This window comes from Sorex araneus, chromosome 3 (genome assembly GCF_027595985.1).
Source record: "Sorex araneus isolate mSorAra2 chromosome 3, mSorAra2.pri, whole genome shotgun sequence".
In the NCBI taxonomy this organism is placed as follows: Eukaryota; Metazoa; Chordata; class Mammalia; order Eulipotyphla; family Soricidae; genus Sorex; species Sorex araneus.
Window position 1 is genome coordinate 209,297,781 of NC_073304.1, and position 72,089 is coordinate 209,369,869.

Below are 72,089 nucleotides of genomic sequence, written 5' to 3' on the forward strand. Positions count from 1 at the left end.
CTTTTGTTTGGATTGTAACTTAGTTTAACCTCTCTGGGAAGTAGCATAAAGATTTCATCAAATATTAAAATTAAATATATCATCTGATTTAATAATTTTATGCCTCAGTATCGATCTGAAGAATACAATAATATAACCTGAAAATATATAGGCATACCTATGTTTCTTGTAGAGCTATTTATAATAGCCGAGATAGGAAAACAACCCAAGTGCCTAGTGGAAAAATGAATGAATAAAGACACGATATATTATATACACAATGGAATACTACATAGCTATAAGAAAAGATAAATTCTTTCCTTTTGCCATAAATGTGTAGAACTGAATGGGAATCATACCAAGCAAAATAAGTCAGAAGAGAGAAAAAAAACGTAATGATCTCGTATACAGATACAAAGAATCCAAGAAGCAGGGGAACAAAGACAAATTAAACAACCTCTGATTTCTGACCACATAATGGGGCTTATCAAAGGCAGAGAGGATAGGGGTGTGGGTATTGAAAGGGTAGAGACTGGTCCAATGGATGTGATGGAAGGATATTGATACTTTAGTGGTAGGCAAGGTGCAGTAACATTTTAAAGAGATGAAGTTATACCTCTAAGACATGTACAATCTTATAAACAAACCTGTGTTCTCTTCACTGTATCACTGTCATCCCGTTGTTCATCGATTTGCTCGAGCAGTCACCAGTAATGTCTCCATTATGAGACTTGTTACTGTTTTTGGCATATTGAATACTCCATGGGTAGCTTGTCAGGTTCTGCCATGCGGGCAAGTTATTCTTGGTAGCTTGCTGGGCTCTCCAAGAGGGACAGAGGAATCGAAACCTGGTCGGCCACACACAAGGCAAACACCCTACCTGCTGTGCTATCACCCCAGCTGTGTTCCCTTAATTAGACAAAATGCAAGTTAAATAAATTGGAGATGTCTTTTTCTCATTGAGTTTTCTTACTATTTGTATGATGCTTAAATAAATATATAAATTCTCACAGGGATCTGCTATCCTATTTATAATGCAAATATCTCTTGAAGTTCTTTGCTACTAAAGCTACTTTACAAGTATCAGCCTTCTATTCTTTGACGATTACTAGCAAACTCCTGCTAAGGTGTACCATAAAGTGTAACATGATGAATGTTCCCTTTTATTATTAATTATTTCTTTTGAAAGCACATATAAACTTACTTTTAGGAGGTCTTTTCACATCAGTATTAATGACATATGTCCAATTGAATATTAATTTTTTGTGTTAAGAAAGTATATGTATTACATGTACCACTTGGTTCTAAGTATGTGATTGTGTTTATAATAGGTTTGTATCATAGTGCATAGTTGAAACTCAATATCCTGTTGTCCAATCTAATTATATTTTTACATTTAATATTTTCTTATTTGGATAATTTTAGGAACTGATTTTTTGACTTATTTTTATCTTATTTCATCTGAACTTCAGCTGCAGATGAAATGATAAATGCAATGCAATTTCTATTTTATTTTATTTGTAACTTCAGCCTCTAAGCACATAAAAATTAAAATGAGTGCTGAGGAATTTATCAGGTGGCATTTACTATGAGTGGAAAGAAATTATTTTTCAAGAGTTTTTATTATAATGTTTAAATTTATAAATATTTTGAATTTTTGAAATAAAACACTTAAAAAGTGAATGACAATGATATGACACATTTATTATATCTTAATCCAGGTCTATAAATATACTATTTCCTCTGTGAGAATATTATTCATTAAAATATATCATGTTTTGTCAGATTATCTCCTATATATTTTTGGCAATCCTTTGTCTATTTTAAATTATATTTAGCATCTATAAGGCAGCATATCTGAATAATGCAATTAAGTTTTGCATGTTCTTTTAAACTTTATGTTAATATGTCTCCTATTGTAAGAGTCTTTCTTGGGCTCAGCATTGTTTGAACATGAATTCATGTTTATATTTATTTTTCACGTATGCCATTGATGGGGTTGTATAACTACTAAATCTATTTATTTTACTGTTAATGGATTTTCGGTTGTTTCTGGTTTAGGCAAACAGTAGTATTATCAACATTATTAACATTCAGAGATAGGGATCTCAGTGGAAATCTGTGTAAAATGGGAGAATATGCCTAAAAAAATAGAATCACTGGTTATAAGCATCTTCAGTGTATCAAGATAATGCTATATATATTTCTCCCAAGAATTTAAGAAAGATAATAAAATGGGCAATTTTGAATGATTTCTGGTGAAAGCTTAAGTTTGACATTAATTCTGAAGGCAAGGGATCTAATATAGGATAAAAGTGTATTATTTTAGCTGTCTGTTATTTTAGTTTATTATTTAGTTTATTATAAACATCCTCGGAGGGGATGGGCTTTAGCTTCCCTCTTCGCCCTGAGCAGAGTTCCCGGTGGCCAAAGACCACCCAAACCTAGCCACAGCCATGCTCAAGGCCCCTCTCCACACATTCGGACAAGGCTCACGCATGAAGATACCGGCAGAGGAACCCAGGTGTATGTAATCCCATCAACAGCCAACATCCATAGACTTAAAAGCAAGCTCCCAGAAGCCATATCTTATAACCTACTTTTCCCTCTGGGAGAAACTGGCAAGCTACTGAGAGCTTCCTGCCCACATGGGACAGCCTCTCAAGCTTCTCATGGTGTATCCACATGCGAAAGCCAGTAACAGGTACATCTCATTCCCCTGACCCTGAAAGAGCCTCCAATGCGGCATCGTTGGGAAGGCTGAGAAGAGAGAGGCTTCTAAAATCTCAGGGATAGGACGAATGGAGAGGTTACTGAGACCGCTTGAGCAACTCAACGATTAACAGGATTTCGTGATCATGATCGTGATTTAGTTTATTATTTCAGTTTATTATTTCAGTTTATTATTTCAATGATGGAAATGTGATCTTCTTGGAAGAATATGAGATTATGAGATAAAACTGTATAATTGATCTATAAGTTCTTCTGTTAAGGAGAAACCCACCTCAAATTCTAAACTGCTGTTTTGGCTCTAAGCCTACACTCAGTTTTATCATCTGGGAAATGTGTTAACATACACCAAGGTGTAAGGGAGACTAAAGGACCTATTGAATATAAAGTGTTTTTCATAGTGCCTAGGTCATGGTAGGTTCTTTCTCTCTAGGAGGGAAAGTGTCATTTCATCTTTGTGCTCAATCTTTGTTCCCAAAATATATGTGTGAGACCTTAAGATACATTTATGTTTAGGGCCATATCTGACCTGCCCCAAACTCTTGTATTCTTATACTCATTTCTTTAGGAGAAAGCAGCTTACAATTTTACAGAATAACTATTGATAAGTTTCACGGTTCCTGAAAGGTGACCAGTATCTAGTAGACTAAAGATACTTCCCAAATAGATAAAAATATGATACGCTACAAAGTGCAATAATGATTGTTCTTCCTTTGTATGAATGCGTGTATAAGCAAGTTTTTTTTAAGTTCAAGCAAGTTTTTCTAAGTTCAAGAAAAGTTTAGTTTCACCAAATTGGTTTGTGTGTGTATGTGTGTTCTATAGTTTCTAACTCCTCTACTGTGCTTGTCACATTGGTATATGTGTGCTTAGAAGGAATAATAAAAGGAACAAAAGCATAAACATTATCATAGCAAATTTTGGGGAATTTCCTATAATTTTATAGAATTTTTTATTCGTATATTAAAATAGTGGTAAGTTGTGAGTGCAAATTCACCTAGATCTTGAGGACACTATGTTTTAGGAAAATTCTTTCCCTATAATGGACCACTTTGGGCCATACCCTCATTCTTATGTAGTAGCTATTAACGTCTACATTAGAAGGCTGAAAATTAGTATCTATAGAGTATTCTTGCATACTCTTAGAGTATCTGCCATTCTTCTTCTGTGGTTTTATTTCTTAGGACTCTTATCAAACAGAGTCCCTTATTATTATTACCATTATTATTATTATTATTATTATTTGCTACATGGGCTGGTGCGATAGCACAGAGGTTGGGTGTTCGCCTTTCATGCGGCCGACCCAAGTTTGATTCCTCCACCCCTTTCAGAGAGCCCGACAAGCTACCAAGAGTATCGAGCCCTCGTGGCAGAGCCTGGCAAGCTACTCGTGCATATTGGATATGCCAAAAACAGTAACAATAAGTCTCTTAATGAGATATGTTACTGGTGCCCGATCGAACAAATCAATGAGCAACGGGATGACAGTGACAGTGATTATTTGCTACCTACAAGTCTGGGGCTTAGATGGGGAGTGGTGGTAGAGATGAGGGTGTAAGGTTGTGGTAAGGTTTATCTCCCTTCTATGTTTGCAGAAAATATCATCTTGACTTGGATGATACATCAATTTACAAAATCTATCTACAAAACCAGACGTAATCACAAGATATTCCAAAAACTTTAAAGTAAGACCGTTAGAAATCAGTGGACCAATTCATGTATTTTAAGACTATTAATGTGATTATTTTGGGGCCTCTCAAAGGTGCTCAGGAGAGTTCCCAGAGAAATCTCAGCAACCAGGCAGGAGGTCATAACTCTATGTTGCTAGGAATTACTCAGACGACCCCAGTGTTACTAGAAGCCCCCCCCCCCCAGCCATGATGCTTGGGAATCTTGTGGTCAGCGAAATAACTGTCACAGGCAAGGCATGTACCTGAGTCTCTCTACTACTTCTCTTTCCCTATTAAAGTGATTTCTTCCCTTTGCTTATTTCATATAGATATTTTAAACATGACAGTCTATTCCAAAGTCTTATCCACTTACTGTGAGGCTTAAGTATACTGCATTTAATTAGGGGTAGGCAGTGTACTTCCCATATGTCAAATGAGGGGCATAGTCTGCTTCTGCCATCCCCATGGTTTCTTCCATTGCTCAGATTTGAGGATGCTAGTTTTACATATCTCCCTGTTTAGTGTGACAAGGGGAAATTGAGTTTAACATAAAATTGGCTTGCTACAAAGACTCGGGTAATTAAGAAATCTTCATTATCTTGGCAAAACCTTTTTAGCTCACTATATTTTGCCTTAATTATGGTAATAATAACAAAGTCACTGAACTTAGCACCTTTCCATTAAGTGCCTCCAAATGTTTTATTCAGAAGCACAGTGATTCTAAAGAAGGTTATATGTAATGTGCTCTCTGCATGATGAAGCTTATCATTTCGTTAGATCATATCACTTTTGAGTTAAAGGTGAAAATTAGGTATGGAAACATTGACTGTTAATTCAGTATATGCCATTATGAAAGCCTATATAAAATCGAGTTGTTAATTTTCTCATAATGATCTAGGTACTTGGTGTTTTGGCATGTTTCCTATTAACTCTTAGCAGAGGTTAAGTGTTAATGGTCTTTCTTATTCTTATGTGTTTAAGCAAATGTCATACATGTAGTACAATTTTTCCTTGTGGTGTAGTGTTCTATGCAATTGTGACCAATGTGATGCAGAGTTGTGTATCCAGAACAGTTATGCTATAGAATGGCCCCTTACTCTTCAAATCCCTGAATTTCTTCTTTGTAATCCACTTCTTTCTCCAGCTCTAAATTCTGACAGTCTGTTTTCTGTGCCTATAATTGTGCTTGTTCTGGATATCATATAGTAAAATCATACAGGGACCAGAGAGAGAATACGGGAGGTATGGCACTTGCCTGTGACTATGACTCCTGTGACCAGGTTCAAATCTCCAGCACCGTATATGGTTCCCTGAGTACTGCCCAGGGTCAATCCTGAGAACAGAGCCAGGAATTGCCTCTGAGCTTTGCTTGGTGTTGCCCAAAAACAAAATAAGAACAAATAAAATAAAATATTGTACTAGTAATATGAGTCTGGTTTTTGCTTCATAAGATGAATTTGAGTTTCATCTGGTGTATTGTGTGAATCAACATTCTTTTTCTGTGAGTCTTTATTCTTTTTCTCCAACCTTGTCTTATTTTTCAAGCTTTTGTACATACCCCAGCAATACTCAGGGGTTACTCCTAGTTTTGCACTTAGAAATCACTCCTGGTAGTGCTTGGGGGATCATATTGGATGCCAGCGATCTAACTCAGGTAGGCCTCATGCAAGGCAAGTGCCCTCCCCACTGTACTATTTCTCCAGCTCCTTAATTTTTATTATTTTTTCTTAACTAAACTATATTTAATTTTGTGACTGTATTATAGTTTAAGTTGAAGATGACTCATTTATTTCTAATATTTAATAATGAGAAATCTGTTATGAACATTCACACACAAATTTTTATATGACTAACTTTCATATTTCTGGGTAAATATCTATAAGTGAGATTGCAAGGTTGTACATAGTGCATGTTTAATAGCAAGAAATCACCAAAATGTTATTTGCATGTGGGTATCCAAATATTTTAGCATTGTTTTTTTGTTTTTTGGGTCACACCCGGTGATGCACAGAGGTTACTCCTGGCTCTTGCACTCAGGAATTACCCCTGGTGGTGCTCAGGGGACCATATGGGATGCTGGGAATTGAACCCAGGTCAGCCACATGCAAGGGAAACACCCTACCCACTGTACTATTGCTCCAGTTCCCTATTTTAGCATTGCTACTGAAAAGTCTATCCTTTCTTTATTGAAATGTCTTGCAGTATTGCAAAAAAAAAAAAATCTGATGTTCACATAAGAGCAGGCAACTTTTTCATTCCCTATTCTCTCCTATTGATCTTTGTAGATATCATCTCATGAGTGCTGCATTATTTTAGTAACATTCACATTAAATTAAGTTTTAAAATTAGAAAATTTGGGTCTTTTGAACCTTCCCCCTCTCCCCTCAGTTAATTAGGATAATTTACTAGCCTTGTCTTCCTGTATACTTTTATAATTTTTAGAATCTGATTGCTAATACTTAGACAAGGATAATGGAATTTTTTTCAACTGGGGTTGCAATTACTCCATAAATTGCATAGTTAAGAACTGGCATCAATAGTGGTTTTTGCAAACCATCGATTTGGTGCATCTCTTCGAAGATACATTTTGGATTTCTTTTATTAATGTTCTGTACTGTTAATAACCTTGCCTCACCTAATTTTTGTTTCACTTACACCTACTTATTTATTGAAAACTATGTAATATTACAAATAATACATTTTAACTACGATTTCAAGTTATTTATTGCTGATATTTATTGTTCTATTGATTTTTATTTGATGATGTTGAATCCAGAAGCTTTGCTAAACTGATTTAATGGTCTAGCAGCTTATTTGTAGATTTCTTTGGGTTTCCTAGTTAAATAGCTATGAATTTTGGTCTTTCAGCACAGTGTTCCTAATTTTTTTTCAGAGGAAAAACTTTTATTCAGTGTAAGTACAATGTTATCTGTAGTACTTCGTAAGCTACTTTTATCACATCTAAGAAGTTCCACATGTCCATAGATGGTTTTTTTTTTTTTACTTCCTGAACAGAACTCAGGGAGCCTTCAGGTCACTCCTGGCAGTATTCTGCCTGGCTGTATGGCAATTTGGATGATTCACTGCTCATGCCCAGCTGTGTGATGCTGCTTCGATCCTGTGATGCTGGTGGCCATCAGGCCATACCTGTGGATCTGGGAGCAGGGGCAAGGCATGTGATGCTTGGGATTATAAAAATGATTAGTTTGTGGGGAAAGGGTGTTTGGGCCACACCCACTGGTGTTTAGGGCTTACTCCTGGCTCTGCACTCAGGGACAGCTTGGGGGACCATATGGGGTCCCAAGGATCGAACCCAGGTCAGCCATGTGCAAGGCAAGCACCTTATCTGCTATACTATCTTGCTGGTCCCAAGACAGTGATTGATTTTCAAATGTAGCTAAATTTGATTGAATAACCTACTTCAAACTTTATCTCCTGGAATAGTTGGAGTGCTAGTCAATTGTAATAGACTCCTATTAGTTCCCTCTATGGCTCATAGAATTTATAATTACCATGTCAAATCTTCTACGAGAATAGCATTGGACCCTGTATTATTTCTTTAATTCATAAACAAGTTTGATTAAATAAAAATGTTCTGGAAAATCAGTTGTTATATAAGCTGCTAAGAAGCATATAAATATAGCCATTGTTTTGATATTATTAAACATATCTATTGGGAGTTTAAAAAAAATAAAAAATGAATGAATGAATGTTTGGTTTTGGGGGCATATCCAGTGATGCTCAGGGTCTAGACTTGGCTCTGTATTCAAGGACCACATGGACTCAGGGCTTATAGGGGTCAGGGACTGAACTTGGTGTGCTGCATGCAACGCAGGCGCCTTACTCGCTATGCTATCTCTCTAGCCCCTCTACTGAATATTAATGATCACCTTTCCATTCTGTTCATTGAGTTATCCTAAACTCAATGTTATTTCTTTGGGTTTCCTAGTTAAATAGCTATGAATTTTGGTCTTTCAGCACAGTGTTCCTAATTTTTTTTCAGGGGAAAAACTTTTATTCAGTGTAAGTACAATGTTATCTGTAGTACTTTGTAAGCTACTTTTATCATATCTAAGAAGTTCCACATGTCCATAGATGGTTTTTTTTTTTTTTACTTCCTGAACAGAACTCAGAGACCTTCAGGTCACTCCTGGCAGTATTCTGCCTGGCTGTATGGCAATTTGGATGATTCACTGCTCATGCCCAGCTGTGTCTATCTATCTATCCTAAAGTTACACCTATCCTAAAGTTCCTGTAATTTTTAAAGTTAAATTTCATCATCTTTCACTCATTAAAACAATCTACTGAAATAGACTCAAAGGCAATGGTACAACAAATGGAAGTCTAAACAATGAAATATAATTACTCATAATGCCATCCAAATCTGACAATTGATATGCTTTTAGCTGCACATATATTGTTTTTCAGTTGTTAATTTATATAATATTCATAACTATTTTAATTAACTCTTAATGTTTTGGCAAAACAATAGTACTTCATTAAATTTTATATGCCATAATTTACACGATTTACATTGTTTCAAGTATTGTCATATATAATTAATTGCACTATACTTATGGATATAACCTTTTTTGTTATTCTGTTCTGCTATTCCTTTAAGTGTACATTTTATAGTAGATTAAAAAATTATTGTACTATCTTACAATGCTATCAACATGTAAGACCAACTCAAAGCAGTATTCCTACTGTCATAGTGTGAATGTTTAAAACTTTGGAACAATTTAAATAACATACTAGGCATATATTGCTATCTTATAGTTGACTATGTTTTTATGAAGTTGAGTATTTTTCATAGATATGTTTACTACTGGACTGGACCGATAGCACAGCGGGTAGGGCATTTGCCTTGCATGCAAGAGACCCGGGTTCAATTCCTCCGTCTCTCTCAGTGAGCCTGGCAAGCTACTGAGACTGTCCCACTGGCACGACAGAGCCTGGCAAGCTACCTGTGGCGTATTCGATATGCCAAAAACAGTAACAAGAAGTCTCACAATGGAAACGTTACTGGTGCCCGCTCGAGCAAATAGATGAACAACGGGATGACAGTGCTACAGTGCTATGTTTACTAGTGTTTCCATTTGTGTGAATAAACTATCCATCTCTTTGATTTTTTAGATTGCGATAAATATTTGGCAAATGAGATTTTATATTTTTCTATTTGCCAACATGAAAAAGTTCTTTATTCCTTGAGTTTATTTTGAAGATTTGTGATCCATTTGGGCAGATTTAATAATATACTCTCAGATTTCTATGTGGAAAAATGATTAAATAAGCAAATAAGAATTAACAAAAAGAGATCTGGAGCTGCTGCTAGTGAAACAGACCCTCTGCTCCTAAAGACTATGATCCAAGAGGTCTTCTAACCCATTTTAACACCCAGAGCAGCTTATTACAGAAATGCATCTAGACTGTGAGCTGTACTATGACTATGTGCCGCCCGGGAAGGGATTTTCCCTCTCGACCCTGTTTTTTTTGCTCAGAAAATGGCGGCGGCAGCATCATCCACGTGGCGAGAGCCACTTCCTAAGACTTCCACCCAGAGGTAGGAACTTTGCAATGTTGTGGCTCATAGGCGATCATGGGAAGGGGGTGGTTCCAGCACACTCTCCGCCCAGATATGATCCGGAGCTGCTGCTCGCAAAACAGACCCTCTGCTCCTAAAGACTATGATCCAAGAGGTCTTCTAACCCATTTTGGCACCCAGAGCGGCTTCTTATAGAAAGGCTCCTAGACTTTGAACTGAACTAAAACATCAGAAATCCAAAACCTAAGAGCTCATAGAATCTTCATTCTCAGCAATGAAAAGAAATTATTAAATGATACCTTTTCAGCAGGCCTGATTGTTGGGGGGAAATTCCAAACAATAATAGTGAGTTCTCTATTGAAATATTGAATGTATTCAAAGTATAGAGAATAAAATGAAGATCATTAGCTACTTAGGTGGGGGCTGGGTGGGAGGGGGGTATATTGGGGTTCTTGGTGGTGGAATATGTGCACTGGTGAAGGGATGGGGTTTCAATCATTGTATGACTAAGACTTATACCTGAAAGCTTTGTTTTTTTTTTTCACAGTGATTCAATATAATAAAATAAGATTTAAAAAAAAGAATTAAAAAAAATTCCAAGGGCAGAGGGTTATTACAAGCTGACTGGTGGGTGACTTGATTTTATTTTTTTCTCATGGTTCTATTGAGAAACTAATGATATTTTATTTTATTTTTCTTTGGCTTTTGGGACATATCTGGTATTCCTCAGTGTCTACTCCTGACTCTGTAGTCAGGGATATTTCTGGCAGTGCTCAGGGCACCTTATGAGGTGCTGGGGAATCAAACCCAGGTGCCGCGTGCAAAGCAAGTGCCCTACCATCTGTACTATTACTCCAGCTCAAGAACTGATGAACTTTTACATAGTCTTATAAAAATGTTTCAAAATTTATCTGCTTTCTGGAATGCTTTGTTTAGTTTTGAAATTTCATGTTTCTTAAAGTTTATTGACAGTCTTGTGCAACACTACATTACCTGAGAGTTCATGAATTTTCAGAATAGTTATGAAACTCTTCTCAAATCTGCTTTAGTAAATTTTTGTTAGAACATTTTCATTTTTTCTAAGTTAAAAATTGACATACAGTTATTCATAGTGCTCTCAGCATTAAAAAGTCTCTAATGTAATTGTAGGTACTGCTCCTTTTAAATCATCTTTTAATTTTTTTACCTTCTTTCTTTTTTTCTGGATTGATCTTCTGAGCTTATCTCTTACAAAGTAGAATTTGCCTTTGGTTATGCTTCCCCAATAACTTGACTTTTCATTACATTTATTTCTGCTTTTAACTTGGTAACTTCCCCCCTAATTTCTTATATCTTATCAATTCATTTCTTTTCTAATGCAAGCTTATTTGAAGTTAAAATTCGTCTTTAAGGGGCTGGAGTGATAGCACAGCGAGTAGGGCGTTTTGCCTTGAACTAGACCAACCCCGGTTCAATTTCCAGCATCCCACATGGTCCCCTGAGTAAGGCCAGGAGTTATTCCTGAGTACAGAGCCAGGAGTTAACCCCTGTGCATTGCCGGGTGTGACTCAAAAGCAAAAAAAAAAAAAAATTCGTCTCTAAATACCATGTTATCAATACTCACAAGTTATGACATGGATATTTTCTTCAAAGTATTTTATTTTTATTATTTTTATTTTTGTTTTGGGATCATACCTAAAAATATTCAGGACTTATCCCTGGTTCTGTGGTCAGGGATCACACCTGGTGGGGCAAGGGGAACATATGTGGTGCTGGGACTTGAATATGGGTCAGCTATGTACAAGGCAAGTGTCCTACCTATTACTCTGGCCCCTGCTTTCCCAAGTATTTTTAATATCTCCATTATGATTTGCTTTTCTACTTTTCAGTTATTTAAAATAGATATCTTAAAATTTCCAAATATGTGAAAATTTAAACATTTTAATTTTTATTATTGGGCTGGAGCGATAGCACAGCAGGTAGGGCGTTTGCCTTGCATGTGGCTGACCTGGGTTCAATTCTCCATGGCTCTTGGAGAGCCTGACAAGCTACCAATTATCCCGCCTGTATGGCAGAGCCTGGCAAGCTACCCGTGGGGTAGTCGCTATGCCAAAACAGTAACAAGTCTCACAATGGAGACGTTACTGATGCCCGCTCGAGCAAATCGATGAAAAACAGGACGACCATGCTACAGTGCTATTATTTGTTTTTAATTGTGTTTTGGAAAAAAATAATATGATACTACAATTTAAAGAATCTTTTGTGATTTAATTTATGTTTAGCATTTCTAAGCAGTGGTTTTTTAAAATGTCCTAGTATATGTGGCAAATATATATATATATATACATGTATATATATATTTTAAAATTTAGGTATTTAATTAAATTACTGTGAGATACAGTTATAAAAGATGTATATTTTAAATTGATTGTATATTTTAAATTGATTTTAAAGGATGTATAAATTTAAATTGATTTTTAAGTAATGGGCATATAAACTTATTTATATGCCATTACTTAGTTGTTTTTTATCACAATTTTATCATCTTTATTATTCTCTGCCTGATGTATCATTAATGTGAGAAGTGTTTTGAAATTTTCTATTGTAAGGGCAATTAAAAATTATCTTTTAATGCCATTTCATTAGTTCATCTATTTTTCAATATATCAAATATTTGACATAAGCTCATCATATTTGCAAGATCTTGGATGAAAAATTCTATTATAACTTATGCTTGTGGTGAATGTAACTATTACCCCTCTATCACCACCAAAGTTCCCAAACGACTCCATCATTGTCCTATTAATCCACATCTTTTTCGACGCCTGATTTTTTTCCTGCCACCTCCCCTCCCCTTCAGTAATTGTATTGGTTTTTGCTGATGCATTTTGCAGCATTTTTATTAGGTTGATGCAACTTTAGAACTACTAATTTTCTATGTTAGTAGACATCAGTATTAGTGACATCCAATAATAATGGTATCCTCTTAAAATTTATTCTTTTTGATAGTAATGTGTCTATACAAACTAACGGTACTGGGTTTTCCTGCTATATATTTTTAGAATTGAAATTAATACAACCACAAAAATTTGGCTATTTAATCCATTGTTATTATTGATATATTAGAACTACTTGGGGGTGGGGAGGGTGTTTGGGTTAGAACCAGTGGTGGCCAGGGCTTATTTCTGGTACTGTGAAGGGCTCACACCTGGTAGTGGTTTGGGGTCATATGCAGTGCCAGGATTAGTCACAGGCATGGCAAGCCTCTTACCTCTGTGATAGCACCTGGTTCTCTAGAACTGCTTAATTTTAGTTTGTACTTACTGCTTTAAAAAAATTTCCTTGTGCTTAGTTTTTTGAGCTAAATAATTTCAAGATCTATAATCTGACATTCTATAATTCTATAAAGAAGATAAAGCTCAGTGAATATAATGTTGATTCAAGCGAGGTGTTGACTAGAAACTAGTGTGAGAGATAGGTCAGGGATGCTCATTTGTGCTCCTTCTTGAAGGATAGATTTTTAATTTAATAAAAAAGATAAAAATTGACAGTAAGGAAACAAGATGACAAATTTATGCATAAATATGGTAGTTTGTTCAATAAAACATTATAAACAAGTATATGAATTTTGGAGTAGAAAAAAATTGGAAAGTATGCAAGTAAATTGTTCCATCTCATCTGTGAGAGGAGAAACACTTAATGATTTGCATGGTAGGGAAAGACACAGAATCATGATTGTAAGAATGAGTAGGGGATAGCTCAAAGGGGTATCTCATGCCTTGGCCTCTACCCGATATCCTGTCCCACGTTCTTCTACCTACCTTAAGACACTGCCATGTATAATCCTGGAGACCCAAAACAGTGCCAGGTGTGACGGTCAAGATCCCCAGCAGTGCCATGCAGAGTAGTATAGTCCATTGTTGGCCAAAGCATTCAACTATCAGATCCTTTCTTTCTGCCTAGTATCTTTGTGAGAGGTTCCCAGACCTTGGAGCACTTAGAAGCCCACCGCCAACCCTGCCCTCCAAAAAAGAATGAGCATGAAGAAATATTTAGATGTATCTTTTTGATGTAATACCAGGGATTAGAGAAGTGGCTTTAAATCTGGCATTAGACTCTTCATAATATGTGGTAACTGCAAAATAAAAAATAAAGATTATGCATTTCATGCTATTTTGATGTGGGAACAGGCAGTTGGAAGTAGTGTTGGGTACAGGGAAACCAGCGTATTTTTGGCCACTGAGATCTGAGCTTGGTGATCATGTCTACAGACATGATCTACAGACATAATATCCTAGCTGTTACAGTCTTCTGGCCTGAGTCTTCAGGTGCTATCCATGGCCTTCCAGTGGGAGAGATGACCTCTGTGAATTGTTAATTGGAAAACTCAGTGTAAACTTGACTTCTGGCACCATCACACAGTTTTGTAAGTTAGGGCAAAAGTTGTCATATACAGTGTCCTACAATGGTTGTCATTCTGAAAGAAGAGAATCAAAAGTGCTCATTAAGAAATTTCATTCATAGGAGGACAAAGTTTGTGTTTCCTCATTTACATTCTGTCTTTCATTGGATGATAAGCTTGTTCATGACCTTTCCATTAAACACAATTTATGAGTGGAAAAGAAATAAATGACTAATAATTTACAAGGATTATGAGGCAAGATTTGAGCAATGCGTTCTATAGCTTTTGTTCTTGACATCAGCAATAAATCTGCATGACCCAATTGCTCTTCTCCCAGGGAGCGAAATGATGAAAAGATATCTCTCCTATATTAGCCATCTGAATGCAGCAGCAAAGTGGCACTGTACTGAGGACTGACAGGTGATCCCAAAAGCTAGTGTATGGTTCGGTTCCACCAAAGATCCCCTCCTTCTAGTATCAGTGGAAGGAAACTGGTTAAGGCATACGTTTCTGTAATTTTCCTTTGTTTGCACTTGCAGTATTGTCATTCTATCAGAAAGGAAAGCAGAATCACATAACGTGATGTTCTGCTGTCAAAGCACCTTAAAAAAAAGTCACAATGATTAAAGGGCTTTCTACTGGCTTGTAGTTAGACAAATTGACCAGTGAATAGGCTAGAGGATCCAAACTTTCAACTACATAAACAGCGTACAATTAACTCTCATATTGTATCTTTCAGTTGTATATTTAAGGTAATTAAATATACAAACACTTTATAAAGCTGTCAATATTACTTCACCTGTATCTGGACTGTAATACATTTTTGCAAAGAATTTTGTAGGATAAACGCAGTAGTAAAAAATACTTTCGTGAATAACCTGATTCTAAAATTACTGATTTAGTTCTAGTTTTCACTTTTTGAGATAACGTTTTTTGGACTCCACGCCAGGCTGTTTTCACTTGGGGAGCCCCAGGGGTGTTTGGGTGAGAACCCTCCTCGTCTCAAGGGACCCAGCCCTAGCAGCCAACCTCCACTACCCAAATGCCGCCATGCTCCAGGATGCTTTCCGGACACACATTATAAGACACTTCCTATGCATTTTTCATAATTACCACACCATATTTGAGGGAGTTCAGACAGTAGGCAACAAATCATAGAGAGTAATATATATATATGCACATATATGTATGTATATATATATCACTGTCACTCCATTGCTCATCGATTTGCTTGAGCTGGTACCAGTAACATCTCCATTTTTTTTTGAGACTTGTTGCTACTGTTTTGGCATATTGAATATGCTACAGGTAGCTTGCCAGGCTCTGCCATGTGGGCGAGATACTCTCAGTAGCTTGCCGAGCTCTCCGAGAGGGGCAGAGGAATTGAACCCGGGTCGACTGCGTGCAAGGCAAACGCCATATTGCTATGCTATCGCTCCAGCCCTATATATAAAAATATATAACATATATATTTATATACATTATATAAACATATATAAATATATATGTATAAATATATATATTTATACACACACATACCTTTCGGAGAGCCTGGCACACTACCGAAAATATCCTGCCCGCTCAGGCAGAGCCTGGCAAGCTACCGAATACCGTGGCGTATTTGATATGCCAAAAACAGTAATGATAGGTCTTTTCCCCCTGACCCTGAAAGAGCCTCCAAACGTTGGGAAAGACGAGTAAGGAGAGGCTGCTAAAAATCTCAGGGCTGGGAGGAATAGAGATGTTAGAGATGTTACTGTTACCCGCTCGAGTAAATTCATGAACAGTGGGATGACAGTGATGCAGTGATACAGTGATCAATTTTTGACTTTTGTGTTGGGACAAGTTGTCTGATCTTTCTAGTTTACAGTCTGTGAATTGGGAATGACCCTTGAGCCTATCTTATTGTGATCATTTCAGATTTAAAATAAATGATGCTTGCTAAGTGCTTTCTGCAATATTCGACTTGTAGGAATTCCTCAAGTATCCATAGAAGGCAGTATAGCTGGGTGTTTAAGATTTAAGACTCTGGAGTCGGACTTCATGGATTCAAATTCTTGTTCTTTCACTTAGTCCTGGTATAACTTTTGGGTGTGCAGTGGTGTTTGGGCCACACCCAATGGTGCTGAGGAGTAAAGCCTGGTGGTGCTCAGAGAACCATATGCATTGCTAGGGTTGGAATGAGGTCAGCAGCTAGCAACACAAGTGCCTAAGCCCCTATCAGTACTATCCCACCCTTTACTATGTAAGTGACCTTGCTCAAATGTAACTTTGGGCAAGTTACATTTCCTCATTTGCAGTAATAGTGAAAAAATAAAGATTGTCACAGTATATGGTGATTGAAATAATAATAAAATCTTTATGCTGCCAAGACTAAATGTAATAGTAGGTAAAGCATCCAATGTAATGTCTCTTTCATAACCACATCTTTGTCATTTATTATTTATTGTTAATTCATATGTTGGAACAAGAAGAAAAAACGTACCTATGTAATGTAGAAAAATTATATAAAAATTTAGAGGGGAATATCAAGCAGAAGATATATTAAAGTATGTTTAATATATAAACCTTAGAACAATTTTGGGGGGTTAAAATATCTACTGAGAATGTTGGCGATAAATTCTCTTAGCTTCCTTTTCTGTAAGTCATTCTATTTTACTTCCATTTTTCAGGAATATTTTCACTAGACATACAGCTCTTGGTTGACACTTTTTCTTTTAGACCTTAAATATATCATTCTTTAATTTTCTGGCCTTCATTGATTCTGATATAAGTCAGCTCCCCTTTTCTTTTTTATTACTCTCCTGTAGGCAATATGTTTCCTCCTCATTTTAAAACTCATTGTTTTAGAGATCTTTATCTTGGTTTTCAAGAAGTTTAATGCTGATGAACATAGGCAGAATTTTCTTTTTAGTACCTTGATTGAAGTTCACTGACGTTTTGAAGGTGTGGGTTTCCTTGATTAAATTTAGTAAAAATTTGGCCAAAATTTTAAAGATTTTTTTTCTATCACACATTCCTTCCCTTTGCTTCCAAGATTCCAATTACATGAATATTGTGGAACTTGATATTCTTTCGGATGTGACTGAGTCTTTGTTGGCTGCAGATTTTCGCGTAAATCTTTCCTTTTTATGCATGTATGATTTTCATTAACCATCTTTAAGTTAATATGTCTCTGTGTGATCTTTAAGTCTCATGTAGTATCTATTTTTTTGTTTGTTTTATTTGCTTTTGCAGTCATCCTTGGTGGTGCTTGGAGACTGCTAGCTTGGTGCTGAAAGATCACTCACAGCAATGTTTGGGGAACCATGAAGTGCTGAGGAAACAGCATCTTAGGACTCCAGCATATACACTATGTACTCTACCCTTCAAGTTATTTATTTATTTATTTATTTAAGGTTTAAAACATTTTGTTTTCAGGGGAGCCACACCTGGAGATGTTCATGCATTATTCCTGGCTCTGTACTAAGGAATGACTCGTGGCAGTTGTCATGAGACCAGATGTGGTGCCAAGGATTTGAACCAGTCTTGGCAGCTACAGCTACATGTGAGGCAAGTGCCTTATGACCTGTATTATCTCTCCAGTACATATCCTTGAGTCTTTTAAGGTTAAGATTTAAGACTCAAATCCTTGAGTCTTTTAAGTTTAAGTTTTTTTTTCTTGCTTTTTGGGTCACACCAGGCGATGCACAGGGGTTACTCCTGGCTCTGCACTCAGGAATTACTCCTGGCAGTGCTGGGGGACCATTTGGGATGCTGGGAATCGAACCCGGGTCGGCTGTGTGCAAGGCAAACGCCCTACCCACTGTGCTATTACTCCAGCCCCTTAAGTTTAAGTTTTGACTTCAGATAGTGTATTGCTTAGTTGTTAGATTTTTTAAAAAGAATTTTGCACCCTCCCTATAAAATTCTCAACCACTTCACATTTGTTTTCATTTTCCTATAATCTTTAACATTCCCATTTTAGTTATATTAATATTTAATATTATGTCTGGAAAGATTGGCATCTGGCTGATTTCTGAATGCAAACTTCCTTTTTATCTAGATCTTTTCCCCTCAATTTCCAATTACTCTTATAGTTTCACACTCCTTTACCTGGATTCTTAGGTCCAAGACAAGACAAAACAAAACAACCCTTGCCTTGATATGCAAATTCTAACCATCCCATCCTTGCAGCTATGAAGCACCCTCTGGAATTAGCCATAAGATAATGGATCTTACCTAATATAGAGTGAAATTTTCAATAGTTCTCTCCTCCATTTTCAGCTTGATTTCAGCTGTATTTCTACACCTTCAAATATTGTAGATTTTTACTTTTTTTTTAAATAAAGAATTTTGTAAAGGCATGTGATTGTGCTTGCAAGAGGGTTTGTCTGATTTAGAAACTTCTGCGTTATTACTGGACACCTGCTGTTAAATAATTCTTTATATATAAGGTATTTAGATTAATAAAAAAGGTTCTTTTGTAAAGAACACAAGACAATCAAACTTAAGCAGGACTGGATCATGGAATACACAAGTACTTTAAGGATTTTCAAAAACATTAAACTATCAGATTTACCAGTTACCAACTTAGAATTGGTTTGCTAATAGTTAAAAAATGCCGACTTTCCACATGATTGCTAGACCCAGAAAGATTGTGTATCTTCAGAAGTAGCATTATAAAAATTTAAGAAAATAATTTTTAGAGTCCAGAATTATAGGAAATATTTAATTTTATTATTTTAGAAAACACGAAGTGACCTTTGCTTACTTTCTACTTTCTTTATATCTTAGAGTTAAAAATGATTATTTTTATTTTCTTTTTGAATGCGATTTGTTATTGGAATGTATAAATTTAATTATGGAAAGATAAAGTTTTCATGAACCTGTGTTATTTCTCATCATTATGTTAATATGTTAACTTACTCTTAGGAAGTTAGAGATGCTTCGGAACCTCAAAACTGTTTGTACTCTTGTTTTAATCAATAGTTCAAATAAAGTTCAAACAGTTCACAGAAACTGGTAAAAAAATTATGTTTCAATGTAAGGATAAACTTGCCTAAATCTGACAATAAATAGACTTTAAATAATAAACATGAGAAAAGTGTTCCAACTCTTTAAGTTATATATTTATTGAAGCTCACCCCCAAATTCCTACTAATATACATTTTTCTTGATACCACATTTACAAAGAAAATACAATATTTAATAATTGCACAAATGCAGTTCAATAAACATTCTCAAATACTACTGGCAGAAATATACTTGAGAAAAATTTTTTGGAAAATGAGGGCTTTCAGGGGTTTGTTTTTAGACCACACCCAGCAGTGTGTCTCCTGACAGCTTTCTCCTGTCTCTGTGCTCAGGGATCACTCCTGGTAGGCTGGTAGGAGGGTATGAGGTGCTGGGGATTGGAACCGGGTTGACTGTGTGCAAGGCCAGTGTATTATCTGTACCTACCCACTGTATTATCTCCCTGATCCCAATATATGTATGTGTATACTTTCATTAGAATATATGTATATACTATTATTGGAGTAAAGTTAATTGTAAACAAATATCAACTTTTTTTTTTTTTTTGCTTTTTGGGTCACACCCAGCGATGCTCAGGGGTTACTCCTGGCTTTGCACTCAGGAATTACTCCTGGCGGTGCTTGCGGGACCGTATGGGATGCCAGGGATCGAACCCGGGTCGGCCGCGTGCAAGGCAAACGCCCTACCCACTATGCTATCAGCTCCGGTCCCGTAAACAAATATCAATATTTTAATAATTAAAATTTTTTTAAGCATTCTGATTTACAACATTGTTAATGATTGAGTTTCATGCATACATTGTTCTGCCGCCACAATATACACCAGAGTCTGTGTTCCCAGTTTCCCCTCTTTCATCCTGCCCTCTCTCCCTCCATGATAAACTCAGTCTGTAGAGATTCTGCTGCAGCTGGATATTTGTTATTTCCTTACTTTGTTTCTTTGGATCCCACACAAGAGAGAGATCATTTGGTCCCTTTCCTTCTGACTGAATTCGTCAACATGATACTCTCCAGATTCAAAGTGTCAGCAAATTGCATGATTTTATATTTTCTTATAGCTGAGCAGTATTTCATTGTGTAATACATATGCATGTATACATACAATGATACATAGTATTCTATCTCTGTCTTTCTACCTATCTAGCTATAGTACAGCTTCTTTATCCACTTATCTGGACTTAGACACTTGGTTATTTCTAGATTTAGGCTATTATGAATAGTGATACAGTAAACATAAGAGTGAAGATATTTTTCCAAAATAGAATTTTTGGGGTAGATATCAAGTAGCAGAATTTCTGTGTAATATAAAAACTTAACTCCTTATTTGTTGAGACATACTTATCCCGCTTTCCAAAGGTGTTGAATCAGTTGACTTTCCCACCAGCAATGGATAAGGGTTCCTTTTCCCCACATTCATGCAAACAGTGGTTGTTTTTGTTTTGTGAGATGTGTCATAGATATTTTAATTTGCATTTCCCTGATGAAAATTGATGCACAGCATTTTTTCATATATCTATTGGCTGTATATTTTCTCTTTTTTTAAAAAAAATTTATTAGTGAAACACCATGAGGTATAGTTGTAGACTTATAAAATTTAGTGCCTGTGTTTCAGTTGTACAATGATCGAGTACCCATCCCTCCACCAGTGCCCATTCTCCACCACCAATGATCCCAGTATCCATCCCCCACCCCCACCTCATCCACCCCCTCACCCCGCCTCTGTGGCAGGGCATTTCCTTTTGCTCTCTCTCCTTTTGGGTGTTATGGTTTGCAATAGAGGTATTGAGTGGCCATTGTGTTCGGTCTATAGTCTACTTTCAGCACTCATTTCCCATCCTGAGCAGATCCTCCAGACCCCCTTTACTTGATGTTCGCTTCTCTATTTGGGCTGCCCTTTCCCCTAGCAAGTGCGTCCAGCTTCTCAGCCATGGAACAAACCTCCTGTTACTTATCTTGATTATTCTTGGGTGTTAGTCTCCCATTCTGTTGCTTTATATTCCACAGATGAGTGCAATCTTTCTATGTCTGTCCCTCTCTTTCTTACTCATTTCACTTAGCATGATACTTTCCATGTATGCAAATTTCATGACTTCATCTTTTCTAACTTCTGCATAGTATTCCATCGATAAAATGGCTGTATATTTTCTTTGAGGAGGTTTTTGTTCTTTTCTCCCCGATTTTTGATGGGGTTAATTTCCTGCTCACTTTTACAAATGCCTTATATACCTTGAATATTAACCTTTTGTCACTTGAGTATAGACAAATATTTTCTCCCAGGCTATGGAGTATCTTTACTTTGGCCTTTTAAAAATTTATTTATTTATGCAGTGTGGAATCTTATAGGTTTGATGTAGTACCATTTGTTTATCCTTCTGTTTGCTTGACTAGTGGGATTGATTCATTGAATATGCCTCTAGATTCAACGTCATGAAGTGCTCTGCATTTTCCTTAATCTATTTTATGTACTCAGGTCAGATACTATGCCTCTAGTGCAGTTTTAATTGACTTTTGTGCATAGTGTAAAAAGGGGTCTGAGTTCTTTTTTTTTTTTACAGTTGACAAATTAGTTTTCTCAGCACGATTTCTTTTCTCTCTTTCTTTTTAAAAACCATAGTGGTTTACTCAGTTGTTCATGATGATTTGTTACACCAACATGTGCCCTTTTGGAATTAATGCCTTCAAACCATTGAAATATTTTAAATATAGCTTATGTTTATTACAGAAACTTGGGGAGTTTAAAAAGAAATCACATCACACAATAGATACTTTTGACACATCATGTATATATATACCTACATGTGTGTATTTGCTCCTAAAGTTTTTATTTTTGTTTTTTGCTTTTTGGGTCACACCCGGCAATGCACAGGAGTTACTCCGGGCTCATGCACTCAGGAATTACTCCTGATGGTGCTCAGGGGACCACATGGGATGCTGGGAATCGAACCTGGGTCGGCCATGTGCAAGGCAAACACCCTGCAATGCTATCACTCCAGCACCTGCTTCTAAAGTTTTAAAAGCACTGATTACAAAATATTGCACCTCTTATTTTATTAGTAATTTTAATATAAATAAGATATAGTTTTGAAAATACTTTATTTATTGCTACATCATGTATCTTTGCCTTATCCCTATTGTTTTATAGATAGTTTTTTTTCTAAAATTTGTCTATTATTACATCATAAATATTATAGAATAATATGAACATGTCCCAAGGATACTTTACATACAAGAAAAACAGCTTTGATCTTAAAGCATATTATCAAAGAAAGTGTTAAACAAGACCCATGTGTATCTGTATATGTAGTGATTCCTTTGAAGGACCTGAGAGTGAACCATATCTCATGTTGGATATGGGATTGATTATAAATCCAGTGGAATAATAGAAAAAGAGCTAAATGGTTGAATAGTAGTGCCTCTATTTGTATATTTTCTTCTAAGTCTCTTCACTTTTACACAGACAGTAATCAGTACATCTGACTATTCAGAGCAGGGATCAATCAATTATTTTCTGCATATATTAGAAAACAAATACTTTAGGTGTTACAGACCATGTGGTCATTGTGAAAACCATCCAACTCTTTCATGGAGTGAAGATAATGGATTATGAATAATATGTGATTGAATGAATTGTGTTCAAATAAAACTTTATTTATAAACTCAGGCAGGTGGATTGGATTTGGCCTATTGGCTATATTTGCTGACTCATCACTCTGAGCCCAAGGTATTGATGACATGCGATTCACCAGTAAGAAAGTCAAGGTCACTGTGTTGTGTCAACCTGTATATCTAAATGAATATTGCTTGATCAAGTCATCTTTCTCCAGATTTTAAACTTGTAAACCAAGAAGTGTAGTAACAGGTTTGGTCATCTCTGTTTTTCCGTTTTTTTTTTTTTTTTCCTTCTTCTGCTTAAATGATGGTAGTTTCTCTTGACCATGGTCTAGGAAAGTAGGACCCACTTTACATCTGTGAAGCAGATGGTCATACATTGGCTTCAAAACTAAACTATGTATTATAGCCACATATTGCCATAACTTTTAGTTATGGAGTGGTAGACACAACTCAACCAAAAATAAAGAGAGAATTTTATTATTTTTTGCTTTAATACCTGCTGTTGTTGACCCATTGAACTCCTTCCAGAATCTTGCTTGATAAATGAGTAAAAGAGTATGATTTGAGAATTCCAGGATCTTCATATTAGATACCATTCTGATTTCACCCCATCATTGTTATGTAAGCAATAAAAACCTTTTTTTGGCATGCACTATTAACATGACCTTTTAGCACAACCACCTACACTTTTTTTCCGAGGCTAAAACTAAAGCATGGCACTCTAATGTCCACATCACATGTGACTATTGTTCAGAATATAGCATTTAGAGATGGCAAGAGGCCAGATGGGCTAAACTGATTGGAAGTGGAACAGGGACTTGTGGTCTGCCCCATGGGATCTTCTGTGAGGAAAGTTTAATGAAAAATAGATTAGATTTTTACCAAGTGGAGCTTCAGGTGTCAAAGGCATAAATCGTACCATTTCCCTTGCTCATTACAGGTACTGTAATAAGAATTGACTCACTTCTTGTTAGTTGTCTGTCCTTGTTGCAATTTTATGAGAAAAAAAAGAGACCCAAGAGTGCATCATCAGCACCGCTCTGGGAACTACTGTGGGTGTGAGGTTTATTTTCTTGCTCAGGCAATCTATATGTGGGAGATCTTTATGAAAACTCATGCTCTCAGCTTGAAAAAGCCAGGCAGGGTGTGTGGAAGAGTGAGAACCTGTTCACAGGAGAAGAAAGCATGGTCCATAGCAGAAACTGGAAGCACAACATATACAAGATGATAGAAGTATTATGCTAGAAAGTATTTTAAGGTATTAAACATACTACTATTACTACTGGGCTGGAGCGATAGCACAGCGGGTAGGGAGTTTGCCTTGTATGAGGCCGACCTGGGTTCAATTCCTCCATCCCTCTTGGAGAGCCCGGCAAGCTACTGAGAGTATCCCGCCCGCACAGCAGAGCCTGGCAAGCTACCCGTGGCATATTCAATATGCTAAAAACAGTAACAGCAAGTCTCACAGTTGAAACATTACTGGTGCCCACTTGAGTAAATCGATGAGCAACGGGATGACAGTGACTATTACTACTATAATTACCACCCTAGGAAGTAAAAAATAAAATGGTAAGATAATTCTTTAGTTAAAATTTAAGAAAAACCTCTTTGTTATGAAGTGATTTGAAAAATGCCACTTTGGGGAAGCAAGTTTGAAGAGGAACAATATTGGGGCTAGAGAGTTAATAGAGCAGTTAAGATGCTTGCTTACCCCGTGACCACTCCCTAATTTGAGCTTTAGCACTAAATATGGTTCTCTGAGCACCACCAGGGTTGATCACTGAAAAAGAGCCAGGAGTAATCCATGAGCACTGCTGAATGTGGCCCCCAATTCTTGAAGCTTTCCCCCCAAAATAGGGATAGTGGTAGAAGACATGAGATCTTCTGGCCCATTCCCTACTTTATATATAAGCATATGGGGGAAATTCTGGGTAATGATCAAAATGTGGGCCTTATCCCAAGTCAGTTTCAGACCATTTTTTCTTTCACCTACAGTTTCCTGAACACTTCTATCATTTATACATGTTTTTAAAAATTGTTTTTCTTATAGTGGGGATGGGCTAGCATTTTTAGGTATATTCTCAAGTGTAGTAGTCTTATAAATTGACCCAAGGATGCAAATAGTGGTCTTGTTTAGCCTATTTGGGGAGATACTTGGAAGAATCTGCCTACCAAATCCTTCTTGCAGTTGGTTAGTTGACACGCTGGTATGTCAAGGACCTTGAGAAGGCTCTGTGACATTAAAGGAGAAGTTTAACTTTTCCTTTAACCCTCACTGTCTGAGAAGCATTTTGCCAAAATAAAATTTAGGGTTAGAGTTAATGTTAAATTGGTAAGGATAGAACCAGTCTTGCATTAGAGTTAGTATTGAGTTTATGGTATAGTTAGCATCAAAGTTAGAATTGGGTTAGGGTTAGGGTTTTGTATAGCAATAGAAACAGATTTAGGTTTTTTATGGTTGAAGTTGAAAATGAAAGGAACAGGGTGAATGATGAATTTAGGTAGGTTTGGCCAAGATTTGGATCAGGTTGTATTATGGTTAGGGTACAGGTTAGTGTTAGGGATTAGGATTTGGGAAAAGGAAAGGTAGAGCTTGTATTTGGTTATGGCTGAAGTTGAGAATGAAAATTTGAATTAGGTTAGTGTGAATTTAGGATGACTAATAATGTGAGGTTATGATTTTGGTCAGGTCAGTATTAGGACTTGAGTTAAGGTCAGGATTAGGGTTAGGGTTAACATTAGAGGTCAGGATAGAAATAGAGTACATATTTGGCTGCGATAGAAGTTGACAATGAGAAACAGAATTAGGGTTAATAATAACCTTAGGGTATTGGTAGGGTTAGCACAAGGATTGTATCTGAGTTAGCGTTAAGGTTATGGTTAACTTTAGTGTTGGATAGAGTAATGGTTAAATTGATGTCTAGGGATAGATACAGAGTTTGGTTTGGTTTAGGTTTAATGTTAGGGTTATGGTGAATATTAAAGTTAGCAAGGCTTTGATTAGGGTTAATATTGTTTAGGTTTAGGGTTAGGATTAGGTTTAAAGTAGTAATAATGATAGAGGTGAGGTTTGGCTTGATTACATTCAAAATTGAAAATAAAAGTTTGGATTTGGGTGAGTTGAATTTTAGGGAATCAGTAAGGTTATGCCACGTCTAGATCAAGGCTAGTATTATGGTTAGCATATGGTTAAGGATTAGGGTTAAGGTTAGAATTTATGGTTGAAGTCAAGTTTTAATATTAAGATCAGAGTGAATTTAAATGTAGTATTATTAGTAACAATTAAACCAAGACTTGAATAGGATTAATGTTTGGTTTAGAGTTAGAAGGACTGTTAGGGTATGACTAGGGTTAGGGAAAGGGGTACAAAAACAAATAGAATTTAATTTTTGCTAGCTGACGTTGAGGGTAAAAGTTTGGAATAGGTTGAATTTGTTATTAGGGTTAGCATTTATGTTAGGATTAGGTTTAGTGATGGTAATAGAGATATCGTTTAGTTTTGGCTATATTCAAGTCGAGAATAAAAGCTAGGAATAAGGTGACAGTTAAATTTATGATAATTTGTGGGGTTACGCCAACCTTTAAATCATTTTGGGTTATGAATAGTATTAGGATTAGGATTATGTTTAGAGTTTGGGCTAGGAATAGGGGTAGAAGTAGTGTTCAGTAGGGTAGAAGTAGGTTTGGCTATGACCAAAGTTGAGAATAAATGTTTTTAAATTTAGTCACCATGAAAACAGAAAGTTATTCATGATTGAGTTTCAGGCATACATTGTTATGGCCACCCTTAACCATCGCCAATTCTTCCACCAATTCCTTCCCTCCACCAATTCCTCCCCCCCACCAACATTTGCTGCCTACCCAGCAGGTGGCCTCTACAAGGGAATATTTTTTAATGTACAATTTTTTTTTGCACTGTGGTTTATAGTACTGTTGCTGGTAGGGTTTCATACATAACACTTTCAGCATCACCTCCCCCTCCTAGTTGAATGCTTCCTTTTCCCATAGTCCTAACCCTCAGCCTCTACAGGTGACATGTTTCCTAGTGAATACCACTTCTCATGCTTTTTGTTTCCATTGTCTTTGGGAAAATTAAACTCATAATTGCCTCATTATGTACCTCTCTATGAGCGAGATATTCTATGTTGGTCTCCCTCCCTCTGACTGACTCCACTCAGCATGATAATCTCCAGGTCTCTCCATGTAAATAATGACAATTTAGATCAGTTATTGTTAAATTTCCAATAATTGGCATTGTTAGGCAAAGGTTTAAATCAAATTATTAAGTTTTGGTTTAAGGTTGAGATTAGCGTTAGGTTTAGGAATAAGTATAGAGATAGGATTTAGGTTTGGCTATTCTTTTATTTTTTATTATTGAATCCAGCAGAGTGATAGCACAGCGGGTAGGGTGTTTACCTTATGCGGCCGACCCAGGATTGATTCCTCTGTCCTCTCAAAGAACCCAGCAAACTACTGAGAGTATCCCACCCGCATGGCAGAGCCTGCCAAGCTACCCGTGGTATATTCGATATGCCAAAACCCAGTAACAACAAGTCTCACAATAGAGACGTTACTGGTGCCCACTCAAGCAAATTGATAAACAACAGGAAGACAGTGCTACAGTGCTATTATTTTTTTACAGTGCTATTATTAAATGTGAGATACAGTTATAAGCTTTTGTTTGAGTTTCAATTATACAATGATCAAACAGCCATCCTTCCACCAGTGCACAATCTCCACCACCAATTTCCCCAGTGTACCCCTTCTTTCCAACCCTCCATCTGCCGTCATGGCAGGCAATTTCACCCATACTCTCTCTTTACATTTGGGCATTATGATTTGCAATACAGATACTGAGAGGTTATCATGTTTGGTCCTTTATCTACTTTCAGCACACATCTCCAATCCCAAATGATTCCTCCAACCATCATTGACTTAGTGATCCCTTCTTTATTCTAGCTGCCTTCTCCCCCAGCTTCCAGCTATGGGGCAGCATTCTTGGTCCTTGTGTCTACTGTCCTTGGATGTCTGTCTCATATTGTTATTTTATATTCTACAAGGTTTGTCTATTCTTGAAGCTGAGAATAATATATAATTAGTGGCAACGTTGTTTGGGTAATTGAGAGCCCAGGCTAGAGTCAGAGTTATTATTAACATTATCTTTAGGGATAGGGATAGGTATAGGGGTTAGGTACTATTGTTAAAATTGAGAATGAAAGTTAGACATAAGATTCATATTAAATTTAAGATAATTTGTAGTGTTAGGTAAAATATAATGTCAGGTTTAGTATCAAAGTTACGGTTAGGATTAGGGTTATAGCTGATATTTGGGATAGGAATAGCAATATCATTTAGGCTTGACTATGAAGTTGAGAATGAAATTTAGGACTAGGGTGAATGTTAATTTTGTTAAATTGGTAGGGTTAGGCTAAGGGTAAGTAAATTGATAAATAGGTATTGACTTTGTGTTAGGTTTAAAGCTAGGGATAGATATCACTGTCACTGTCATCCCGTTGCTCATCAATTTGTTTGAGCGGGCACCAGTAATGTCTCTCATTGTGAGACTTATTGTTACTGTTTTTGGCATATCAAATACGCCACAGGTAGCTTGTCAGGTTCTGCCATGCGGGCAGGATACTCTCGGTAGCTTGCCGGGCTCTCCGAGAGGAGCGGAGGAATTGAACACAGGTCGGCCACGTAAAAAGGCAAATGCCCTACTGCTGTGCTATTGCTCCAGCCCAGGGATAGATACAGGTTTTACATTTGGATATGGTTAAGAGTGAAAGGTAGGGTTAGGGTGGATGTTCAACTCTGGGTAACTGGTAGGTTACCCAAAAGCTAGCCTTAGTCTGAGGCTAAGGTTAAGTTTAGGGTCAGCATTAGGGTCAGTATTAAGATTAGGATTAAGATTAGGATTAGAGATAGGAATAGAAATAAGATTTATATTTGGCTATGAATGAAGTTCATAATGAAAGGTAGAGAGTCTCTTGCCTGCACGCCTGCTGTCTTCCCTGGGGCCCCTCGGAGGGGATGGGCTCCAGCTTCCCTCCCCACCCCGAGCAGAGCTCCCGACGGCTGAAGACCACCAGAACCTAGCTACAGCCATGCTGGAGGCCCCTCTCCACACGTTCAGACAGGCCTCATGCATGAATGTACCGGCAGAGGAACCCAGGTGTGTGTAATCCCATCAACGGCCAACATCTAGAGAGAGACTTAAAAGCGAGCTTCCAGAAGGGATACCTTGTAGCCTTCTTCTCCCTCTGGGAGAAACTGGCAATCTTCTGAAAGTTTCCTGCCCACATGGGATAGCCTTGCAAGCTTCCCATGGTGTATTCATATGCAAAATCCAATAACAAGCTGGATCTCATTCCCCTGACCCTGAAGAGCCCCCAGTGCAACATTGTTAGGAGGGCCGAGTAGAGATGGACTTCTAACATCTCAGGGAAAGGACGAAATGAGATGTTACTGAGCCCGCCCGAGAAATCGGTGATTAACGGGATTTTCCTAATTCGTGATTCATGAATGAAAGTTAAGATTATGGTGAATATTTAGTTTAGGATAATTGGTATGGCTAGGTCTATGGTAGGATCACAGTTATTATTAGAGTTAAAATTATGATTAAAGGTTAGAGTTATAATTGAATTATGATTAAAGATTAGGTCATGATAGATATACTGTGTAGCTTTTGCTTTTTTCTAATTTGGAAAAAAGAGTAAGGATTAGGATGTAAACATTCAATCAATCATAGGATTAGGTGAAGGCTAGATTCAGGGTTTGTATTAAGAATAGGATTTGCGTTAGGATTAGGGTTAGGATTATTTTAGGGATAGGGATAGAGATTAAATGCAGGTTTGGTTATGGTCAAAATTAAGAATGGAATTTAGAATTAGGTGAATATTAAGTACAGGGATATTGGTAAACTTAGGTCATGGCTATGTCATGGTTAGTATTACATAGGGTTAGAGTTTGATTATGATTAGGTTTAGGAATAGCTATAGCGATTAGTTTTGAGGTTGAAAATAAAAAATTTTGGATTTATGGTGAATGTCAAAATTAGGTAATTGTTAAGGTTAGGTCAAGGCTAGTATCATGATTAGGCTAGGGATAGTGTAAGAATTAGTATTACATTTAGGATTAGGGTTGAAGTTAGAGTTAGGTTAGGTCTAGGGCTAAGATTAAGGTTGGTGTTATGGTTTTTCCATGGTAAAGTTGAGAGTTTAAGTTAGGGTGAATATTAGGTTTAGATTAATTGATATGGATAGACAAAACTAGTTTAAAATTTGGAACTCAGTAGATTTTGGTATAGGTTTATATTTTGAGTCAAGTTTTGTTTTTGGATTGTGGTTAAGATTAAGGTTAGATTTAGGATTAGGTTTAGGGCATAATAGAGATTTATTTATTTATTTATTTGTTTATTTATTTTGCTTTTTGGGTCACACCCGGCGATGCACAGGAGTTACTCCTGGCTCTGCGCTCAGGAATTATCCCTGGCGTGCTCAGGGGACCATATGGGATGCTGGGAATCGAACCCGGGTCGGCCATGTGCAAGGCAAACGCCCTACCCGCTGTGCTATTGCTCCAGCCCCTAGGCATAATAGAGATTTAGAGTGAAAGAATGATAATGAATGAATGGTTTAGGGTAATTGGTAGGGTTGTCAAAGCTAGTGCTAGTGTTAGGCTTCAGGAAAGATTTAGGGTTAGGGTTTGGATTCCAATTAGGATAAAGACATTATTGAAGTTAAGAGTGAAAGTTAGGGTGAAGTTGAATATTAATTTTATGCTATTAAGTGTTAGGGTAAGGCTAAGGTAATAGCTAGGCCTTGGTATAGAGTTAGGATTATGTTAGGGTCAGGTTTAAACAGTGTTATGATTTGGTTTAGGATTAGGGTTGGTTAAGACTCGGTCATTTTAGGTGTTGAGAGTGAAAGTCAGAGTGAGGGTGAATGTCATATTTAGGGTATTCACTATAGTTAGGCCTCTCCTAAGGTAAGTGTTGGGATACTTATTGTAAATTGGGGTTAGGTTTAATGATAGGCCATTGTAGAATTTCAGAGTGAAAGTTAAGGTGATGGTGAGGCTTGGTTTAATTGGTAGTTATAGGCCAAGGATAGGGTAAGGGTTAGGTCATGTCATGGTTGAAATTGAGAAATTGAAAAAGGAAGATAGATAATGAATGTTAGCTTTAGTGTGTTCTGTAGGTTAGACCAATGCTAGGATAAGAGGCCTTGGGATAGAGTTAAATTAGGATTATTGTTTGGATTTGAGGATTTGGGTTAAGTTTAACTTTATGGTATAATTAGTATAATTAGTGTTCACATTGGTGTTGAGTTAGGTTTTGGATTAGGTTTGACTTCAGGATAAAGTTTAGGATTATAGTTGTTTTAGGATCTGATACAGGGTTAAGTTTAGGTTTGGGATAGCTTTAAGCTATGGTACAAGGAGATCCTCAATGCTAGTTGAGGATGAATGTTACTTTTAGGGTAATAGAAAAACCTAAGGGTAGATTAAGGGTTAGGCCTATGGATAGAGTCAGTTTCTGATAGGGTAAGTGTTGTGGTTATGTTAGGTTAGGGTATACTTCTCTAATTTGCTTTCTCCCTATATTGATTTAGAATACAAATTTTCTGAGCTTTATAAAGATATATAGATTCTTAGATATATAGATTCTTTCCATATATGGAATGTCTATTGAATTATAATATTTTGAATACCTGGTAGGTGTATCTTATTATACAAATTATATTAATGTTCACTTTAAACATGATTTTTTTTGCTGTATGATATAATATTTTCTCCATGTATCTTAATGTTTTTACATTTTCCAGCACATGTATTTGTCATGGTATTTGTTTAGTTCCGAGATCAGACACGCTGGAGCAGCCTGTCTACAGGCACAGCATGTAGGGCATTTTCCTTGCACATGGCCGACCCTGGTTTGATTCCTCCATCCCTCTCAGAGAGCCTGGTAAGCTACCGAGAGTATCCCGCCTGCATGGCAGAGCCTGGCAAGCTACCCGTGGCATATTCTGATATGCCAAAAACAATAACAGCAAGTATCAGAATGGAGATGTTACTGATGCCCACTCGAGCAAATTGATGAGCAACGGGATGACAGTGATACAGTGACAGTGATTTGCTTAATTAATATAGCCTGAATCAATACTGCCGGAGACCAGCTCCGGAATGAAGACCACCGACTCAGAGATGATGTGTTGACCAGCAGCTATCAAGGCTGAAGGCCCCGTTTATTCTCAAGCAAGCAGTTTTATATTATTTGCATACCTTGGCCCAGGCACGTAGCCAAGTCCAAAGATGTTCTCATGGGTTAGACATATTTTGTGTTTGTCTCAAGATGTTCTCATTAAAAATACCAAGTCAGATTATTCCCAAGGTTACTTAGAGCACGAGAAGTATGTACGTGCAGGATGTGTCCTGCTTATCTTGCTGGTAGGTTTTACCTTCAAGGCCCCTCTTTCAAGAGGCCCTCTGCACAGGACTCTCCCAAGCCCCCAGTGCAGGTCATACAAAGTTCATTGTCCCACGCTGGTCTCTAGACTCTAGTCTATGTGCTCCAAGCAATCCCACTACACAATACAATGATAGTTTCTTAAGTACTGTAATGATTGTTTAAGATAATTTCCAAAAAATTTCAGCCAGCATCTATTATTTGCTTTGCTCTTCTTTTTTCTAAGACATCTTAGTACTCTGATGCCTCTTCTTGGTCAGAAATACCTTTCTTTCTTGGATTGATCTCAGGTTTTTTATCTGATACCAAGAAACTGTCAGCAATTAATTCTATGTCAATATTTCTTATTTTTGGGAAAACCTATACATGAATCATTCAAACACACTACTTTTTATGGAATAAGGGGGTATTATTATTCACTCTAACAGAATTATGGAACTCAGAGTATGACATGAAAATAGCGACAATAAGATGAACCTCTCTTGTGTGTGAAGACAGTACGATATCAAATTATCCTGGGTGATTTGTTCTTACAATTGCTCATGGTGATTTATTCAACTTCAAGTCTCTTCTAAGTTTCTCCAAAAAAAGAGAAGGCCAAATTACTCACTGGTGCCTAATCTCTCAGTAAGATTACTTAAGAGAACACTTTGGGGCAGTTTTCTGCTTTGATGATATTATGGTGCATTCACCATTTAACAATGGTGAAATGATTGTCATTTAGGGGACCCATCCTAACTGCACAATGGTTTCTGATTAGGATAAGCCTGAAATTGTTGCTGATTAGAATAACATACTGTGGTTGGCTGTTAGTGCCCCATATCTCCTTAGAAAAGGTGGCACCTGTAAAAATCAATAATGCATGAGTTGAGAAAGCTCAGAGATGGCATTTCTGTTAAGTCCAGAAGGAATGACAGATTCAAACTTTTTCAGTCTCCCAAGTTTCTCATTTTAGTCATATCAAAGAGTTTATGTAGAGCACCTGTGTTGTGCTTTTTCACAGCTGTTGTGGATCACACAAGATAAATATATCATTATTCCAACACACAATAGTTTATAATCTCTTTGGGTGAAATAATGCTTTTAGACATATGCAATTAAAAGGCAATGCCAGGAAGTATGTGGTTAGGTTGCAAAGTATGCTATGTGACTAAAGAATGTGATCATATTTAAACAAGAGAAAGAAATATGACATTTGTAAGAATTGGACTTTGGACTGGTCCGGATTTTAGATGAGAGTAAAACAAATTATGCAATTAAGGACAAGAACACAGATTGAACTTTTGGTAGTTTCTATCTTTTGAGCAGGGTATATTGAGTTCTTAGTAGAAAGTCCAAGAATTAGATAATGGACATCTTGAATAATTCTTAATGTATGTTGTGTTTCATTGCCACTAAGTTTGCTAGAACATAAACCACTTTTTGTAATGGTCCTCTTTAACTTTACACTATTAAAATGATTTTATTTGCAATGTGCCTATTAATTATCTTCATTAGTAGTAGCCTTTGAGCCACTCATCTGCAATCTTTGCATTCTGGTATTTTTCTGTTGTCTTTCCTTTGAGTGTATTTCTCGCTCTGCAGTGATGGATGCTGCTCAAGAAAGGATTTTTAAATTGACAGGCTGAAAGATACCAGTACCCAGGAGAGTTTATTAAACCCACAGCCAATGAACTTGGTGCAGCCAACAGCTTTAAAAGAATGAGTGTCTGAATAGCTGCTGGGCTGTGTATCATTTGAGCACTGAAAAATGAGACAGGGATTTTGAGCAGTGTGAACTGGACTATTCAGTTCTGTGGTTGAAAGTGTGTAAGAGAGAGAGAGAATTTATACAAGTAGAAGAATGAGGAAGAAAATAAAAACTGGGACAAATTTTCGTAAGGGGCACATTTCCAGGGCTCTTGGGGTTTGTTCTCTGAAGGGTCAGACAAGGGAGGAGGATTTTTCTGCGTGTAAGACAGAGATTCTACAAAGGGAATTTCCCCCCCCCCTTTTCCCCCCATTTCAAGAAAAACACATGATGTTTTAAATGAAACAGAAAATTCCAGGGGATTATTTAGACACTCAGCTGTAGGCTTGGGTTCGACCATATGGTTTCTGAGGACACAGTCCAGTTCTTGATTTTAAAGACTATCTCTTGAGAAAGCAGTTTGTGTTTAATATAAATATGTTTTGAATACAAACTCTGTTGAACTTTCTATAATATTGGACAAAAAAGTCGAATAGGAATGCAGTGAATTGTGTAAAATGTACATGCTCCAATATCGTACTAGGTTTGTAGTCTCCAATTTCTGCTTCACCCATCCATTCATCCTCACTTAGTGAACAGATTTAAGTGACAGGACACTTGGATACAAAGACAAATTGGATACACCTCTGACCTCAAGGACTTGAGTCCAGTGGAGTACAAGGAAAATTACCAAATGGAACTAGTGATGGAAATACATACGTGGAGGCCAGAAAATGACTCCAACCTGAGCTGAGTTCGGATGCCTTGAAAGATTAATCTAAGTAAATTGTGGAAAGGCCAAAATATATATATCATAAGACTTTAACCGGAAAGTTAAGTTCATATTTTATTGGAGTAATTTTTCTTTGTAATTTCTTTCTTACTATAATATGCTGTGAAAGTGTTATTAACCCACATATAGTGATAATAAGCCACTCAAAGGAGAAGATGATCATAGGAAGAAATGATTCATTTGTTTGTAGTTTGATCCTGCCATTAAAATTGAAGGGACAATTTTTTTCTGTAATAAGCTAAAGTCTGAAAAAAATGCTGCTACATTATATTGTCTTTGCCACTTGCAAGAGATTTAGAAAGACTAAATATTCTCTACTGATATTTATATCTATTATGATATTTATGCTACTGGATTTGTTACCTCTTGGGGCAGGAGAGTGCTTTTGTGATGCTTATCTGAAACAGCCATATGAAGAGAAGTTTTATATTTTCTGTTATTGTAGTCTTCTAACACATGCTCTGGTGGCTAGAAATGTGTCCCTAAATGTGTGAATTTGGGCACTACATTTTTTTTTTATTCTCAGATTTTTATTGGTTTGTAGGAATTCTTTAAATATACTGGAGATAAATTATTTGATAGTTATATGCATTGTGAATCATTCATCACCTGCGAGCCTCCTTTCCATCTTAAATTTATAAGAACATTTTTATTTTCATGAAATAAAATCTCTCATTTTCTTTTTTTTTTTTTAGATTCTAGGTTTTATTTGAGAAATTTTAATTCAATATATCAGCATGCAATTATAACTTAACAGTTGTAACTTAAAATTATAATTTAACACTAAGAACAGGTAAAAAAGTGGAAGTCATGATATATATATATATATATATATATTTGGTTTTATATCCATTTATTTAAAACCAATAGTATGCCTAATCTCCATGGACCATAGCAGTCAAAAGAACACTGGTGAAGGGATGGGTTATCGAACTTTGTATGGGGGAAACATGAGCACAAAGATGTATGGATCTGTAACTGTACCGTCACGATGACTCTCTAATTAAAAATAAACTAATAAAAAAAAAAGAAAAAATAATAATAAAGAAGATTGAAGACTGTTAAAGAAAAATAGAGCAAATATCAAGATAAAGGCAAAGAGTCAGAAGACAAGAGCTAACGTTTCAGGGAGATCTGGAGGGTGGGGTAGCCATTTGATAAGACACCATTGACTACAGAGACTGTGGGAGTCATTTTGTATCACAATCCAAATTAAAACTTGTTTTGTAATTTTTGTACATATTTCAGTACAAATGTAGCTTTTATTTTCATCTATTTTTCTGGTTTTGAACTTGGGCACTACTTTTAATGTTTTCTCTTTATTAAGTGGTGAAAAATAACACTCGTTCTTCTTACTTCACAGGATTGCAGTGAAATCAAACAGAACTGTGCATGAAGTCATTTGCAGACTACAAACTCTTACAGAATCCTGCTTTGGGGTAAGGAATGCCAAAAGACCCTCCATGGAGAATTCTGACTATTTGAACTATACTTTTAATTTTAAGTTTTCTCATTTCTTATTTTTAAACCACCTTTTATAAAAAGTAAATGACCAATTGAGGCTCGGTCTCACTTTTGAGAATTCTCTAATTTAAATTGTTCTGAGATTGCTTTCTCTGTCTTTTAATTAATTGCAGAGGTAATTTGTTTGCTTCCTTGTCTAGGTTTACTATGATTTAACCCCCACTTTGATTTGCAAGAGTGTTTGGGGGTTGAATTACTATAGTAATTGGTGCATGTGAAAACCCACATGAATTGAAACTCAGATCTGACAGCCCATCAGAAAAATATAATGCGCATTTCAACTCAATGTTTTTCAAGGTAATCATGAAGTTTTTAAGTCTAGGAGAAATTTTGAGAATTTAGAAATGATTTTCCTGAAGAACCAGACCTCTTCCTCTTTCTGTGAAAGTAATTCTAAGATAAATGAAGTGTTCTGGTCAAGAATGTGCCTAAAGAATCAGAACTCAGGATCCTGAGCTTTGAACTCTTTCTATGACACTTTTAGATCTTGCATTTAAGTGTCTGGATGCTTGCTAATTTTCTTTAGAGTCCATTTTAGGATTTATCAAAGCTGTTTTGAGAACATGGCTTTTGGTTAACATAATCCAATTTAGGGTTTCCTAACAAGACAATGAATGGGTCTTCATTTGCTCTTTCAGTATCATAATCTTGAAAACAAGTTATTTGCATAAATACATGTAGTTTTTTATGAGGTGATGGATAGCTCTATTGATAAATTTATGTAGCTTGTACATTACCTTCATTAATGTGGCATGAGGCTCAGATTCCATTCCTTTATTTGGTTATAAAATCATCAGAATCTTCATGTTTGAGAGTTTTAATTTAATTTTTTCACTTAGGATTTTGTGTTATTTAAAATAATTTGTGAATGAGAAAAGTTCATATTGTTTTCAACACATGCAGCACATTATGCAATTCTGTGACTACAATTATCCAACTGTTGCTCCAGAAACGTCCAGTCTTTTTGCCTCTCATATACGTGACTGAATCAACTCACATATAATTCTAGCTTTGTCTTGGGGCTCCATAGGAAGTGACTGAAAGTTTTGTATTCTGATCATAGACTACATTTCTTGTTGAAATATGGGTCACATGTGTATTCTAATCTTTAAATACAGATTAGGTTTTATATTAGGTGTAGGTGAGCGATACGGGAAAGTATCACTTGTATCACTTGTCATCCCATTGTTCATTGATTTGTTCGAGTGGCACCAGTAATGTCTCCATTTGTCCCTGTCGTGTGCTAGTGTAGCCCAATGGTGAAAGTAGTTTATACTAATAAATTAGGAGAGGTCTTAAAGAAGCTGAAGCATAGGAAACAATAGAAAGAAAGGTTAGTATTCAGAGCTCTCAAATAAGTAAATTTATTCTGAATGCTCATTTTGAAGCAGAATTCTTATGACTTCCCCCCTGCTCTATGTCCGTACTAATGTTAACAGATGTCCCACCTTCCAAAACAGAAAGGCAATCTTGGCAGCTCTTCTCAGTTTGCAAATTTAATTATGGCTGCAAATGTGATAACGGAGCAACCTTTCCAAGTTTTAATTGGATCTGCATTTGGCACAAGCAACCTTCGTTTTCCACCATATGGGTAATGGTGGAACAAGGTGCCATCTTGTGCCCTTGCAGCGAGTTAGTCAGTTCTTGATTATCTGCAGAGGAATTGGCCATGTCATGGATCAGTCGTGGTTCTTTTATAACCCCAGTCAGCTATTCCTGTACCTAAAATGTAGCTGGGCTTGCTCCCCACATTGTCACTTGGTTTAGCCTCGGGAACTGTAAACTTATTTTAATATTTACTTGGCAGAGCACCAACTGCTAGTCTGATGCCAACTTGTTTGTTACTCGGCCATCAGATAATCCATTCCAAATATAATGTTCACATGATCTTAGCTGTATATTCAATTTTTCAATTGCAAGAATATAAAACAAAATAAATTCCAGATACCAGTCTCTTGGCTAGGAGAGATAAGCATTATAGACAGCGAAACTGAGTTTCAGAAAGGTTGGGTTTCTTATCCAGGGTCACTGTATGAGTAAGAAGCATCACTTCAGTCTTAGGTATCCAAGGTTGTGACTCTGGGCTTCTTAAGGACACTGTATCATTGTCACTGTCATCCCGTTGTTCATTGATTTGCTTGAGCAGGCACCAGTAACGTCTCCATTCGTCCTAGCCCTGAGATTTTAGCAGCCTCTCTTTACTCCTGCTTCCCAATGGTGCCGTGTTGGAGGCTCTTTCAAGGTCAAGGGAATGAGACCCATCATTGTTATTGTTTTTGGCATATCAGATATGCCATGAGGAGCTTGTCAGGCTCTGCTGTGCAGGCAGGATACTCTCAGTAGCTTGCTGGGAAAAATATCCAGTTTTCCCACTCCAAAAAAATAAATAAATGAAATTCTAAAAGTTTTTAGCCAACTTATATATGTGGCAGAGTAGGCAGACCTGAGAGTATCTTTAATCCAAAAATGGCTTCAAGAGTTTTATTCAGGGCTGGAGTGACAGCACAGTGGGTCAGGCATTTGCCTTTCATGTAGCTGACCCGGGTTTGATTCCCAGCATTCCATATGGTACCCCAAGCAAGACCAAGAATAATTCCTGAGTGCATGAGCCAGGAGTAACCCCTGTGTATCGCCAGATGTGACCCAAAAAGAAAAAAAGAATTTTATTCATTTTTGTTTATAGAAATTGTTTCTTTTCTTTTTTAAAAAATTTATTTTATTGAATCACCATGTGGAAAGTTACAAAGTTCTCAGGCTTATGTCTCAGTTATACAATATTTAAACACCCATCCCTTCACCACTGCCCATATTCCACCAGCAAAAGCCCCAGTATACCTCCCACCCCCCGCACCCCCCCTCCCGCCTGCATAACTGATAAATTTCACTTCATTTTCTCTTTACCTTGATTAAATTCCATATTTCAACACAAAACTCACTGTTGTTGTTGGAATTCCCCCCCCCCAAAATAAAATAAAACAGTCCTACTGGCAAGGAAGCATAATATGGCTGATGCCATGCCACCCGACAAAGGAAAAAAAAAACGAGAAAGAGGGATATTTCCTGTCCTCGGCCGGCGTGGGGCTATGTCTTAGTTCACAGTCTAGAGACATGGCTGCAAGCAGTTTCTGGAACCAAAAGTAGTCTATTTGGCCTCTGGATTCTGGTAGATCAGCAGTAAAGCAGCCACACAAAAGTGTGGCCACCCGGGTGGAATCTTGGCATTGCGTGCACTGGTATCGGCCCTGGCCTGAGACTGCCGAAGTGTCCCGCTGTTCCAAGTACATATTTTTTTCCCTTTTTTCCTTTTCCTGTACCACCAAGTTCATGCCTGCTTAATAGAGCTCATAATACGCTGACGCCATACCGCGTTTCTCCCCGAAAACGGAAAAAAACCGAGAAAGAAGGATATTTCCTCTCCTCGGCCGGCGTGGGGCTATGGCTTAGTTCACAGTCTAGAGAAATGGCTGCTACTTTGATTACCTTCAATATTTCAACAAAATACTCTCTATTATTGTTTGGAGTTTCCCCCCAAAGTCAGACCTGCTAAAAAGGAACCGTTTCACATTGCTGACAATTAAGAGATATTAGGTTTTGGATTTCTGTATAAAGTCCAGGGAAAATTCTACCAGAAATTGCATCACTACAAGCCTTTACTTCCCTTTTGTGGTGCTCATAATATGGAAAAGCCTGGAGAGAGAAATCCTGCTCCACTGGCTCAGTTCACAGTCTGGAGGCATTTCTGTGAGCTGCTCATGTCCAGAGTAGTTCAGTTGGCTTCCGTGATCGTGCTCATGCAGCAGCAGCAGCGGAAAGCTAGAAATTGTTTCATTCTGGTTATTTTTAGATTGTTATTCCTAATTTGGAGGTCACAAGTTAAGTAAACTGATGTCAATTAAATGTTAAAGATATGAGCATTCAAATGCAAATGCATTTCAAACTGAACACAATCACATTTCAGAAATCTGTTTGTAAGAAACTTTGGGCTGTATAATGCATGCAGCAGCAATAGTTTCTAGGTTGTGGCATGGGAGAATTATTTCAACAGGCTGAGCACTTTGCGTGCATGCAGAAGAACCCAGGTTGATCCCAATAGGATCACAAGATGTGGTGGAAATATCAAAACGAATTTGGGAATCCTCAAATCTTTTTCCAGCAACACATTCCTTTAAAGGACGCAGAATATTTGGGTGATTTTTCATTTTCAGTTGTATTAACTACTACTTCTCTTTATTAGTACAGATGATGGAGAGGCTGAACTTGGACAAACATGTGAAAATGATGGGGGTATGCACATAGTTAAGAGGTAGAAACTCTTAATACCATATCCTTCTCCATCCTTCTTCTTAGAACTATTATCCTCTCATGGCTTGGGTAAACTGTACTGCAGGCCTGAGGTGGTTCATGGAGTAAAGAGCAAGATGACATGGAGTACAAATAGAGAAGAAATTAGATGTTGCAGTACAGTTAGTGCCTGAGGACATAAAAATAGTTGTCATGGACATGTAAAATTTCAATGCAACAGCATATATTGGGTACCTATTAGGTGCTTGTCAGGCACTGGGTTAAGCTTTGGGGGATAAGGCGATGACTGAAATATATTGTCTTTAAGATGCTTATTGGCCAGTGGGGGGAAAAAGACATAAACAATTATGACATCTAGTAAATATAACACTAAAGATATATTTGAAGTACTGTGGGAACCCAGAGGGAGAAAAAGTAATTCAATAGGGTGATGAATTTCTACCCTTCCTACTTTCATTTGGGCGCATATGGGAAAGATGGAGTCTTTCATAATCAAGAGATTAAAGAGAATCTCTTGAGTCAAATGAAGATATAATTCCAAATTAAAGCTGGGAATATAGAAATACTCACCATAGCAAGATCATAGCTAAACTCTTTGTAACCAACTGTTTGGGGCCATATTTGGAAGGAGTATTTTTGTTCACAGTATGTATAGTCAGCATAAAAGCAATGATACTGAATAAAGCAGAAAATTTGGTCTCAGTTGCAAAGCAGCATGGATCACTAGGGGAAAGAAAATCCAAATAACTGAAGGCCTTTTATTTACAACCTTGCTCTGGTAACAACAACCATTCTGGATGATGCTAGGACATATTGATGTGGCAGTTTTCCAGGCATCAGATGGATCTAGAGAGAACTGTGAACAATTCAGACTTGTAGACTGGAGATTGAAAGAGATAAGGCCACTTTATGAAATACCACATGCTGTCTAGATACACAGCAAGGAACTGGCCTCTCTAATTTGTCAATAACTCATTGAATGCCATAAAGCTCCTACCAGCAGTATGGTTTCTGGAGTCTGACTTCTCTTTCTTGTGCCAAAATAGGAGCATTTACCCAGATGCAAAAGATGAAAAATAATGACATTAAAAAAGATTGGAGTGCTTAAAGAATATGGATTTAATTAAGCATGCCACCACTTGGGGATGGGGGGGAATTCAGATTTGGACAGGCTCATATAAAATGTTACTTCTCTCTTTTCACTACCTCATGCACTACTGTCCCAATGTGGTTCATTCCTGGGCCTTTCTCTTTACTAAATGGGTAGTTAACATATAAATGACTCTCTGTTTAAAAACTTAATATTTCCTGATTAACTAACACCTCCTCTGGTACAAAAATGTATGCACCTTGGTATGTGCTTGCATGTGTGCATGCTATAAAACATAGCAGAAATTGTGGACATGGCAGCAATGTGATTACCTAAAATCCCATTATTTTTCTTTCCCCATTTGTACCTATTATTGTGGTGGTATAGGTCACACTTTAAAGTCACTGAGTAGGATATTGTTCTGCAAAGAGAAGAGGTCTTATGACAAAAAGAAGTGAATATGAATGCCAACCTTACCACGTATTAGAATGTGAAAAGAGTCTCCATCTTCTGAGATTGTTTTATCTCCTCTGGTAAATGTAGATTATTGGTTCCCATTTAATAAAATGATATTCGCTTTCAAATTTTCCTCTCATGACCTCTAGGAATTCTCACAACTAGGATATAGTTATGTACATATGCCGGGAACCAATGCCTGGGAACGGCCAGAAACTAATGCACAGGAACGGCCAGAAACCTATACCTGGGAACCAATATGTCAGTACAAACTGACCTGTAACTAAGGAACAACCGCTTCTTGGGAAAGGTTGCAGAGCAATGCCCAGGGAAACTGCCATCAGGGCTCAGATCCAGTTTCATTAAACATTTGCATTCTTTGCTATTCTCCTATTCTGCCCACTTCCTCATATAATCAATTATGAAAGGCTAGTTTAGAAGAAATAAAATTGGAGCTTGCTCCCATTCTTGTGTCCATCTCTTTCTTGTGTGTCTGTCTGTGTCTATCTCTTTCTTCTTGTCTCTGTCTCCTTTTCACTCTCCCGACTACCCATGTTGACCAAGTCCCACGGGACGGGACATACATAGAGTCCAGGAGAATTTTGCTTATGTTCTGCCGTGATTTCTTATCAAAAATTCTGTCTGTGACTTTGCTATCTCCCCCACTCCATCACAATATTTATTTTTTTGGTGGTCAGGAACTCTCAGTACTTGAGAATTGGTGGCAGTAGGACATGGATTCGGGGTGGTCTTGGTTTGAAAAAAAATAAAACTCACTTTCATTTGTCTCACCTCAGAATATGTACTGAAAAAGCAGTTTGGTCCTAGAATCTTTCATCCTTTATCAGACCTTATTTTGTGGCTTTCTGGATATATATTCTATCTTTATAGGGTTTTGAAACCAGACCCTCTGGCCAGCAGGGAGAAATACCAAGTAGTTGGTATCAAATACCAAGAAGTTGCCTTCCAAATGTAATCCTCCCTTACATTTTTGATTCATACCTCTCTGCAATAAATTCAACCTTCTAACTTCAACATTATCCCAATCAAATTACAGGAATGGTATGCAGCAGTGTCACTAGTCTGCCAGTTCCACAAAAAGCTCAGCTCCAAATTCTGCTTTTGAACCTCTGTAACTCAAAGAGACAACAAAAAGAGCAGTCAAGTTTTTTTGGTAACTAGAAACTATCATGAAAAAGTAATTCAGAAAAGAGTAATTGTGATACTAATTAGATCTATTCCAATGAGGGATGAGTATAATGTATACTTGGTTAGTGCAAACTGAGTTTTGATAAGCGTACACTGGATTTGTATTATTATAAAACAGAAATAAGATTTATAATTCTGTAAAAAAATACTTGGATCTCTCATCCAGGCACTATCAAGACCCAACTTCTTTGCTTCCAAGGTCAAACAAACCAGGTGTGTTTAGGGTGGTATGACTGTAGACAGTGATAGGAATGATACTCTTTCAGTAACAGTATTGCAAAACACAGTGCCTAAAAGGAAAATGAGAGATAGATAGATAGATAGATAGATGATAGATAGATAGATAGATAGATAGATAGATAGATAGAGACAGAGACAGAGAGAGACACAGAGAAAGAGAGGGGAGGAGGGGAGGGGAATGTAGAGGAGAGGAGAGGAGAGGAGAGGAGAGGAGGGGAATGAAGACAAGAGGAGAAGAGGGCAATGAAGAGGAGAGGAGAGGAGAGGAGAGGAGAGGAGAGGAGAGGAGAGGAGAGGAGAGGAGAGGAGAGGATAGGATGGGAGGGGAGGGGAGGGGAGGGGAGGGGAGAGGGGAGAGGAGGGGAGGGGAGGGAAGGGGAGGGGAGAGGGGAGAGGAGGGGAGGGGAGGGAAGGGGAGAGGAGGGGAGGGGAGGGGAGGGGAGGGGAGGGAAGGGGAGGGGAGGGGAGGGGAGGGGAGGGGTGAGGAGAGGGGAGGGGAGGAGAGGAGAGGGGAGGGGAGGGGAGGGGAGAGGAGAGGAGGGGAGAGGAGGGGTGAGGAGAGAAGAGGGGAGATGAGGGGAGGGAAGGGGTGAGGAGAGGGGAGAGGAGGGGAGGGGAGGGGAGGGAAAGAGAGGAGAAATATGATGTAAGGAAAACTGGGAACTTTCTTGGGGAAGATGTACACTGGTAAAGGGACAGGTGTTGGAAGATTGAAACTCAATAACCAATAACTTTGTCATTATGTATCTCATGGTGATTCAAAAAAAAAGAAAGGAAAAAAAATACTTGGATTTATACATGAAATTCCTTTAAAGTATTTTCCAAAATGGTTTCAAAATCTGTCGTTGGATTTTGTATGCCATGGTTTAGACGTATTTTCATTGTACTTTCCAAAAGACAATAGCAGTAATAATGATCAGTAGTATAGATAACATTTTTTAGATATTTATCAAGATAAGTCACATTCTAAACATTTTACATAAATTGACACATTTGATTCTCTTTATGGTCCTCTGGGATCAATACAATTGCTATTTAAATTTTACATATGAGTACATTGATAGTCAGAAACTAGTTTGCCAAAGTCACACTGACAATAATTTCCTGATATCATGGACATAACTTAATATTAGTCAGTATCATATAGGCTTTTGGACATGCCCAAACTGTCTGCTGAATGTAAAATGAATTCATCAATGAATTACAGGTCTATCTTTTATATTTCTCCATTTTTTTGTATAAGAAAGGTGAATTTGTTTTCCTGAGATAAATAATAAATAAATAACATGTTAACCACATTTTCATGTTGTACACAATGAATTTGAGCAGGAAAATCCCTCCAGATGAGGTTATAAACTGGAGTCGTTCATCTGTTAGGTCACAAGATCAGATGAAACAAACCAATATGGGTTGGTTAGACTCATGGGGACAGAGAAAAAATCTACAAGTGACTAGAAGTGTAAAGGAAAACCAAGGTTTTGTTTCTTTAGTCCATTTTATTAAATTATTGTAGTTCACTAATATTAGTATCTTTTAACTCATTTTTATAGCAGCTTACTGAATTATTCAATCACTTATTCAAACTTATGATCAGCTTATTATGTATTAAGCTTCATATTGGTCAGCAGAAGGCTCTGAACTTTAAAAAGAAAGAAGAGAGTCCTAAGTTATAGACAACTTCTGACTAGACAACCATTTCTTATAGGCAACTTGCCATTGTTGGTGGTCTTTCAGAACCATCATTGATTTTGTAAATTAGCTAGAATCAGGTGCTTGATTAAATCTATTATATTCAACAAAACTATTTTGGGTGTCCATTATATTCTAAGCATTGTGAGAACAAAAAGAAAAAGTATTCTTGTAGTTAGATAGGGTGAAGTATATTTAAGTGTACTTTATAGTAAGTCCAAACTAGAATTTCTAGGAATGCCTAGCGGGGAGTATATTTTCACGTACTATAAGATAAGTCTGTTAGTTAATCAGTGCCTTGGCTGGAAGCTATTCATGATATAATGCTTACAACTATTTATATTCTGGTATTCTTTCTGGGTATCAACAAAGTGGCCATTTCAAGCTACTTTTGTCAATGAGTATTATAATGTGCTTGAGTTTTTTAATATGTGAACATAAATAATGTACAACAGTCTAGAAAATTTTCACCTGTAACTTTTATTAGGTAACTTTGTCACCTGCTCATAAAAAGGAGGTTTTAGAATTCTGAGTTGGGTGTAACCATGACATGCAAAAAATCAGAATCACCTGCTTATCCGTGATGGAATTCTGAGTGAGAAATTATGATAAGCCACTGTGATTAGGGGATGTGCTTAGAGCAATTAGCCTACCCCAACTATTCTGCATCAGTACTTGACTTACACAGGACCAAATTACTAAAATCAGGATATCATATCCTGGAGGGACAACAGTAAAACTTGTAATCAAGAAATGTGTACAAATTTAAAGCACTTCTATACACATTTGTTAATTTTGCCAGTTTGGTCTTATAATAATTACCAAAAAATCAGACAGTTACTATAATGTCTATTTCACTGATAGGGAAAGTAGGCTATTGTGTCAGTAAGGCTGCTTGGAAAGATTGGACTGATATATTTTGGTTCAGTTAGAGAAAAGCTGCTCCTTAGGACTATCTATGTACTAGGAGTTTTCTAATACAGACAATAGCACTGTAGCACTGTCATCCTGTTGTTCATCGATTTGCTCGAGCAGGCACCAATATTCCATATGCCCAAAACAGTAACAACAAGTCTCACAGATAGTACAATTATTTTCTCAAAACCAGTTTTTACTTCTTTCTTCCTTCCTTCTCCTTGCTTTAATTGGTACATTATGTCTAGAATGAATAGACAAGAACAGAGAAAGGGCGGAATCATTCCCCTCAGTGACCCTTCTTTGGCTATGGACTTGTTGACTGTTGTGGGTCTGTTATGAATGCCAGGGATAGAGTGGACATGGTCACTATATGACATGGAAGAGTTGGGTCTCCTCCCTGCCTGGATTATTATAGTTATTCAAGAATGTCCAAAAATTTTTTTTTGCCATTTTTTTGGGTCACACCCGGCGATGCTCAGGGGTTACTCCTGGATCATGCACTCAGGAATTACTCCTGGCGGTGCTTGGGGGACCATATGGGATGCTGGGAATTGAACCCGGGTCGGCCGCATGCAAGGCAATTGCCCTATGCGCTGTGCTATTGCTCCAGCCCCAAGAATGTCCAATTTTTTGAGATAAAACTTTCTTCTTCTTCTTCTTTATATTTTAATTTAATTTAATTTATTTTTAATTGAATCACCATGATACAGTTACAAACTTTCATGATTAAATTTCAGTCATACAATGTTTGAGCACCCATCCCTCTACCAGTGTGCATTTTCCACCACCAAAGTTCCCGGTATCCCTCCCTCACGCTCCACCCCATCCCATCCCCTGCCTCTGCGCCAGGCACCTTCTTACTCTCTCTCTATTTGGGGGCATTATGGTTTGCAATAGAGATGCTAAGAGATAAAACTTCTGAGAGTTTACTCACTTTTATTCCTCTTGACCAAAGCACATGATCTGTCATTCTCAGGGCATCAGATTTTTGTATAAATGTCAATACACATGTTTTTCTTATTTCAGGGCTTTGTTAATATAATTTTTGTCTTTTATTTTCTCTTATCAAAGAAGAATATCTTCTTACATTTTTTATTGCCTATGATAACTTTGCACTGATGACCCCCCACTCTAACCCCTTCTAGTAAAATTTTATAATTTACTTTAACTTCATTGGTTTCTGTAACAAATAATATATCTAACATTTTCCAAAATACAGATATTTGAAGAGGAATAAGATATGATTCCCACTTAGGTGGATAGTTTATAGCAATATGTTTAATTATTTGAAACAGACTAGTATTAATACTTGTTTATGTTGATTTTATAAATTATATGAAATATCTTCATGGACACCCTACTGTACTATATTATTTATGTGAGGATCAAATACATGAGATTCTTCAATAAAGGGGCTAGGAGGATGAAAGAACAAATTCTCTTGGACTCATTTAGCATAAGACTATGTAAAGCTATGCTGTGAGTCAAGTACTGTTTTAGCTGAATCTCTTTGAGTAGCAGGTTTTAGGAAATGTTATTCAAATTTATTTGATCCAAGGGGAAATTATTGATTCCTGAGCATGAAAGACACAGACTTTAAATTTGTGTTAAAAATTAAAGTTTAAGAGATGGGACTAAGAGCAAATTCTCTATATTTTAGAAAAGTGAGCTTTTCTTTATATACTAAAATGGAATAACAGCATAGACCATATACAAGTGAGCTTTTAGCAATCACTTGTAATTCTTGAACATGGTAAGGGAACAAAATTAAACATCCTAGTCAAGAGGGCAATAAAGGTCAATAGATTTTCACCAGTACTGCCAAGTAGTTGGTAAAGATGTCTTAACAGCCCTTGAACCTCAAGTTCCAAAAGGAGTTGGGTCATTATCCATACTGACAAGATGAAAATAACTTGTCTAGTCAGTGACTCTCAGGAAGTAATAGTAGAAAGTCAGACTAATAATGTGTCCTCTTATAGTGTATATCACTTTTAAATTATTTCCGTAACTCAAACACATCAAGCTTTGCCAAGATATTTAGGCAACAGATTGAATGTAAAAAAAAAACCCTGAATGTATTTCAAGACCATCTATGCACTATCATTTCAAACATAGAAGTTTACTTAAATTAAAATTGTGATACTGCCAAGTTGTGCCTGTGGCAAAAAGTTCTAGCAATGTTAGATCTAGGGTGCTATATATATATGTATATATATAAATAAATAAATATAAATATATACATATTTATATATATTTATATATTTAAATATATGCATATATAAATATATATATATATTTAGGATGACAATGCTATTCGGGTATCCCAAAGAGGAATCAAAAGAGCTATACTTGGAGTATCACGTTTCACTCAAGTGAGAAAAGGAATCCGGAGTTCCTACCTCCGTCGACGATCAAGAATCAGGTACACTGTCTCATTTGCCAAAGCGTCAATAATTAGATGGGCCGGACACGTAATGCGATTCAGAGATGATCGTTGGACTAGAGCTGTAACTGACTGGATTCCATGGGATGTCAAAAGACTGAGTGTTGCCCACTTACAAGATGGTCAGACTTCTTTGTCAAAACCCTGAATGAATAGTTTGAGGCTCTTCCTGTTCCTGTAGTGAGCAGATATCACTGGGCTACACTAGCACGCGACAGGGATGAATGGAGACATTACTGGCACCCGCTCAAGTAAATTGAAGATCAACGGGATGACAAGTGACAAGTGACATACATATTATATATACATACATACATACATATATATATATACATATATTCGAATTTAGAGAGCCTAAGGAACTTGTATATCAAGATGACACTCAGTCTTGGCTAGACCCAACCTCTCAAACTAAACAGCATTGTTATTTCTTGACTTGCTTTCCTCTCTGTTGATGTCTTCCAGGCAGGTTCTCTGTTGAAGGTGCCAGAACTGTTGCTAGAAATCTCACTGCAGGGCTAGATAGGTGAGAGGACTGATTGCATGCTTTGCATACAGGGGGCCTGGGTTTGATCTGTAGAACCACATGATTCTCTGAGCACCACAGGGAGCAATAGAGAACAGAGGTGAAAGTAGCCCATACCACCACTAGGTGTGGCTTCATACACACACACACAGATACACGTGGGATATCAATACACATGGAATATCAATATAGACTCATAATCAGTTGGAAGAGACATTCTTTATTCTCAACAGTTCAAACAAAAGTTTTAAAATTCCTTTGAATCAACTTAGGTCATGAGCCTATTAATGAATTACTGACTTCCAGTTAGTCTCTCATCTGAGAATGTAGTTAGCAAGTTTGATTCCACACCACTATGTGACATAGACTGGCACAATTAAGAACTGCTACAGCATTACTTTGCAGACTTTCCAGTTTTGGATTGTGGGAGGGCCCCTGCTCTTACTTTATTCCAATTTGTTTAACGTCACTATATTTAGGAATTTTTAATTTGTAACATTCCTCTTCCCAATGAATATTTTTTTACTCAAAATTATTTTGATTTTAAATAGAAAGCAAGTTATGGTTAGCAAGACCACATGTGCATGCACACATACACAAACACACTCACACACAGACACAGACACACACACAACACGAACAATCATTAAAAGGACTCATGGGTATCTCACAATATCAAAGAAAGAATTAAGCTGCTTGGAGGAGCAATAAAAAAGACAGTTTCTAGTATCTTAGCAGCAGTAATTGGAATTTATCATGGTATTTTTTTTAGAGAAATGCTATCAATGTTCCCGTTTCAAAGAATTTCAGTCTTTGGTCCTCAAAATATCCAAATTCCTAGAAGAGAGTCTTTGATTAACCCATCTTAGGTCAAATGTCAACATCGAGATTATTCAGTTTATGCTGAACCATCATCATCAATTCAGTTGGTGACTGAACCGTGTAATTAGACATAAAAAATAAATATCATCATTCCTTCATCAAGATGAGGAAATGAGGCTAGTGGAAATGAACTTTTTCAATATTGTTAGATAATAATAACAAAACCAGTATTTAATTCAGTTCTCTATATGGTACCAAATAAGTAAAACATACTGTGACAGGATTCTGTGCCCACAGAAATCGTCATGGCTTTGCTTTTGCTCTCTTTTGTTTTGCTACTTCTCATGTTTAATAACTTGTGTTAAAAGCATTCCAGTCTGTCCCCACAAGGGGTAGGTCCTCCAGTTCCATAGGATAAGAAATGAGGTGTACTCATTAAAGAAGGAAAAATCCCCTCCTGCCAGCCCCAGGCAGTGTCTTCTACTCTCAGAAAATGCTTCTCATACGTAGGATTTGGGATTTGGTTTGAGAACTGATTTTCTCATCACACCACCCTACCTCCGAAGAGCATCCATAATTTGAAATTATCTAACTATTATAGTTTCTATTTTCAATATGTGGAAGGAAGATCGAGAAGTCATAGAAAGCGTTTGTTGGCACAACTAGATAGAAAAATACCTGACCATGGCACAATTCTCGTAGGAATGCTAGGGTTACTGGTTTTACTCCTTTCAGACACAAGATTTTTGTATGTGATAAATTTTTTTTCTTGCTAAGGTTAGGTAATTTTCTTAAATACTATATGAATATGTAATTTTCATGTATGTAATATATACATATATGCATATGTGTATATAATGCAGGCAGCAAAACAATGCAGAAATAACTGTGCAATACATTTAAAAATACAGTTGTATATTTATATGTACATATATTTTAAAATTGTGTGTATATATACACGTACTTTAAATTTTATTTTGTTTTGGTTTTCAGGCCACACCTGATGAAGTGTAGGTTTAATCCTGGCTCTACACTCAGGAATTACTGTTGACAGTGCTTGGGGGACCATATGGGATGCTGGCGATTGAACCTGAGTTGGCTATATGCAAGGCAAGCACCCTACCATGGTACTACCGCCCAACCCCTATAAATGTATATTTTAAAATCATAACATGAACAAAAGAAGTTAAACTATATTACATGGTTTTATGTGTATATTTCATTTATTTTAAGGTTAACTTGTAACCCTTTTTCTAAGGATAAGTACTCTTGGCATACCTCCTTAGGCCATTTACTTTCATTATTCTTTTTTTTTTCCTTTTTAAATTTTATTGAATCACCATGTGGAGGGTTACATAGTTCTCAGGATTATGTCAGTTATACAATACTCAAACACCCTTCCCCAGTGCCCATCTTCCATCACCAACCCCCCCAGTATACCTGCCGCCCCCTCCCACCTCCCCAGTCCCCACCCTTGTAAGTGATAAGTTTCACTTCGTTTATGCTTTATCTCGATTACATTCCATGTTTCAACACACAACTCACTACCGTTGTTGGGGTTTCCCCCCAAAAAGAAAAAGACAGTCCTATTGCCAAGGAGGCATTTGATAGTTCTCCATTGCTAAGAATATAGAGATATTAAGTCCCGCTGTTTGTTACATAACTTTTCTTTTTCCCCCTTGCCCCACGCCACCGAGTTCACGCCTGTTTAGTAATCGCCACGCTGTCTGACAAAGGGGAAAAAACCAAAAAGGATGGTTATTTCCCGTCATCAGCCGGCGTGGGGCTCTGGCTTAGTTGATAGTCTAGTAGAGTGTCTGCAAGCAGTTTCTGGAACCAAAGGTCTTGCGCTGGTATCGGCTCCAGCTCGAGATTCCACCAGCGTCCCACTGTTCCATGTACATAATTTTTCCCCTTATATCCCATTCCCACGCCACCAGGTCTGTTTGCTTAATGGACATCACACTATGGTTGACGCCACGCCGCGTTTCTTCCCGAGAAAGAAGAATATTTCTTCTCAGCCGGCGTGGGGATATAGCTTAGTTCAGTCTAGAGAGATGGCTACCACTTTGATTGCCTTCAATATTTCAGCAAAAGACTTACTATTCTTGTTAGGATCTCCCACAAAAGTCCGACCCATTAAAAAGGAACCATTACATATTGCTGATGCTAAGATGACATTAGGTTGCGCAGCTGCGGCAGCGGCCGCGCGGTTTTGGGTTTCTGTATAAAGTCCAGGGAAAGTACAACCAGAAATAACATCACTACAAACTTTTACCCTTTTATGGTGCTCATAAGATGGAGAAACCTAGAGAGAAGCTCGGCGTCTCCATTTTGCGCTCAGAAAGCCGCGGCCCCTGCGCTGTGCTCGGGAGGAAGGGGTTGAGAGAGAGAGGTTAAAAGAATTGGGGGATGCCCGGTTTCCACTGTCTCAGCCCGCCATGGGTTCTCCGATCCCGTGCCGGAATTAGTTCAGTGGGCTGCTTGGAGTCCAAGGGCGCTTCCTTGGGCTCTTCCATCATGCTCGCTCTGCAGCAGGGTCCAAAGGAACGCACACGTGGGGGAGGTGGGTTTAAGTATCTATCTGCGGTGGGCAGGGGTCACCGCCCCCGCCCCCTGGGGTCTCCCGCAAGCACGCGTCCTGTTTCAGCTGGCTCGGCATATCCATTTTGCTCTCAGAAAGCCGTGGACCCTGCGCTGTGCTCGGGAGGAAGGGGTTGAGAGAGAGAGGTTAAAAGAATTGGGGGATGCCCGGTTTCCACTGTCTCAGCCCGCCATGGGTTCTCCGATCCCGTGCCGGAATTAGTTCACTGGGCTGCTTGGAGTCCAAGGGCGCTCCCTTGGGCTCTTCCATCATGCTCGCTCCGCAGCAGGGTCCAAAGGACTACTTTCATTATTCTTTAGCAATGGGTTTGTTCTTTTCTCCAGCAGCTCATGCCCTGCATAGTTTGTATAGGGCTACTCACTTGTTATTGCTAAATTAGCTAAGATTTGTGGTTGTTCAGTCAGCAATTGTGCAGATTTTATTAAAGAATCAGAGTCTAAAGCCTTGTCTGCTCATTTTGGGAACTTTCTCTTTCCATAAGTTTCAGCATGGAATTTTCCTTGCACAAAGTTCCCGTTTTCTGCTTGGTCACTATGATCTATAACACTGAATAAAAAATTTTAACTGTGAGACAGTTTGAGCAGAGCTCCCACTGCAGAATTAATTTGCATCTGGCAAAGCATCCTTGAATATTTCTTCTATGCTTTAACTCCTTGTTCTCCTATCTTCCCTCACTCTACTTTATCTATCCTCTGACTCTATGTAAGTGCAAAGCTATTGCACTAAGCATTTTTGGTAACACTGTAGACCACAGAAGCACGGATTGACATGAGCTGTGGACAGTGCTCTGGGAGAAAGCCATGAATGTAGAGAATGATGAACAACCAAGGCAATCTGGCTCCAAAGAGAGTAGGAGTACATTAGAGAGCTGGCTTTTCCAAACAGTGCAGAAACAGAAAGAGATTGAACTAACAATAACAGATGAGCATTTACCAACATACTAAGCATTTATACATGCATAATCTCTTTTAATCCTCTCTGAGGAAGATTTTATGATGATTTTCCATTTTAGAAGAGGCCCAGATGTAAATGTTCCCAGACAGAATTATATCTGACTCTACTAAATGCTGGCTCTGAATCACATGGGTTTTCCTGACACCTCTGAGATGCTTTGGAAAAGTATGTGGATTTTGATGTCTCTTTAACACAGAAACATACCCTACATTCCCTTTTATGTGTATGTGGTGAAGAGTATGTCTATAAAATATTTCTTGTAAGACTGACCCAACAGGCAAGAAAGAGAATCTATGTATGGTACAAAGAAATACCCTGAGGATGAGAAGCCAAATGACCAGGAATGGAAAGAAGAGGGATTATTATTGCTATTATTATTATCATTATTATACTTATTGGGGGGTTGGAACGATAACACAGTGGTAGGGCGTTCGCCTTTCACGGGGCCAACCATTGTTCAATTCCTCTCAGAGAGCCTGGAAAGCTACCGAAAATTGTTACTGCAAAAGCAGTAACAATAAGTCTCACAATGAGAGAGGTTACTGGTGCCTGCTTGAACAAATCTATGAGCAATGGGATGACAGTGACAGTGACAGTGATCCATGTTGGGAGGTCTCTTGCCCCCGAGCCTGGCTGTTTTCATCTGGGCCCCTCAGAGGGAGGTGGGTTGAGTTTCCCTCCCCACCCTGAGCAGAGCCCTGGCAGCTGAAGACCTCCGGAACCCAGCCACAGCCATACTCAAGGCCCCTCTCCACATGTTTAGACAAGCCTCATGCATGAAGGAACCAGCAGAGGAACCCAGGTGTGAGAGACCCAGGGCTGAGATCTCCAAGCCTGCTTGGATCAGGACTGGTCCTCTTCTGCCCAGATCCCCCATTTTCCAGTAGCTAGGCGATCACACCCAGAAACTGCCCCTGGGGCTGTGTAATCCCATCAACATCCAGAGACTAAAACCAAGTTATAGTTTTATAACCTGGAAGTATCTTATCTCCCTCTTGGAGAACCTGGAAAGCTACTTAGAGTTTTCCTGCCCAGATGGGAGAGCCTGGCAAGTTCCCTGTGGTATATATTCGTATGCCAAAAACAGTAACAATGATGAGTCTCATTCTCCTGACCCTGAAAGAGCCTCTAATGTGGCACAGTTGGGAAGGACAAGTAAAGAGAGGTTGTTAAAATCTCAGGGCTAGGACAAATGGAGACGTTACTGGGCCTGCTCAAGCAATGGGATCAATGGGATGATACTGATTGCCATGAGTAATCCCTGACTACCAACAGGTATAATCACTCATGGCAATCAGTTTAGGGATCACTCCTGGTGGGGTTTAGGGGACCGTAAGAGGTACTGAGGTTTGAATCTGAGTCAGCTGCATGTAAGGCAAAAATCTTAACCACTTTGCTATTGTTCCAGCTTCAAGAACTGGAATTATTTTTAAATGTATTCTACAACTATGTGCAATTTCTATATTTTCTAACAAAGGGAAATAAACATTCTTTTGCATGAGAATATGCTGTCCTTTCAAATCTTTAAACTCTATATAGAAATTACACCTTATTGTACATAAAAAATCCTGTAAAGATTTTCAGAATAAAAAAGTAGCAGTTATGACTACAACAGACCAAATAAATGGAAAGGTCTTGCTAAAATAAATTGACAAAGAGTCACTGAAGTGCCTTTGCAGCTGAGGGCACATATTCAATATGCCACATGTTAGGTGATAGAGAAAACTTAAGACCTTTATCCCAATAAGTTATTTTTGAATATTCTGTGTAGATAAAAATAAGTTCTGTTCATTTTTAGAGAAGTTTAAATTGTAAAGCATGCATTGCTCCTTCCTGGGTGGGACGGTATTGCTGAAACATAGCAGGAGAACTATTCATCATCACATTTAGGGAAAACCTTTAACAGATGACCACACATATGGGCATTAGGTACATACTTTCCTCTGCATAAAACAAAGTGATAAATGAGGTATGAATTTTAAAGTCATAATTTCTTCAATAAAAACTCTAATGCATGTAAGTTAAAATATCTTGAGACTTTTCAGTGAACTCTCCCTTCCACTTCAAATTTACAAAAAAATATTATCTTGAAGTCAATTTTTTTGTCTTTTTATTTCAATATCATCAGGGTTCTGCCTGATGATACTCAGGACTTACTCCTAGCTCTATGCCTCTAGGTCACTCATGGTGGTACTCTGGGGACCATAAATGTTGTGCAGATGAAACTGGTGTCAGTCACAAGCATGGCAAGCACTTTACCTTCTGTACTCTCTCTGACTCCCTAGTGAAGACATTTCATATGATCTTAATAATTATAGTTGTCTTTTTTGAGAAACATTCTTATTCCTATTTTGCATATCAAAAATAGTAATTGATAGTAATTAATATCTTACCCAAAGTAGCCTAGATATGAGGTAGCTCTTTGATTTAAAAATTAGCCAATGGCAGGCATGGTGTTTGAGTTCCTGGGGGCTTTTCTATGTAATTTGCCTCACTTTGGGATTACACCTTGAGGTAAAACTGGCCAATGAAACACATCTTACCAATCCATTACTCAATGTCTGTCTGGTATGGTAGGAAGTGCCATTTTTCAGTGATAAATAGGTCAACTTCAATGCTTCACTGCTTGTTTGAATCTTTACTTGCTTCGGTGTGACCATAGGAATGTGGCTGCATCCAGTTCATCCATCTCCCCCAAAAGCAGGAATTATAAGACCTACTTCCTAGGGTTATTGGACACTGACCCCTAATCTCTGATTTAAGCCAGAACTTCCGTGTACTAGTTAAGCAGGAATCTCCATGTCTACTTAATGTAATGCTTCTGCTATCTGTCTGTGTTCTAGGCTCTGCCACAGGATGGAGGCATGTAGCCATGAATCCTTTTGCTAATGAACATCTTTTCCCAAGAAGTGATGAAAGTTTCTGGCTTCATCTCTAACAGTCAGGCAGTTTATGTGTATACCCTGCTATATAAATTGCAGTCAATTACTTACGGGTAGCAGTTGAAATTCCCAGTAATAGTAAAGAAGTTAGCCATTTGTAAGTCATTTGTAGTAATCTTTAGTAACCGATAATTAGACACTAATTAGCTCATTTGCTTCGTGTTGTTTTTCCTTAGTAAGATATATAATGAGTTAATTACAAGGAAAAGAATTGAATGGTAATTAAATGCCAATTAAAAGGTTTTGTATGTAAGCAAAGTACATTGGCTAAATAGTAATGCATAAAATTAAAACAATGAACTAAATGATTTAAGGTAATGTGATAAGAATTGTTTTATTCCTTATACTGATTTTTATGGTGCGTTAGTCTTGCTTGCTGTGCAAAAAACTAAACAAGTCTCAGGTTAGCAGAGTTTCTCAGCCTGAGTGCTATTGACTTCTTGAATCTGACTGTTCTTCATTGTGGAGGCTGTCCTACAGATTATGGGCCCACTAAAGTCCAACGGCACTCTCCAATTTGTGGTAACAAAAATGTCTTCAGTAGTTACTGAATATTTATTGGGAGAAAAATTGCCTAACTAAAAACCATTGTTTCTGCCTTTAACTTATTTTTCAGTTATTAAGTGCCACTGCTTATCTAAAATTGAGTTTTCTTTGGAGCTGTTTTGAGTCAAACTTGCTGGTCGTCAGGGATTTCTCCCAGTTCCATGGTCAAGGTCACTCCTGGTGGTGCTCAAGGGATCATGTGGTGGGAAGAGATTTAAATCAGGGTCTCCCAGGACTGAAACATGCATTCAGTCTTTTGAGCTATTTTTTCAGACCTAAAAATGAATTTTGAAAGCTTATAGTAACATCGGTGGGATCCACAGACTAAATCTATTACTAAATTGCTGTGTAAATCTATTAATAGTTACTGTAAGTGGCAGAACCCCTGACTTTGACTCCCAGACTGCCTCACTCACACAGAGCAGAACCATTGACCTGTTACCTGTACATTAGCGCGTATTTGAGTGCTTATTCCAGGACAGGCACCTACCTAAGCACTGGAAGTACAGCAGTGAACATACAGATATATGGATGTTGTGTGAGAGTGATAAATAGGATGGAGACAAGTTGTAAGTTGGGATGGAGAACTCTGTTTTGAGTAGGATGATTCTAGAAGTTTCCACTTAAAAGGAGGCAGTGAACATGTAGATATCAAAGGGCAGAGGGTATAAGATGAGGAGACCAACGAAGACAAAATCTGTTCCCTTTTTCTAATGACAACATGAGTGCCCAAGTATAGATGACTGGATAAATAAACTATGGTACACCTACACAGTGGAATACTACATAACTGTTAAGAAAGTGAAGTTATGAAATTTGCTTATAAATGTATAGACCTAAAATGTATCATGCTGAGTGAAATGAGTCAGAAGGCGTGGGACAGACATAGAATGATTTCACTCATTTGTGGAATATAAAAAACACAGTATGAGAGTATTACCCATGGACAATAGAAATGAGGGTCAGGAGGACTGGTTGGAAGTCTGTCACAAGTGAGGGGGAGGGGGAGAGGGCAGTTAGGACAGAGAAGAGAAGAAATCTCTATGACAATGACAGTTGAAATGATCACTCTGCACAAGAATTGAATGCGAAAAGTAGGTAAAGGGATATAGATGATAACCTTACAATACCTGTACTGCAAACCATAATGACCAAAAGGAAAGAGAGAAAGAGAGAGAGAGAGACATAGAGAGACTGTGGGTGGGGGGTGAAAGGAAGAAAATTGGGGACATTGGTGGTGGAAAATGTGCATTGGTGAAGGGACGAATTTTGAAACATTGTGTGACTGAAACCCAATCATGGACAACTTTGTGACTGTTTAATGGTGATTTAATATAAAAATAATTTTTATGAAGCTTTGAAAAGTTTATGAACATCAATAGATTATGTTATTGATCTTAGTGCTTATTAGATTAAAACTGGACATTTTGTTACAAATACTTCATAAATTTTTCTTTTAAAAGATGTTACCATATTACGGCCAAAGGGGAAGCAAGTGCTTTAGATTTTGTCTTTGAGGCCAAGCTGGTAAAGACAATGATCTGAGTAGGAAATTCAGAGATAGCTTGAACATTTTAATAATGCAGCAAAACCCATAAGTAGCACTGTTGTCCCATTGTCCATTGATTTGCTCGAGTGGGCACCAGTAATGTCTCCATTGTTAGACTTGTTGTTACTGTATTTGGCATATCGAATACACCACGAGTAGCTTGCCAGGCTCTGCTGTACAGGTGAAATACTCTTGGTAGCTTGCTGAGCTCTCCAATAGGGACGGAGGAAAACCCATAAGTATACATTGAAAATAAATGTTAGAAAGCTGAAAGAAAAAGATACGACTGTTTTCAGGGTATTGATAGATATGCATACTTTTACCTTTTTTAAAAAAACAATTTAAGATATTGAAGAAATTTCAAATATCATTCCATCATTCCACTGTTATTTGATGATGCATGGGTGTGAAAAATACTATGTCAATTAAAATCTATTTTTACTTGTAAGTGAATAAGTTAGTTTACGTGATGGTGCAAAGGATTAGATGGCACCATGCCACCACGAATACCAAGAGTGATTCTGACAGCACTTTGCTGTTTGAACCCAGAATGTGCAGTGATGGAGTAGAACACGAGTGAAGGGAAACAGTGGAACAGGGCTGGCATTGAGTTTTCGAGTCACAAGAGATTATACTGGAATCTTTCTTCTTTGCTGTTGACTTTCCCGCATCAAGTCAGCTTTGAACAACTCTAGAAACATCAGATGCAACAGACTGGGCTGGGGTAGGGGGGGCAGGTGGGGCCTTGGTGGGGTGGGAGGGTGGTAGAGTGGCAGAGGGAACTTGGAAAAAAAGAGCAGTCATTGTAATAATAGCAAATAATTATTTTTTGTTATAATTATTGTGAAAAAAGCGATAAGAGCAAAATTGTGAAGTCATCAGGCATGCCCTGAAGCCTTTATCTTCTGGGGTTCCTTTGCATATGCTAATAGAGTTGTTGAAATCTTCAGAAACCTACCTGAGTTTCCTGACCCTCCAGAACATTTTGCTGAGCACAGAGTACTCTAGGAAACCCAGCTGTTTCTGTCTTCAGTTTACTTTTAAAGTATTAAGGGAGATTAGACTTGAATTACATTTGGGAAGATAATCTCTATTATTATGATGCAAATAAATCTTTAATGCTATTAAAAAGGCACTCCAAGATTTTTTTCTGCCTCTCTTTTTCACTCTCAACAAATCTTATTTTCTACAGGACACATTGCTAAGTTAAGTGTAAATGAATCAGTAGCATATGGCTTAATCTTCTTCAAATTCCCTTTGGGCTAGAGGAATTAATTGACAAACAAAAGTGGCAAAATTTCCTTTTAGTATTTGGACTCTCAAATTTTGGAAGCCTGACTGGAGTCACTTAGGGCCTCCAATTTCAGTAAGAACTTTTTTTTTCTCTATCAAAATATCTACCTTCCACAGTTAATGGGAATGTAGCCTTCAGAATCAACAACTCTCATATCACAGTTCTCCTGTGTCTTTATTTTCCTGAAATTTTATTAGGACATGAGTCCCTGGTACGTTTAAACCTTTGATTTTTATGTTCCTCCTGCGAAAGGAGGACAGCCTGGCAGATTAGAGGTAAACTTTTGTGGTTGTATTTAATTTTTGATGTAGAATGTTCCAGAAGTCTCACAAATTCTAAACACCCCGTAGAGAACTCAATGAAAGATCAAAAGGGAGAGGTTTATGATTAATCCCCAAAGATTATGTTTTAAAATTCCTCACTTCAGGCAAATGTTAATTAAGATTCTTTTGTGTTTGCCAGTGTGTCCGTGGGGACAGTGTTGGTGGGGGTGCCAAAAGATGATGGACTAGGAGTTTGAAAGATTCAAGTTTAAAATCTCTCCACCTCTGCTTGGTTACCTGGCTGCCTCCTTAAAAGTGAGCTGGACCCGGCAGATGCTTGGCAAAGTCTGAAGGTCTCCAGTGAGTCTTTGCCTAAGGCCTGGCTGCTGGTGAGCGCTAGCATTTGGGGGATTTGGAGCTAAAGAATAATCAATAAGGCATCGTTCTGCTCAGATTCCAGTCCATGATATGGTTACTTCAGACACACTGAATACTGTAGTAATTAGGAGAGATACAAATTAAATTAGCAGCACCCAAAGGCAATTTGTTCTATAAAGTTTGATAATCTTATCCTCGTCACTGAAGATACAAATAATTATTCTTCCCCCTTCCAGAACAGTTTGGTTTGCATTTGTCTAACCTCCTTATCTTAACAGGAGAAAGTGGAGGTGATGTTTTCTGTGCTGGGAGTGTGAGAACTCAGAAGCACCCAGATGTTGCAGCTCACCCATTCTGGTGGCTTCTTCATCTCCCCAGGCACCCAGCACCCCATCTTTGCATCTGTAACAGGGTTATGGTGCACCTCACAGGTATTGCAGTGAGAATGAACTAAAGTCGTGTAACCTTATAGAAATAAATGCCACATCATAGATGTACATGGTTAGAGCACTTAAAATTTGCTCTCTCCTGTCGATGAAGCATTCACTGTATTACTGTATCATTGTCATCTCGTTGCTCATCAATTTGCTTGCGTGGACACCAGTAACATCTCCATTGTGAGACTTCTTGTTACTGTTTTTGGCATATAGAATATGCCACGGGTAGATTTCCAGGCTCTGCTGTGCAAGCGAGATACTCTCGGTAGCTTGCAGGGCTCTCCGAGAGGGGTGGAGGAATTGAACCTCAGTCGGCTGAGTGCAAGGCAAATGCCCTACCCACTGTGTTATCACTTCAGCCCTGTTGATGAAGCATTAGACCTCCATTGTGAGGGTTTCCATATCCTGAAGGTGAGAGCAGAGGGTAATTGTGAGCTTCTGATGTTTCTGTGTAAGTGTAATTTGATCGAAAGTTTTAGGAGCGAGAAGGAGTCTTAGGAAAGTTATTCCCCAAAGCCCTTTAAAGACATGCCTATCAAAAGCAAGGTGCCCCTCAAACCTCAAGCTGCTGTTTTGCAGCACCAGTACTTAGGGGAATATTATCCTCTTTCCCCAAATAACTACAAAATTCAATCAGTGTAACTACAGAAATCACAGCTGACTCATATTTTTTCTTCTGCTGTTTTATGTTGCTTTATTATCTCTGTCACTCGTTGCTTTATAGCTGTTTTATTATCCTCATAATGTTTTGAGACATCAAACCTCAAATAACTTTTTAATTTGAAAAAAAAAACTTTGTAGAAAAGAACATTACCAACACCTAGGTAGTCACTATGGAAAATTAACAAATATGATATTGACAAGTTTCATTTGACTTTTCATCTTTTTGTTTGTTTTTGGGCCACACCTGTTGGTGCTCGGGGCTTACTCCAGTGTCGGTGCTTAGGAATCACTCCTAGTGAGGTTCAGAGGAACATATCAGATGCTGGGAATCAAACTAAGGTCTGCAGCATGCAAGGCAAGCACCCTATCTGCCACCTTTTGTCATACATTTATTTATTTATTTGCATTTTGAGTCATGCACAGGGATCACTCCTGGCTTTGCACTCAGGAATCACTTCTGGCAGTGCTCAGGGGAGGATACGGGATGCTGGGAATTGAACCTGGGTTGGCTGTGTGCAAGGCAAATGCCCTACCTGCTGTGCTATCATTCCAGCCCCTCTCATCTTTCTTTTAAATGGAAACTTTTTTATATCTCATGAATCCTAGTCTTCTTAACCAAAGTCAGCCTTTATTATAAGCTTTGTGAGAATCCTTCCTATCATGGATGTTAGTTTTAATTACAAACAAACGCTCAAAATGAATATTTAATATTATTTTACTTTTAAGTTATGTAAATGTTCTATAACTCTGTTACAGTTAGCAGCATTTTACAGTGATCCAGGTTGATTGATGTATACAGATCTAATTAATTCAGGTTAATTCTAGAATGTTATAGTCTATTATGCAATTGTACCAGAAATTATTTCTCACTTATTTGGAGTATTTGCAACATTTTATTTATTTTCCATTAAGGCAAACGGCCAGACAAGTATCTATCTGATCCTTCAATTCTCTGTAGCTTTCATGTCAATGGATAGCACATGCAAAAAGCTCAATTTTCTTTTAAAAGGGCCTACACAGAAAACCTTTATATATAATTCCCTGCATGTTCTGTAATATAAAGACCTAGGCTTCCTATACCCCCACCAAAATGCGCCTTAGCTATCTTAGTCCTCTGTTAAGTTCCTCCCCACTAGGAAAGTGCCTTTCCCTTTCTCTTTTAGTTTTCAGTAAATTTTGCTACTTTCGAACTATGAGTCTGAGCATTTTTACTGCTCATTATTGATGCAGATGAGGCAGAAGTCACAGTGTAAGGTCTTTGTGTTCATTCCTGATTCCCAGGTTCTTCAGTATTTTCAAGAATTAAAAGAAAAGGAGCTTTCCAAGGGGAGGAACTTAGTCTAGGACTAAGTTAAGGTAAGGGAGGTGACTCAGCCCGGGCAGCCGAAAACCTCCAGAACTCAACCACGGCCAGGCTTACTGCTGCTTTCCATATGCTCTGGCCCAGCCTCACCCATGAGTAATCTGCAGAAAACCCAGGTATGTGGGACTTTGTGACTGAGAACTCTGGGATCAAGGGAACTGAGAACAGGTATCCTCTGCCCATGTCCCCTGCTTCCAGCAACTTAGCAGTCACACCTATAAGCCACCTCTGGCTAGAGCCAGATTATCTCATCACTGACCACCATCCAGATCGCATGTTCTCTTCCGAATAACATGAAACTTATTTCATGAACGTAACATGAAATAACATGAAATCATAAGCATGCTGCTGGACCCCACACCAAGCTATTTAACTCGGGGTGCTCTGGAGGGAGGCGGGTGAGACCCCTCCCTGCCCCAGGGGACCCAGCCCTGGCAGCCTAAAACCTCCAGAATGGTTGAGAAACTGCCGCCATGCTCACGGCCGCTCTCCACATGCTTGGGCCAAGTCTCACCCACGAGTGAACCTATTCCTGGACGGTGCAACAACTTATACCTCACATCACCCATACTCCAAGAGTACCACACCACATTTGATGGGGTTTAAAGAAGCAACCAATCATAGCGGGAAATTTTTTTTTTACAGATATATGTATGTGTGTATAAATATATATATATGCGCATATATACATGTATATATATACATATATATATGCACAGCAGTTATGTGTACCTAGGTCAAGAATTCAACATGAGGAACAATCTGACACCTGAGCTGCGCAGGAGGAAGAGAGCAGCATGGAACACCTTCAAGAGCATCAAAGAAGTTGTTAAGAGGATGAAGAACCTCTGGCTCCAGGCATATCTTTTCGACTCCACCATTCTTTTTGCACTAATATATGCTTCAGAGACCTGGGCCCTCTGAAAACAGGATAAGAATGCTATTCGGGTCTCCCAAAGAGGAATAAAAAAGAGCTATGCTTGGAATATCATGTTTTACTCAAGTGAGAGAAGTATCCGGAGTTCTGACCTCCATCGGTGATTGAGAATTAGGGACACTGTCTCATTTGCAAGTGTCAAAAATCAGATGGGCCGGACACGTAATGCAATTTGGAGATGACTGCTGGACTATAGCTGTTACTGGATTCCATGGGCTGTCCAAAGAAAGCCTGGCCGCCAACCTACGAGATGGTCAGACTTCTTCATCAAGACCCTGAATGAACGGTTTGAGGCTTTTTGTGTTCCTGTAGTGAGCAGATGCCATTGGGCTACACTAGCACGCAACAGGGACAAATGGAGACATTACTGGTGCCGGCTTGAGCAAATCAATGAGCAACAGGATGACAAGTGATACAAGTGATGGTTTAAAAGATAAACATAAGCTTACACATATATAAGTTAAATAAGATTTGTTTTTGCAGTATGTAGCATAACCAGGAAGAAATAATAACCTTCAAGATAGAATTCTATGGTAAGTGGTTTTACACATTACTCCTTTATCTATATCACGAGACTCTTAACTGTAACTGATTCAATATAAGTTCTTTTTATGTCCATACTTCTCAAGTTTTAGTTGGATCATAATCACTCCCCCCACCCACAGCAGAGCCTGGCAAGCTACCCGTGGCATATTGGATATGCCAGAAATAGTAACAACAAGTCTCACAATGGAGATGTTACTGGTGCCCACTCGAACAAATTGATGAACAACAGGGATGACAGTTCTACAGTGCTATAGTGCATAATCACCCAATCCATGGATTTTCCCAAAACTTCTGTTTTTCACTTGGTTTATATTTTAGGAAAAACTGTTGTAAAATTTGAGACTAAATTTGAACCTGCATTTAGGGAAATCATCTCTTCATAGATGGTTGTTACTTTAAACCCTATGGTGGGCGGCTCGGGGCTTCTCCTGAAGCCCCTGCCTGGCACCTGTCCGCCGCCGCCGTCGGATCCTGACCAATCTCCATCCTGCAGGTAAACAGGCAATCCCTTGGAGAGCCTGCCTCAGCGCGGAGAAGTCCCCTCCCCGCCCCCTGCCCGCCGCGGCTCGGGGCTTCTCCTGAAGCCCCTGCCTGGCACCTGTCCGCCGCCGCCGTCGGATCCTGACCAATCTCCATCCTGCAGGTAAACAGGCAATCCCTTGGAGAGCCTGCCTCAGCGCGGAGAAGTCCCCTCCCCGCCCCCTGCCCGCCGCGGCTCGGGGCTTCTCCTGAAGCCCCTGCCTGGCACCTGTCCGCCGCCGCCGTCGGATCCTGACCAATCTCCATCCTGCAGGTAAACAGGCAATCCCTTGGAGAGCCTGCCTCAGCGCGGAGAAGTCCCCTCCCCGCCCCCTGCCCGCCGCGGCTCGGGGCTTCTCCTGAAGCCCCTGCCTGGCACCTGTCCGCCGCCGCCGTCGGATCCTGACCAATCTCCATCCTGCAGGTAAACAGGCAATCCCTTGGAGAGCCTGCCTCAGCGCGGAGAAGTCCCCTCCCCGCCCCCTGCCCGCCGCGGCTCGGGGCTTCTCCTGAAGCCCCTGCCTGGCACCTGTCCGCCGCCGCCGTCGGATCCTGACCAATCTCCATCCTGCAGGTAAACAGGCAATCCCTTGGAGAGCCTGCCTCAGCGCGGAGAAGTCCCCTCCCCGCCCCCTGCCCGCCGCGGCTCGGGGCTTCTCCTGAAGCCCCTGCCTGGCACCTGTCCGCCGCCGCCGTCGGATCCTGACCAATCTCCATCCTGCAGGTAAACAGGCAATCCCTTGGAGAGCCTGCCTCAGCGCGGAGAAGTCCCCTCCCCGCCCCCTGCCCGCCGCGGCTCGGGGCTTCTCCTGAAGCCCCTGCCTGGCACCTGTCCGCCGCCGCCGTCGGATCCTGACCAATCTCCATCCTGCAGGTAAACAGGCAATCCCTTGGAGAGCCTGCCTCAGCGCGGAGAAGTCCCCTCCCCGCCCCCTGCCCGCCGCGGCTCGGGGCTTCTCCTGAAGCCCCTGCCTGGCACCTGTCCGCCGCCGCCGTCGGATCCTGACCAATCTCCATCCTGCAGGTAAACAGGCAATCCCTTGGAGAGCCTGCCTCAGCGCGGAGAAGTCCCCTCCCCGCCCCCTGCCCGCCGCGGCTCGGGGCTTCTCCTGAAGCCCCTGCCTGGCACCTGTCCGCCGCCGCCGTCGGATCCTGACCAATCTCCATCCTGCAGGTAAACAGGCAATCCCTTGGAGAGCCTGCCTCAGCGCGGAGAAGTCCCCTCCCCGCCCCCTGCCCGCCGCGGCTCGGGGCTTCTCCTGAAGCCCCTGCCTGGCACCTGTCCGCCGCCGCCGTCGGATCCTGACCAATCTCCATCCTGCAGGTAAACAGGCAATCCCTTGGAGAGCCTGCCTCAGCGCGGAGAAGTCCCCTCCCCGCCCCCTGCCCGCCGCGGCTCGGGGCTTCTCCTGAAGCCCCTGCCTGGCACCTGTCCGCCGCCGCCGTCGGATCCTGACCAATCTCCATCCTGCAGGTAAACAGGCAATCCCTTGGAGAGCCTGCCTCAGCGCGGAGAAGTCCCCTCCCCGCCCCCTGCCCGCCGCGGCTCGGGGCTTCTCCTGAAGCCCCTGCCTGGCACCTGTCCGCCGCCGCCGTCGGATCCTGACCAATCTCCATCCTGCAGGTAAACAGGCAATCCCTTGGAGAGCCTGCCTCAGCGCGGAGAAGTCCCCTCCCCGCCCCCTGCCCGCCGCGGCTCGGGGCTTCTCCTGAAGCCCCTGCCTGGCACCTGTCCGCCGCCGCCGTCGGATCCTGACCAATCTCCATCCTGCAGGTAAACAGGCAATCCCTTGGAGAGCCTGCCTCAGCGCGGAGAAGTCCCCTCCCCGCCCCCTGCCCGCCGCGGCTCGGGGCTTCTCCTGAAGCCCCTGCCTGGCACCTGTCCGCCGCCGCCGTCGGATCCTGACCAATCTCCATCCTGCAGGTAAACAGGCAATCCCTTGGAGAGCCTGCCTCAGCGCGGAGAAGTCCCCTCCCCGCCCCCTGCCCGCCGCGGCTCGGGGCTTCTCCTGAAGCCCCTGCCTGGCACCTGTCCGCCGCCGCCGTCGGATCCTGACCAATCTCCATCCTGCAGGTAAACAGGCAATCCCTTGGAGAGCCTGCCTCAGCGCGGAGAAGTCCCCTCCCCGCCCCCTGCCCGCCGCGGCTCGGGGCTTCTCCTGAAGCCCCTGCCTGGCACCTGTCCGCCGCCGCCGTCGGATCCTGACCAATCTCCATCCTGCAGGTAAACAGGCAATCCCTTGGAGAGCCTGCCTCAGCGCGGAGAAGTCCCCTCCCCGCCCCCTGCCCGCCGCGGCTCGGGGCTTCTCCTGAAGCCCCTGCCTGGCACCTGTCCGCCGCCGCCGTCGGATCCTGACCAATCTCCATCCTGCAGGTAAACAGGCAATCCCTTGGAGAGCCTGCCTCAGCGCGGAGAAGTCCCCTCCCCGCCCCCTGCCCGCCGCGGCTCGGGGCTTCTCCTGAAGCCCCTGCCTGGCACCTGTCCGCCGCCGCCGTCGGATCCTGACCAATCTCCATCCTGCAGGTAAACAGGCAATCCCTTGGAGAGCCTGCCTCAGCGCGGAGAAGTCCCCTCCCCGCCCCCTGCCCGCCGCGGCTCGGGGCTTCTCCTGAAGCCCCTGCCTGGCACCTGTCCGCCGCCGCCGTCGGATCCTGACCAATCTCCATCCTGCAGGTAAACAGGCAATCCCTTGGAGAGCCTGCCTCAGCGCGGAGAAGTCCCCTCCCCGCCCCCTGCCCGCCGCGGCTCGGGGCTTCTCCTGAAGCCCCTGCCTGGCACCTGTCCGCCGCCGCCGTCGGATCCTGACCAATCTCCATCCTGCAGGTAAACAGGCAATCCCTTGGAGAGCCTGCCTCAGCGCGGAGAAGTCCCCTCCCCGCCCCCTGCCCGCCGCGGCTCGGGGCTTCTCCTGAAGCCCCTGCCTGGCACCTGTCCGCCGCCGCCGTCGGATCCTGACCAATCTCCATCCTGCAGGTAAACAGGCAATCCCTTGGAGAGCCTGCCTCAGCGCGGAGAAGTCCCCTCCCCGCCCCCTGCCCGCCGCGGCTCGGGGCTTCTCCTGAAGCCCCTGCCTGGCACCTGTCCGCCGCCGCCGTCGGATCCTGACCAATCTCCATCCTGCAGGTAAACAGGCAATCCCTTGGAGAGCCTGCCTCAGCGCGGAGAAGTCCCCTCCCCGCCCCCTGCCCGCCGCGGCTCGGGGCTTCTCCTGAAGCCCCTGCCTGGCACCTGTCCGCCGCCGCCGTCGGATCCTGACCAATCTCCATCCTGCAGGTAAACAGGCAATCCCTTGGAGAGCCTGCCTCAGCGCGGAGAAGTCCCCTCCCCGCCCCCTGCCCGCCGCGGCTCGGGGCTTCTCCTGAAGCCCCTGCCTGGCACCTGTCCGCCGCCGCCGTCGGATCCTGACCAATCTCCATCCTGCAGGTAAACAGGCAATCCCTTGGAGAGCCTGCCTCAGCGCGGAGAAGTCCCCTCCCCGCCCCCTGCCCGCCGCGGCTCGGGGCTTCTCCTGAAGCCCCTGCCTGGCACCTGTCCGCCGCCGCCGTCGGATCCTGACCAATCTCCATCCTGCAGGTAAACAGGCAATCCCTTGGAGAGCCTGCCTCAGCGCGGAGAAGTCCCCTCCCCGCCCCCTGCCCGCCGCGGCTCGGGGCTTCTCCTGAAGCCCCTGCCTGGCACCTGTCCGCCGCCGCCGTCGGATCCTGACCAATCTCCATCCTGCAGGTAAACAGGCAATCCCTTGGAGAGCCTGCCTCAGCGCGGAGAAGTCCCCTCCCCGCCCCCTGCCCGCCGCGGCTCGGGGCTTCTCCTGAAGCCCCTGCCTGGCACCTGTCCGCCGCCGCCGTCGGATCCTGACCAATCTCCATCCTGCAGGTAAACAGGCAATCCCTTGGAGAGCCTGCCTCAGCGCGGAGAAGTCCCCTCCCCGCCCCCTGCCCGCCGCGGCTCGGGGCTTCTCCTGAAGCCCCTGCCTGGCACCTGTCCGCCGCCGCCGTCGGATCCTGACCAATCTCCATCCTGCAGGTAAACAGGCAATCCCTTGGAGAGCCTGCCTCAGCGCGGAGAAGTCCCCTCCCCGCCCCCTGCCCGCCGCGGCTCGGGGCTTCTCCTGAAGCCCCTGCCTGGCACCTGTCCGCCGCCGCCGTCGGATCCTGACCAATCTCCATCCTGCAGGTAAACAGGCAATCCCTTGGAGAGCCTGCCTCAGCGCGGAGAAGTCCCCTCCCCGCCCCCTGCCCGCCGCGGCTCGGGGCTTCTCCTGAAGCCCCTGCCTGGCACCTGTCCGCCGCCGCCGTCGGATCCTGACCAATCTCCATCCTGCAGGTAAACAGGCAATCCCTTGGAGAGCCTGCCTCAGCGCGGAGAAGTCCCCTCCCCGCCCCCTGCCCGCCGCGGCTCGGGGCTTCTCCTGAAGCCCCTGCCTGGCACCTGTCCGCCGCCGCCGTCGGATCCTGACCAATCTCCATCCTGCAGGTAAACAGGCAATCCCTTGGAGAGCCTGCCTCAGCGCGGAGAAGTCCCCTCCCCGCCCCCTGCCCGCCGCGGCTCGGGGCTTCTCCTGAAGCCCCTGCCTGGCACCTGTCCGCCGCCGCCGTCGGATCCTGACCAATCTCCATCCTGCAGGTAAACAGGCAATCCCTTGGAGAGCCTGCCTCAGCGCGGAGAAGTCCCCTCCCCGCCCCCTGCCCGCCGCGGCTCGGGGCTTCTCCTGAAGCCCCTGCCTGGCACCTGTCCGCCGCCGCCGTCGGATCCTGACCAATCTCCATCCTGCAGGTAAACAGGCAATCCCTTGGAGAGCCTGCCTCAGCGCGGAGAAGTCCCCTCCCCGCCCCCTGCCCGCCGCGGCTCGGGGCTTCTCCTGAAGCCCCTGCCTGGCACCTGTCCGCCGCCGCCGTCGGATCCTGACCAATCTCCATCCTGCAGGTAAACAGGCAATCCCTTGGAGAGCCTGCCTCAGCGCGGAGAAGTCCCCTCCCCGCCCCCTGCCCGCCGCGGCTCGGGGCTTCTCCTGAAGCCCCTGCCTGGCACCTGTCCGCCGCCGCCGTCGGATCCTGACCAATCTCCATCCTGCAGGTAAACAGGCAATCCCTTGGAGAGCCTGCCTCAGCGCGGAGAAGTCCCCTCCCCGCCCCCTGCCCGCCGCGGCTCGGGGCTTCTCCTGAAGCCCCTGCCTGGCACCTGTCCGCCGCCGCCGTCGGATCCTGACCAATCTCCATCCTGCAGGTAAACAGGCAATCCCTTGGAGAGCCTGCCTCAGCGCGGAGAAGTCCCCTCCCCGCCCCCTGCCCGCCGCGGCTCGGGGCTTCTCCTGAAGCCCCTGCCTGGCACCTGTCCGCCGCCGCCGTCGGATCCTGACCAATCTCCATCCTGCAGGTAAACAGGCAATCCCTTGGAGAGCCTGCCTCAGCGCGGAGAAGTCCCCTCCCCGCCCCCTGCCCGCCGCGGCTCGGGGCTTCTCCTGAAGCCCCTGCCTGGCACCTGTCCGCCGCCGCCGTCGGATCCTGACCAATCTCCATCCTGCAGGTAAACAGGCAATCCCTTGGAGAGCCTGCCTCAGCGCGGAGAAGTCCCCTCCCCGCCCCCTGCCCGCCGCGGCTCGGGGCTTCTCCTGAAGCCCCTGCCTGGCACCTGTCCGCCGCCGCCGTCGGATCCTGACCAATCTCCATCCTGCAGGTAAACAGGCAATCCCTTGGAGAGCCTGCCTCAGCGCGGAGAAGTCCCCTCCCCGCCCCCTGCCCGCCGCGGCTCGGGGCTTCTCCTGAAGCCCCTGCCTGGCACCTGTCCGCCGCCGCCGTCGGATCCTGACCAATCTCCATCCTGCAGGTAAACAGGCAATCCCTTGGAGAGCCTGCCTCAGCGCGGAGAAGTCCCCTCCCCGCCCCCTGCCCGCCGCGGCTCGGGGCTTCTCCTGAAGCCCCTGCCTGGCACCTGTCCGCCGCCGCCGTCGGATCCTGACCAATCTCCATCCTGCAGGTAAACAGGCAATCCCTTGGAGAGCCTGCCTCAGCGCGGAGAAGTCCCCTCCCCGCCCCCTGCCCGCCGCGGCTCGGGGCTTCTCCTGAAGCCCCTGCCTGGCACCTGTCCGCCGCCGCCGTCGGATCCTGACCAATCTCCATCCTGCAGGTAAACAGGCAATCCCTTGGAGAGCCTGCCTCAGCGCGGAGAAGTCCCCTCCCCGCCCCCTGCCCGCCGCGGCTCGGGGCTTCTCCTGAAGCCCCTGCCTGGCACCTGTCCGCCGCCGCCGTCGGATCCTGACCAATCTCCATCCTGCAGGTAAACAGGCAATCCCTTGGAGAGCCTGCCTCAGCGCGGAGAAGTCCCCTCCCCGCCCCCTGCCCGCCGCGGCTCGGGGCTTCTCCTGAAGCCCCTGCCTGGCACCTGTCCGCCGCCGCCGTCGGATCCTGACCAATCTCCATCCTGCAGGTAAACAGGCAATCCCTTGGAGAGCCTGCCTCAGCGCGGAGAAGTCCCCTCCCCGCCCCCTGCCCGCCGCGGCTCGGGGCTTCTCCTGAAGCCCCTGCCTGGCACCTGTCCGCCGCCGCCGTCGGATCCTGACCAATCTCCATCCTGCAGGTAAACAGGCAATCCCTTGGAGAGCCTGCCTCAGCGCGGAGAAGTCCCCTCCCCGCCCCCTGCCCGCCGCGGCTCGGGGCTTCTCCTGAAGCCCCTGCCTGGCACCTGTCCGCCGCCGCCGTCGGATCCTGACCAATCTCCATCCTGCAGGTAAACAGGCAATCCCTTGGAGAGCCTGCCTCAGCGCGGAGAAGTCCCCTCCCCGCCCCCTGCCCGCCGCGGCTCGGGGCTTCTCCTGAAGCCCCTGCCTGGCACCTGTCCGCCGCCGCCGTCGGATCCTGACCAATCTCCATCCTGCAGGTAAACAGGCAATCCCTTGGAGAGCCTGCCTCAGCGCGGAGAAGTCCCCTCCCCGCCCCCTGCCCGCCGCGGCTCGGGGC